Consider the following 72089-nt stretch of genomic DNA (forward strand, 5'->3'; position numbering starts at 1 on the left):
GACTAGCTTTTAGTATCTATTCCCCACAGACGGCGCCAATTGTTCCGAGTGTAATTCCGGAGCAGGATTATGACCACTTGAGCTTGTTGAATGATGTCGTTGCTCGTCTCTTCCTTTCACTCTCTCCTGTAAAGATGAACAAACTGAGGGCTCGGCTTGGTACCGAGCGTACTCACTCCGACGCTCAAGTCAGTAAACTTAGAGGGATAAGTAGTATGTTAACTTGGCAAAGTATATTGTAGAGAGATAAGGGAGTTTATACCAGATTTTCCAGTTAGTTTTTCGATCGTTTTCTCAATGAGAGATGATGAGTATTTATAGACTTTCACCTTTTGTCACGTAGTGGCCAAGTGGCCAATTGGTCGTAGCAGGTGGAAAGACCGTTTTACCCTCGGCCGAGAGACCCATGACAGGCCGGCAGGCCTGGTTGACTCCATGCCGAGGGGACTGGATGTGAGTACGCGGATATGCCTCTCGGCCGGCTAGTTGTCGAGCCGAGACCCAAGTGACAGGCCGACAGGCTTTGTCGGCTAGGCTGTCAATATGTTGACTTGCTGTCTTTTAGCTTTGACCTTGCTCAATATGTTGACTCGGTCAGCGGGTGCAGAATATGCCCCATCATTAACATTATCATGATTATGTACCCATGTACCACTACTCTTTTGAAAGCCACATAATAAACACTTAACATGCCAACATATTTCATACTAAATCCGTTTCAACAAGTTTCACCATGTCTTACACATGTTTCCACACATCTCACTTCCTTTCACATGATTCAACCATTCAAGTTCCACATACCACACACACGCATCGAAAAGACTCACAACAAATTCCCTCTGGTGACCGGCTTGAGATTGTGAGGGCCATAGTGCGACTTCGAGACGTCTCCCAAGTCTTTGCGGTAGCTCCAAACAACTCTCCCCGGGTTCATTTTATTTAGACTCCCTAAGTTCATTGGGTTCATTAGTTTTAGGTGCCGGAATCGTCGGCTCTGATACCACTTTGTAACACCCCCTCATACCAAGGTACCTTACCAGGACTACCCCAGCATGAAAGGTTGTTACCATCTCGGTTGCCCGAGGTTAGTATATATCAAAAGCAACAGTCCAAACACATTTATTAATGTACGGTAGTTATAAAAGTTACATAGTCTCCAAAATCTAATAAACGAATTATCCAAAAGGCAACAACTACCAAAACAATAACTAAGGCTCGTGATGGTGTCATCTAATCCAGCGTGGTGACTCTCCCATGACTGCCCCAAGCTCAGTAAATGTATCACCTGTCACAATCTGCTCACCATCCCCGAATGGATCACCGCAGGTTTTACAAAACAACAACACGGGGTCAGTACTACTCAATCAATATAAAACAACAAACATTACCACCAGCTGATCATCGATCTCACACAGTAACCGACTACACACCGAAGTGTGTAGCCCTGCCAGATTACCCATCGCAACAGGTAATCCTCGCCGCCAGTGGGTGACCGTAGCCCCTCCCCACCTAGTCCAGTTCATCAACGAGCGACTAACAATCCCTGTCCCTTAATGTGCACATCCCCTCCCCTGACGGGTTCCACGGAGGGCGAACTAGGGTGTGAAGCCACTCCCTCAAGTGACTCCACCACAATCACACACCGCATCACAGCTATCACAACATCATAACTGTCACAACATAACCACACCAACACCAACACTGTCACCACAACACCCATCCTCCGATGGTCAGCAGATAACAACAATTATACACAGTACAATCACAGCATCTCAAATTAATTAAACATAACTGAGTAGGGAAACCCTACCTTAGCAATCAACAAAGAAGATTTTAAACCGAACAATCGAAAAGGCTCCTTTATGAAGTCTTCTCCTATACAATAACCATATAACACAATCACACATTGCACAATTCCCCCTTTTCCCCAAATTCCATATATACAGTAACCCTAAAAGAACATAAATGACATGGGAAATGAACTTACCAACAGTAGGATGAGAGATTACGCGCAAGGATTACGACAATTGCACGCACAAAGAGATTAGAGAATGATTGGGGAGTGATTAGAGAGATCGTAGAATGATTAGGGTTGAAATGACGTTTTAGAAACTGACTTTGAATATAAAATAACCCCAAACACTCCCGCATCAAACCGCTGAAATATTACTCGCCAGACCTGATACTCGGTCGAGTATAGGCATACTCGGCCGAGTATCCTCTACTCGGTCGAGTATTCATCATACTCGGCCGAGTATTCCTCGGCAGAACCCAAACAAACTACACCCTTGACACTACTCGGTCGAGTAGGCTCTACTCGGTCGAGTACTTAGCTTATAAAAATCCGTAGTATTACACAAAGATTCAAGGTGACAAAGGCGATCAAGAATAGACCAGTCGAATGGCTCTCCCAATACTATGCATCTTAGCTTTCGAAGATTCGGTAACCTTACAATTATCTGATCAGCAGTACTCCCAGAAAGAACTGGGGTAGAGAAGTTTTGAAGACAGCTTAAAGAGTTGTCGTTACTTGGATGCACACAGATTCTTGCACGTTTATCCACCAGGAGATCTCTTAATTTGTTCAGACTGAAAATTGTGTCAGGAACCTCAACTTCACCGCGGGCTCCTCTCACAATGAGCGTTTCAAGGTTCAAGAGACGACTAATAGATGATGGGAGGCTTTTCATCCAACCTCGTATGGACAAGTATCTCAACAATGTCAGTTCTCATACACTTGCAAAAGAGCAATCATCTATACCAAGTCTTTCCAAGTCCAGCAAAGTCAGTGATTTGAAATTCTGAAACACAAACTAGGGGTTCCATCCTCCAAATGTTGGAGAGCAAGTCAAAGAGCGCGGTTTTAGCTGTGTTCATCCCTCAAATTCTAATTTCACTAATTGATCGCTAGTTGCGCATAGGCGGCCACGTTTTTGACGACTTGCAGGATCGTCCCACCTGGAATGTAAATCACATAAGCAGTGGAAGAGGATAAACAGTATAAAGTACATGTATTTTCATTTTGCCATAGCCATGGACGATACATCAATCTCAGTTCAACTTTATGTACTCCGTATTTCCTATTTTTCTTTTCCTGTTTATTTATCTTGTTTATTTTCATGGTTTACCTCATATTTGATAACCGATAATTCATTTTTTTGTATCCGATCTACTCTGGTTCCAATGACATTCTTAGTGTGGGTGTTAAGGTGAGTTGAAGAAGCATGAAATTATGTAAAGTTATGAAAGCAGGGGAATAACTAGCTCATACCTTTCCATTGTAATCAGAAACTTCTCCGCTTTTGCTTTTTGTACGCAAAAGTCTAGCAGCAAATCGTGGATCCCGCAGGCTTGAATTCGATGATCAGACCCTCTTTTTTGCAACCATTAGTAAACTTCTGTCCACTAGGTCGCACAAGTACTTCTCTGCAGCGCTTTCCAAGCTTTCCTGCTCATAGGAAGTCTCTACAAATCTTTCTGCAAGCCATAGTCGTATCAGTTTCGACCTAGGGATTTCTGTACCTTTAGAGAATGTTCCGCAATATAGAAAGCATTGTTTCATGAGAACTGAATACTGATAGATGTTTGTAACTTAGTTCTACCGTACTAGAACCAGCATTTAAGAGCTGATTATCCAGGCTCCTTTCAATTTCCTTCCAACCATCTTCCGTCTCACTTTTGTTTTTAAGAACTCTAGCTATCATAACAATTGAAAGTGGCAGCCCTCCACATTTCTCTGCGATTCTGATTAGTCTAGTTTAGTATGGGTCAATAAAAGTTATTTTGATGGTTAATTGATAGGTTGAGAAGCATTTTAGTGGATTTTATTACATGTCTCTTATGTTGGGTTGGTAATGGACTTGTGTGTTTTTATGGGATAATTGGATTGATTTATTGTTATGTATGGAGAGGGCTTCTTTAGAGGTTGGTATTAGGCTAAAGATGTCATGTGAGTGTGGATTTTAAAGCAAGTCAAAGCCCAAAGACTAAGGTCAAAGCAAGGAAGCATCACAAGGAAGTGTCACTCGGAGTGGCTGAGCATTGGATTTCGCATTGGATTCCAACAAGTCCTTAATTCTCCTTTATTTTGGGAATTATGCTCATACTTTATGAGACTTTATGAAGATGCTCTTTTAAGACCTATATAAGGAGATGTTGTTGATCAATTTGGATATACTTTACATACTTTCCCTACCTCTTTAATCATTAGAATACATAAACAATTTCCAATTTCAAGTTTGTTTTTATTATTTGTATGGAGGGCTAAGTTCTACATCTTGGAACAAGTTCTTGAAGCCAATTTAGTTATTGAATTGTAAGACTCTTATTCTATTTCTATTTCATTGTTTGAATATCAAGTTTAATTTGGATTATTGTTGGTTTGTTAATTATACATCTAGAATGATCAACTAGTTGTTATTATTTACTTAACCATTGCTAGATTAGGTGAATGAATCTTTTGTTTGTTTACCTATTCCGTTGTAGCAATTATAATTCATCAAGTAGTATGCTAATTCATCATTGTTGAGTTATAAATGATTAAATTTGTATGAATCAAAGTGGAGCATCACTTGTATTCTTCATTTATTCATCTTTGCTAAATTCCATCGCTATATTCTACAATTTTGATACGATTAAGCGCTTGACTAAATTGACAACATTGTAAGGATTATTTGTTTACGCTTGTAGCTAATAACTAATATCATGTGGAATTAGAAGTCGACAACTTCATAGCAAAGTATTCAATAATGAAATAGATTAGAGGAGTCAATTATCAATTCATAACCAGTTGGTGGAAATTACTTGGTCCAAGAATTATTCTCATCATTTGTTTACATTTACAATTACTTATATTGTTTTTACATTTTCATTGCCTTAGATTACTTAATAGACTTGAATAAATCAACATTCAAAACCCCCCCATTTGGTTACTTAACTTTGCACACATTTAATCAACATAAACACCTTTCTCGTGGGATCGACCCCTACTTACACTTGCTACTAGTTTGAGTTTGTAGTGGATAAAAATACTAATTTGAAGACTCACGACAAGTCTAGCCAAATTTTGGCGCCGTTGCCGGGGAAAGACTATTGTTTGTTTATTTTGTGCAGTTGTTTATTTATTTCTCAATTTTAGTTTAGTGTTTGGTTTATGCCGAACACCCGTTCTACTAAAAAGAAATTGTTGGATTTTGATCCAGAATTAGAGAGAACTCTTTTTCGTGTTAGAAGAGAGATAAGGCGAAAACTTCTATTCGACAATCAAGACAAAAAGGAGGAGAAAGAAAACATCAAAATTGCAAGAGAAACCCGAACCTTGCGGGAGCTCACCGCTCCCGAGCTCACTCAACAACCTTTATGCATCACTTTTCCGGCCTTGGCGGAAGGCACCACATTTGAATTGAAGTCGGGTTTGATCCACTTACTACCCGCATTCCATGGGTTAAGTGGTGAGGACCCAAATAAGCATTTGTCGGAATTTCATGTGGTATGCACTAGCATGAAACCAAATGGCGTCACCGAAGAACAAATCAAGTTGAGAGCATTCTCGTTCTCACTCAAAGACACCGCTCGTGATTGGCTATATTACCTGCCACCGGGTAGTATCACTACTTGGGCTCTAATGAAGAAGGCGTTCCTTGAAAAGTATTTCCCCGCCTCCAAATCTTCTCATCTTAAGAAGGAGATATCAAATGTGGAACAAAAGGATGATGAAACACTCTATGACTATTGGGAGCGTTGTTATACCCTATATCTGTAGTAGTGTAACAAATCAAAACAAAATACTATAAATTTGTTTTAAAAAACACTCTGTATTGTAATTTGCTTCATGAGTGATTTGTTACCATTGCACTGCCAATTATTTTCTCCACACAAGCCATTCTGAGTCAATTTCACATAGCAAACAACAATTCCTGCAAAACAACTAAAATAAAAAAACAATAAATAAATCAAAATTAATGCAATCAATGTTATATTTCGAAATTAGTTAATGGGCAAATAAAAAGAATGGACGACTAAATATAATGGAAATAGGGCAAACTTATGTATGCTATAGGGAACACTTGTAAGAGCTCCATGTTATAGAAAGTTCTTATCTATGAGAGGAAACGAACGGTTGTAGGGAATGGTGGGTGATCGCGTCATTGATAGAGAAAGGCTGATACAAAAGTTGCACTGGGTTATCATACACTTCAAATCTACCACGTAAATACTGTACAAAGTTCGTCGAAATTCCACCGAAATGATGATGGGAATACAGAGAAGGATGCTCGCGTTACTGCCAGTTATACTTATCCTTTCAGACAATTCTCAAGACTATTAGTTATATATACAATTTTGCAATGTTAATGTCATGGTTTTAATAACCGAGATAATCTGCAGATATAAGATCAATGGTCAGGAAAACAGAAGAAATCAATACATTGGTTATTAAATACATTGTGGGAGTGATTATACTGTATTAAATATGGAGTGGGAAGGTGGAACGTCTCTTTATCAACAATGTGAGGAAGAGCATTAAGTTAGAACATGGAATTAAGTTTGGATAGGAAGATCAGATGGAGAAGAAATGTAACGAATGATTTTGCTGTGTTTTTTCTTTTAAAAATAGAAAAATAGTACTCAGTATATCATAACATGTAGAATTCTGATGGTTTTTATAGATGACATGTGGATTAGAGAAATGTTCAGGGATTGCCTTTTTATAGTATTTATAGATTTCCATCGTTGTCATAGGTTTTAAAGTGGGAATTAGGGTGAGCGATATTAAGTTGGCTTTTATTGTGAACATTAACATATAATTCAATTGTGGGAGATGGAAAGGAAGAAACAAAGGGATGGTGTCAATGATATAATTGATTGCGAATTCAATTGGGATGTTTGATTGAGGCTCAACTGATTTGTAGATAAAATTCAAACGTGGCAGTCCGTAAATAAACGTGACATTTCTAAATCCTGCGTGGCATTTTAAATCCTATCTGAATTTGTCTACATGGAGTTTATGGGTCATTTTAGCTTAGACTTTTAATAGTATTTTATAGATATATGATTTAATAAAAACGACCACCAGCCTTATCGAGATCCAAATTATTAGGCGTTGACTTCAGATCGCACGTTATAACATTACTTGTTCGGTGGAGCTGTGGAGGTTGAGTCGTAGAGGTGCCACATCGCCACATCCTATTCCGGTTTTATTAGCTGTGTCTTTTGCAATAGGTCGGGTCATTTTAATTTCGATGTTAAGTGGCTTGTTATCGGGTTATTTTAGATTTGGGTCATAGCGGATTGAGTCACTTCGGATCGAATCATTTTGGGATATGAATTATTCTGTCTCGTTTTACTTTCGGGTTAATGTTACACACTTTATTTAGTAATATTTTTATTAAGAACCACTATTATGCAAAATTAATTATTTACTCTTTAAAAGGGATTGTTGTATCAAATGAACCTTTATTTTGATGTATATTGTCTCTGTTCGGTTGAGTTCTTTACATTTACTTTTTGCACAAATGTTAAATAAAGTGCAAATAAGTGGGGTATCTAATTTTTTCATAATATGTTGGATTACCAAATTAACAACTTTAGTGTCACAATCACTAAAGAGGAGTAATAATAGAGAAAATTTAAGTCATTTAGTAGATTAAAGGATGTTCATATAAGGAAACGTAAACAATGAAATGGAACGACCCAAAACGGAATACAAAAAGAACTTAATTGAACGGATGAAGTATAATAATATTAATATGACTTAGTACTTGCCATTTCGGATCATTTTGTCTCACTTCAAGTCATTTCAAATAAAGTCAATTACATGTCTGGTCGTTTTTTTCGGCTCAACATTGTTATTTGGGTCAATAAAGCTTTGGCCCTAGTCTGGGTTAGGTCAATCTGATTTTGGGTCATATTCGGGTAAGCAAGTTCAACTCACTCTCGAGTATGGGTCAGTTTTGCAAGGTTGGGGAGGGACGGTCTTGATTAATTTTGAAATAACTTTTTTTTTTTCCTCAAATCAAAATACAATTCAATGAGCTGAAATATGAAATTAATGAAATATTAATCTAAAATCTACAAGTAATCCAATAAAAAGTAAATAGTCTACATATATCTTGCATTCATTGCGCGATATCTAGACTAGTATACACTAATACTATGAAATAGTTTTGGTACCCGACCCCTGAGTCCCAGTCCCTGACTTAAGTGACGAACTAAGGGGTTGTTTGGTTACCCAACATAAAACACATGAATTGCAATTCATGTGATTTGTAAAATTGGTGGGTTGTTTGTTTGCCCCAAATCACATGAATTGAAGTTCCATAGGAACTCTAATTCCTCCATGATGGGGGAAGTTGCTTACCTAGGTCCCCCTAGGTAAGTGGAAATTCCTATGGAATTCACTTCCCACATTCCAACCAAACACTTTTTTTCCATTTCACATGAATTGCAAAATCATGTGAATTGTAACTCCCTTGGAACTTTAATTCCTCCAGCGAACCAAACGACCCCTAAGTTTTCTTCTAAATTTGATTTTCTATAATACATTTTGTTGATGTTTTTTATGATGATAAAATCCATCCGCCAAATTATGACACACTTTCAATAGTGTCATTGGTGCTATTGTTACTTGCCTAATTCATACATTGTGGATTACATTCATGTCCCCGTTGCCTGATGGTCACTTTAGTTTTGGGATCAAGTCGCTTGCATTTTCCCTTTTTCTTTTATCTGAAAGCGATACGCTGATAACTGCTTTAATCGATACCATGGTCAGGTCATAAACCGAAACCCTTGGTTAACCAAATACATTATGGGTTCTGACTTCTGATCTATGCTTCAAATTTTTTGTATGTTTCTGTAAAACTGGGATAGAGTGATAGAACAATGGTCGAAGTTTACAATACAAAAACAGAATTCAATCCGAAATTAATTTGAAAATCTGTTGACATGAAGCAGTCGTGAAATTACAGATAGCAACGGTAAACTTACAGCACTATAAAATACTCGTAAACCATAATCGCACCAAGTTTCTGCTTGGAATCCTTCAACTCATCAGTCGTGAAATTTCTTGAATGTTTCCTTGAGAAAACGGGGAGTTACTTACTCACTAAGCTCTTCATCATCGCTAAGGTCGAGCACATTGGGATAGATTATGGCCTCGAACTTCATGTTACCTCCATCAATCTGATCCCGCTTGATCTTTAGAACCGACTTCCCGAGAGATGCATCACACCAGTGTGCTTCAATGCCCATTAAATATCCAATGCTTCCAAATTCTTCCGGAATTTTATGAAGTGACTTGCATCGGCGGACAACTAATCGCTCTAGACTTGGAAAGTTATCATCTGATGCTTCCCATTCTTTAATATTAAGCCCCTCCATTCTCAAGTATTTCAGATTTTTGAAAGTCGCTGTTGTGCTCCACTGTTCCCCTTCAAAGGCTCTGAACAGTAACTTGAGGATCTCAAGCCGAGGCAGCATAACAGCAATCTTTTCTATGTCCGACCAGGGTGACTTAAATCCAGAAAGTGTTAGTTTGTACAGGTTCGAGGGAAATCTAAACTTGCCACAAAATGGACTCCAGCTTTGATAGAACACTCTCAAAGATTCAAGGTGACAAAGGCGATCAAGAAGAGACCAGTCGAATGTCTTTTCCAATATTATACATCTTAGCTTTCGAAGATTTGGTAACCTTAAAATTATCTGATCAGCAATGCTCCCAAAAAGAACTGGGGTAGAGAAGTTTTGAAGACTACTTAAACAGTTGTTGTTACTCTGATGCACACAAACTCTTGCACGTTTATCCACTAGGAGATCTCTTAGTTTGCTCAGATTGAAAATTGTGTGAGGAACCTCAACTTCACCGTGGGTTCCTCTCACAATGAGTGTTTCAAGGTTCAAGAGACGACTAATTGATGATGGGATACTTTGCATCGAACCCCTTACGGACAAGTACCTCAACAATGTCAGTTCTCCAACACTTGTTACATTTCTATCACCACAGATTTTCTCTCCGACGATGTTGGACCTGCTTGTGATTAGTATTTTACCTCCATTGTCGCAGGTTGGAAAACTTTTGCAAAGAGCATCCCAAGCAGCAACATCCCATACATCATCTAAGACTATGAGATAGTTCCTTTTTTGACGTAGACACTGCTTCAAGAGTGTAGCTAAATCTTCGTCCTTCATGGCATTGATTTCACTGCTAGGTCGCTCACTAATCTGACCTATGATATTTTGGAGAAGCTCTTTCCGTCGAAACTCTTGTCCAACATAACACCAAGCATGAGCATGGAAAGACTTGGCACAATCTTTATATAGACGCATGGCTAAGGTTGTCTTGCCTAAACCAGGCATACCAACTATCGATATTTTCTCCAAACTCATTGACCCTGTGGTAAGTTGCAACATTAGTCTATCTTCCTCCTCAAACCGGTCTTCAACTTTGGAATGTTCTGTTGTGTGGCCTTTTTCCATATGGTTTTCAACGCGTGCACCTGAGCCCTCAACTTCAGTCTTGGATGTTTCCCTGCTAGAAATTTTCGACAGATTTTCTTTGATAAGCTTAACCTCTTCTGAGACATAAAAAGCTCGTAATTTATAATACCATGTAGGAAACTCCTCAAATGTGTCTATCATATTGTTCACTTTGCGGCCCAGTTTCGTAAACTGAGTCCATAGCATATTAACTTCCTCTGGTTTGTCGCGCCTCATTATATAAGGTCGAAGAAAAGAAAAGAAAATAGATAAATCATCATGGAGTACTCCAATTTGATCTGGATTATAAATATCACTTTCCTTAAACTCTGTCAGCTTCACGAGCAAATCAAAGAACTCTAATTCAAAAATGGGCAGCTTCATGCATGGAAACTTGATATATTCCTCATAAGCGTGTCTGAGCGATGCGTTGAAGCCCTTGACTCCTTCCTTCAGACTAAAGCGTGCATCATATTTAAATTGTCTGAAAAATAAGATATAATTGTGTGCTGCTTCAATGACCTCAACCTCAACATCTTCAACAACATCAACTACTCCCTCCGTCAGAGTTTTTACTAGATTTATCTCAAGGGAGTAAACTAACTTTACAAATAGGTTGTCATCTTCAGCTGTGACGAGAGATCTGCGAAGCTCATGCAAAAGCTCATTAGCTTTAGGCATCTGGACTAAATATTTGATCAAGTCGAGTAATAGATCAGTAGGGTGCGGCATCTTTGCTGTAATGTCTTTGAAGATGTCAAGAGAAAGAGTAATAAATTCATTTTTACTCTTGAGTTTTGTTAAGCAGAGTGACCAGAGTCGCATCCAAGCGTCAGAGAAGATTAGTTGAATTTGGTGATACTTATCCTGGAGCTTCATACTTAGTTGCAACATATTTCCGGTGTCCTTGATAAATGTGTGGAGTAAGCTGAGATCCCTCATATATCTAGCAGCAGGAGTATTACATAACACACTCTCCTCCAAAATCAGCCTCGCACATCTGAAGAAATCGTCAATACAAGTGGGAGTTAGATTGTATTTCATGTATATCTTCCAGGCAACATCTCTAATGTGAGCAATCTTCTCTTTATCTCTTCTATTATATTCTTCGAGATCCGAAAATATATGACTCGCCTCATCAGCCAAGGTATATATATCTCTTGCAATGGCATAGGATATGCCACTCTCCACAAATTTTTTAGTCCATGTAGGACTAAGTGCACATCGAATACCGTTCATTTGAGCTACAATGTTACTGTCCAGTTTCTTATTGTAAGGAACAAAAATCATTAGTCTGATCACAAGGTATCGCAGATCATTAGTGACGCAGACAAGAGTTTCATACTCGGGTCCACATGGGTCTTCCATGGTTAGATTCGGGTGTCTGTAATACCTAATGTCCTGCCAGTCACTTGCATATTTTGCTATCTCCTTCGCCAATGTAGAAATTTCGCTCTTTCCATCTACGTTGCTCAATGGCAGTAGCTTAAAGATGCGCATAGCTCTTTGGGCATAATCTTCCATACGAATAGACAAATCATCTGTCACTGGCCTAATTTCTTCCAACTTTTCTAAGTTCCGATTCGCCATCGACTTATGAAAACAAAGCAAGACTCCAAGTTCTTGTTTAATGGTTCTAAACTCATCTGACATAGAAAGAGTTACTTCCTCGACATGCTCAACATATTCCAGACTTTCCAGCGCTCCCTCTACGCATTTCACCCAGTCATTCCTACATGAGTAAAAGTAATCGGCCATGTGCCAGAGACAGTCACCTCTTTCACAGGAGGACTCGGTGCTACAGTCCACTTTTCGCAGCCAATAATCAATGAATTCATTCCCATCCTTAAAATCTTCTAATTGTCTAAGAGAGTATGTCCCCCCAAGACGCGAATCCCAATATGGTATGATGTACATCAACCCATGCCTGACCGACGCAATTCTACTTTCGAGATCTTGCGTTGAAGATCCACAAAATCTCTCGACATCTGTTTCTATTATGTCTAAGTCCTGCAATATTCTCCTGTATAAGCCCATTTTCCCTTATCCTATATGTCAGGCAGCATCCAGGCATACCACCTGCGTGTGGATAAGAAAACAGAGTTACCTCCAGGCTCCAGCAAATACGGAGTATTATCTATCATACGGATAAATGTGTAAACTTTTGTCCCGTTTAATTTGTCAAGATATATAGTTTCATATTTTATTTGTACAAAACTGTAGTTTTAATTGTATATTATGAATGAATCAAGTTTGCATGCATCATGCATCATCTTCTAGTCTCGAAAATATATTGACCTCATAAAGGACATGTATGAGGAGGCTAGTGCAAGTGTACGCACTAATGTTGGGAGAACGGAAGAATTTCCCATTACTATCGGGGTCCATCAAGGTTCCGCACTTAGTCCTTTTCTCTTTGCCATAGTTATGGATGAGTTGACGAGGGATATTCAAGACGACATCCCTTGGTGTATGATGTTTGCTGATGATATTGTGTTGATTGATGAGACGAAAGAGGGGGTGGAGAGAAAGTTGGAATTGTGGAGGCAGACTTTAGAGACTCGTGGGTTTAGGTTGAGCAGGAGTAAGACAGAGTATTTGAGGTGTCCGTTCACTAAAGTGGCGGGGTTGAGATCGATAGAGGCGGGGAGTATTATTTTTGATGGGAATGTTGTTGAGGGGTCAGATTTCTTCAGATATCTAGGATCTATTATTCAAAAAGATGGGGAGTTAGACGGAGATGTGGCTCATAGAATTAAAGCGGGATGGTTGAAATGGAAGGGTGCTTCGGGGTTTTTATGCGATAAAGATATGCCCCAAAGATTAAAGGGAAAATTTTATCGCACGGCAATTAGGCCTGCCTTACTTTACGGTTCCGAGTGTTGGGCCGTGAAACATTGTCACATTCAAAAGATGAGTGTGGCGGAGATGCGTATGTTGAGATGGATGTGCGGACATACAAGGAAAGATCGATTAAGGAATGAGGTGATTAGGGAAAAGGTAAAAGTGGCGCCAATAGAGGACAAGATGATGGAAAACCGACTAAGATGGTTTGGCCATGTGAGAAGGAGACCTATGGACGCACCAGTTAGGAGGCCGGAGACTTGGAGAACAGAAAAGGTCCCTAGAGGTAGAGGAAGACCGAGACAGACATGGTTGAGAGTGATAGAGCACGATATGAGATTTCTGGGGCTTCAGGAGAGTATGGTGATGGAGAGGGCACAATGGAGGGAAAGGATACATGTTGATTTCTAGTATTTGATATTTTTTTTTTGACATATTTAGTGTTTTTATTTAATTTAAAAAAAATTAAATTATTTGTTCTTCTCTCCTTTATTACATTTTTTTTACCGACCACTTTCTTATATATTTTACTTGGTTTACTTTTAAAGCATTCCGGATCCTTAACTCTATTTCGGTTTTCAAAATCGTTTTAATCTTTTCTCTCGATTTAAAGTTTAAGTTTTTATAAAAAGAAATCTGAAATTTGACTTTCCATTACATTTTCGCTCCCCCTTTTATTTTTCATTTTTCCTTTTCTATTCGCTTTTTGAGGTGTACGTTCACCTATGGATGGTTCTAAAGGATGATTCATGTCAGCCGACCCCAAATCATTTTGGGATTAAGGCTCTGATGTTGTTGTTGCTGCTGTTGTTGTTGTTGGATGAGTAATAGGACGCATTCCATATCAGTTATCGGCTTTGACAGTTTGACCCAAATATGATATCACAATCTAAGGACTTCTGGACGAAATGTCTTCTTGGATATTTTGTCGATTATAGACTGATAAATGCAGGGAGAACATCTCAACTCATCTCCGGTCCGATAGCTGGGGTTTAAAGGGGCAAGTGAATATTTCTCATATGCAGGACATATATGTTTTCATTGATCCAATCCTCTTGATCATCGAGTTATCTTGGATAAGAGTGTGGCCTCATTTGATGGGGATTTAATGGTTTTTAAAAATTGGGAACCTAACTTTGTGCCACCGGATGTTCGCTTTTCCATGCTTGGTTGTGGTTTGTGAATGAGAGTTTGTGACCTCCCATTTGGGTATATCTTAATATATCTTAATATGGTTTTAAAAATTGGGAACCTAAGTTTCTGTTAAATAATTTGGTAAAGTTCCACTAGGAGATTATATAAGAATGAGGGTTAAAGTTGGCCTGTCTGATCCTCTTTGTCCTGGTTTTTTTCATGTGCTCGAGGATGAGAAGCTTGTTTGGGTACAATTCAAGTATGAAGGGTTATTCAAATATTGCGTCACGTGCGGGAGGATTGTGTATAAAGTTCAGGGGTGCCAAGATTCAAGGAGAAGCATTGAAGTCAGAATTAATAAAGCATTAGAGAAGGTAGCGGAAAGAGGGTTTGTAATTTCTCGGGTAAGGTCTAATTACACTGTTTCACCTGGATTTATGTGAGTCCATCTGGTGTTAAATTTTTTTACTTCTAGAACTAGACAGTGTTTCAAAAGTGATCGCGTTCCGGTGCATGATTTCCAACACAAGTGAAAGAATTATAATCCCTGCCTTTCATTGAATAATCAATCAGTTTATATACAAGCATTGTAATCCTATAAACTAGGTAACTAATCTATATTCTAGGCAATTATCTTAACCATATAATATACATACATAATTAGAGAATTAGAAAATATATTTACATATTATCTATTACACCCCCGCAGTCGAAACGGGAGGTTCACGTACATTGAGACTGGACCGAAAATCGTCAAATAACACCCGGGGTAATATTCACAAGGGATAATAAATATTCCTATTAACAAGGTTACGGATTCAAAGCAAAACCACAGAAGGGGTGTGTGTATTAAACCTGGAATGATATTTACACAAGGTGAACAACCTTTCTCGGGCCTTTTAGTTTTACATGAGCACAAGCAGCAACGAGTTAAGAAACTAATGGTGCAACTGAATCACAATACACTTAGCAATCCTCAGAAGGAAGGTTTTCGTGATAGTGACCAAGGTCAGCCTATTATTGATGATGTTCGGGATATTCAGAATTCAATTTATAATCATTTTTTGGAAAGTAATGGTAGGGTAAGAGAAGATGACCTCAACAGAGATTATAATCATCACTCATCAGCCTCCTCTTCCTGGTAATGGAATTTATTGTGATGGAGAATTAATTCCTGATTTCTCTACTAATTCTGATTTGACTCCTAATTGGGGATATTAGTTGTCGAGGTTTCTCTGAAGACTCTTTGCTCGTTGATGTTGTGAATGAACAGAATGCTTCTGATCAGAATGTTTACGAGGCTAATATTAATGATATCAGTTCTTTAATGAAAGTTCGTGCATTACATTCCACTCTTATGAATATGGATAGCATGGGGACTGCTGCTGCAATTCGAATCAAGTCGAAGATCTCTCTAATGAAGTCAATATTCAATCTGATCTGCAAAATTTCTACTCTTATAAAGAGGGTGATATTAATGCTAATAAAGTTCATACGTAGTGTCTAGTGTCTTTCGTCTAGTCTAGTTCAGATCAGACCTTCTACACTTTAAATTATTCATTTTTATCCACCACTCTTTTGACTTCTAAGGAAAGGCCAAAGCTTTTAATTGCGAAAACTTAACTGGATGAAAATTGGTCGTGTTTTTGTATAAATTTAGGTTAGAATATTCAATTCTGATTAATATATTTATTTCATAAGAGACTAATTTGTTTGCAGAATTCATACAATTGAGTATTGATTCAAGGATATACTCTTGTAATCAATTTTTTTTTTTTTTTTTTTTATTTTTTTTTTTTGTGCTTTCACTCCCTTGTAATTAAGTTGATTATTACGTTTTTCTGCCATTATAAAATGGGGCGCTACTTTCACTAACCCATCTTTTTTTTTTGCCAAACTAAACATGTCAAACTACAATGTACGGAGTAATGAAATGCAAATAAAGAAATATTCCAATTTTCACTAAACTTGGCCTACTTTTTGCTCTGTCAATATTGCAATATTTAAAAAAATTCTAACTATACATTGCATTTTTAGGGACTTTCTGTTAACGGCGGGACTCGTTCCACCGCTTCGCACATGATTCCTTTACTGATCATGCCGCGGGGGAAGCGCGGGACACTGCGAGGTGGGTAGTTTATCTGGGGCGGAAAGTTTTTCGGGAGAAAGGGAGCTGCATGGTCCATCTCCCGAGCCCATCCCTCTCTTAGTGTTTTGGCCATTTGACAAGTCTTATACCTGCATCCCCTTGATCTCATGTCCTCCTATTCTATGGCAGGGCATCTGACCTTTTTTTCTTTCATAACCTTTCGAAAAGAAAGATGATGCCCCAATTTATGTCTAGTGTAAACACCATGCTTTTACGGAAGATTTTATTAGGGTATCGAGGTCGGAATGGGAAAGGGTCCTCACGGAAGGAACCTTTTAGGAACTGGTTAGGAATGGGCGCCACTATCCCAGCCCGGATGATTTTATTTTTAATACCTTTAGTAAATGCAGTAATGATATATGTGTTAAGAGTATAAAACCGATCTTGGGACTCCAACCATCAACGTAAGCTTTAGCTTTTGTTTGAGATGATTTCTTGACAATACGTAGTAATATCTTCTATATATAAAAGCCAAGTTATTTAGAGGATTCTGATTGGCTGACATAAATTAATGAAAAAATTAGGTAGGCCTCACCCACTAAAATTGTTTCAATTTTATGAAACTGTTTTGTTTTTTCAAGTCATTGGTATACGTGTCCAACATTAATTTTTACAAATGATATTGATTTAAACTTTAATTTCTTCAAATCAAATTGATTCTTATTTCATTTATATACAGATGATTAAATCACCATTTTGTGTACATTTCTCTCGATATATTTGTATAAGAGTTTTAACAACTTAAACGTATTTCAAATTTATAATTATGTGCAATTTTAATTTTCAATATTTAAACATTTCGTCAAGTAATTAAATATCTAATCCCGTGCAATTTTGCACGGGTATAAAACTAGTTATTTTATATAAAAAAGTTTTTTTTTGAAAAGTACTTCCATTTAAATTGTTAATGTCATTTGGGATAAAGTGTTTTTTTTAATCTTTTTAATGTCTTAGTACTACACATTAACAATATGGAGTAGATTATAACGACAATAAACTAAAAATGCATTGAAATATGATATCAATTTTCAGTGAAATACGTTGACTTTAATTGTTAATATCTCTATACAGTATGATCTGATAACAATTGTTAATATCTCTTATAAACTTAACATTTAATACCTAAATCCCCAAACCATCCATTATCATAATGTAAAAGGAAGCAAACATTTATAAAAGTTTGGCTTATACTCCGTAAGTTATTTGCGATAAAAAATTTCAGCTTATATATTAGTTAAAGATGGATGTCAAAAAAGGGACATAACAGAGCGGATCCGCAATTTTTGCTGGTAACAAAACTAGCTACAATAACTAAACCAAATAAACTAAAAATTAAAGAGAGAGAAATGAATGATTCAATTGCACACTACTAGGAAAAGTAAAACATTTGCCTTATATGCACATATGATGTGATATTTGATCCGTTAAATATTACGGCCTCCAATCCACTATTTTCTTCCCCTTTTCCCTTAGATGTGGGCATAAGGATTAAGAGTGGGAGTATTATATTGAATTGATAAATGACATATGTGGGGTTGGGGGAATGGGGAGGGTAGTAGTAATTAAGAATAAAATAAGAGTAAAAGAGTTGAATGATGTTTAGTAATTGGAGGGATAGATCAATAATTAGGAGTTAAATAATGAATTGTGAGGCACAAATATTAAGTAACTAATAAAAGAAGTAAAAGAGTTGGGTGGGGTTTCTTTTGAGCGCCGCAAAATGTCGTGTTTCTTTTGAGCGCCACTTCGCTAAGTACGTTTTGTTAAAAAAAATCCCCATTGACTTTTGGCGGATGAAACAAGAATTTGCAAAGAGTAGAGGATGGATTGCGGCTAACCTGAGAAAGAAACGGAGCCTTGAGCGGATCAAGAGCTTGGTATTGAATTTGAAGTACCAAATTTGAGATGCAGAATACAATAAGTCCTACACATTAAAAATAGAACAAAATATGAGATAATGTATCAATGTTTGTAAAAGTGAAATACAATATGAATGAAATACCAGAAGACTAACCTTGAGGAATGAGGATCCAAAAGATGTAAGCTGCTTGTAATAGGAGAAACCATTTAGGGAGTATTATAGTCATCCAACTTTGCTGAAAATTAATTAATTATTAAAACAAAGACTTCCAATTGCAAATATATGGGATTTAACAATTACGACCTGCCTTACTCGAGATTCACATTATTATTAGGTGTTGACTTCAGATCTCACGTTATAACATTACTTAGTTCGGTGGAGCTGCGGAGGTAGAGGTGGCACATCGCACATGATTTTGGTATGTATGACTCTCAACTATTCCGGTTTACAGTATTTATTGCATTACATTAGATCGGGTTATTTTGATTTCGGGTTAATTTCAAGTGACTTAGTGTCATGTTATTTCGAATTGGAAAATGAGTTAGCGCTATCCGGTGACGCCCAATCTCAGCGCCAACCTCTCACAAGCAATAGATCGATCATTTTTTACTATGAGTCATTTTGTCCCAATTTACTTTTGGGTTAATGTTAATCACTTTATTTAGTACTCCCTCCATTTTTTAATATATGACGTTTTGTTTTTTTGAGGCGAGCCTTTGACTTTAATATTTACAAAAATATACTCCCTCCTATCCACTCTTTTCTTCCCTATTTCCTAAAACGGATTATTCAGGTTTTCTTCCCCTTTCCTTTTTGAGAAAGTTTTTATTAATATTATACTCTTACCTTTTTCCACTCATCAAACCCCACTATATACTTTATTAATATTTAATTCTAATTATTCCTACCTCTCTCCAATAATCAAACCCCACCCATCTCCTTTATTAATATTTAATCATAATTATTCATACCTCTCTCCAATTACCAAACCCCACTCATATATTTATCAATATTATACTCCCCACCCTTAATCTCCGTGCCCACTTCAAAAGGGAAAAAAAGGATGGATAGGAGGGAGTATTTGGTAAAATATTATAAAAATTATACCATGAAATTCCTTATGAAAAACTTTTTCATATGAGTATACATATGACTATATTTAAGCATATAATTTGAGAGATATTGGAGAGAGAAGTGTGTGTCTCGAAATGTGAGAAAGTCATATATAGAAAAATAGAGGGAGTACTATTTTAACTAAGAAACACTATTTCACAAAATTGATTATTTACGACTTATTAATAGGGACTGTTGTATCAAATGAACCTTTATTTTGATGTTACTTCCTCCGTTCCATTGAGTTTTTTACGTTTACTTTTTATACAAATGTTAAGAAAATGCAAATAAGTGGAGTACCTAATCTTTTCATATGTTGGATTACCAAATTAACAACTTTATTGTCAATCATTGAAGAGGAGTAATAATAGGTAAAGTGGAGTCATTTAGTTGATTAAATGAGCGGCATATAAGGAAATGTAAACAATCAAATAGAACGCTTCAAAACGGAATACGTAAAGAACTCAATGGAGCGAATGAAGTATAATAATAATGTGGTTTAGTACTTGTCATTTTGGATTATTTTGTGTCACTTCAAGTCATTTTGGATCGAGTCAATTACATATCGAGTCGTTTCTGGTTAGCTCAACATTGGTATTTGGGTCAACAAAGCTTAAGGATTAGTCAAGGTTAGGTCGATTGTGATTTTGGGACATATTTGGAAGTAAGTTCAGCTCACTTTCGAGTCTGGGGCCTGTTTTGCAAGGTCATGGGAGGCATGGTCTTGATTAATTTTGAGATTAACTTTTTTTTTTTTTCTGAAAACAAAATACAATTCAATGAGCTAAAATATGAGAATTAACGAGATATTAATCTAAAATTTATAAATAATCCAATAAAAAGTAAAAAGTCTACATATACATCGCACTCATTGCGCGGGAGCTACATTAATACACTAACACTTGAAATAGTTTGGTAACCGACTCCGCCGTGAGTCCCTAACTAAATGACTAACTAAGTTTATCTTTTAAATTTGATTTTGTATAAAATAGAATTGTATTGACTTGTCTAATTCATATATTTACCATTTATAATACATTTTGAATGACATTTTTTAAAATTATGATTAAGATAAAATTTATGCACCAAATCATGAGAAACATTCAACACCGTAACTCATTGCTACTACTGTTACTTCCCTATGTTGATTCTAGCCGAACCATTTGTCTATCATAGATTCAGTGACGAAAACAAAGATCAGCTTGTACCCAATTATACGCAACTAACTAACTGACTTTGATAAAAACTCAAATCCTACACAGAAAAAAGCAGTCAATTCTACAAGAAGGATAAAGTTACCTGCTGAACGACACCAGTTTCAACATTAATAGGCCTATAAGATAATCGCTTTCTGCCATCACAACAAAGGTCTTGCGCAATACCACCCTGTATGATATTCGTCCCTCCTATAGATAGTCCATTACACAAAAAAAAAGTCATTATTTATATCAATATACAAATCCCCATTTTGAACTGATTTCTCCATTCTATCAAACATTTAGTTCAAATTTCCGAATTTTTTCCCCCTAGCTTACCTTGTTGCAATAGTAAAACCCCAAATTTTCGCCCCCTTACGACAAATCCTTGTTCCGCCATTGTCCCCAATAGTATACTACTAATAAATTCAATTTACAGCATCAAAGCCAGGCAAATCCCGTTAAATACACAAACAAAATCAATTCATTGATTAAGAAAGACAAAAAAGAACTATATTAATTTATCCCCTATTAAATATACAAGAACAAATCAAGGAACCTTAAATTTTACCCTCTCCTTCAGTCATTTGTTTACCTTTTTTATTTCGGATATGTCAATACTGTAGAAATTCGTCATCACTGACATCAATTTTTGGCTGATCACTTGAAGAACTAGGGTCAGCGGCAATGACCTGAACTCGTGGTACTCCTGTATTCGCTCAGAACAGCCTGCAAATACACCGGAGTTTAATCCGTAAGCAGATACTGCATTAAGCTCTAACACCTAACTAGATGTGACGATATTGTTGGGATTAGTTTCACAGTTACAGCAGCATTGGATTCGGTACATCGTATAATAATTCAAGTCCCCAAACCTACCATGCATCTAAAAACTGAAAAGTTGAGGTCTCAGAATGAGGAAAAGACAGACTGACAAAAAAAAGAGTTGGATACTTAAGGTCTCAGCCTTTTATAATTATAAACATTTCTACGCGCAAGCCCTTAAAACATGGCCGAACTAATAAAAGGCTTCGTCTGACATAAAAAACTGAAATAAATCTGACAGGTGGTGGCAGAAATCAGTGCATCAGTAGAAAAGCAACACAAGGCAAACAAATAATTGTGACGGAATATACGCGACCTTCACACTTGCAATAACTTCCTTATCTTGATTCTTGCTGACCCGTTCGCCTATCATAGATTATTCAGTGGCAAACAATATGGTCATCTTCATTCTTCACCCTAGAAACTTGAGTCCTAAATTTCCAGGCTCTTAAGTTTGGGCCAATCATCGATGCTCAGGTAACGCAGGGAAGACAATAAACAGGTCGGAAACTCATTTAAGTTTATGGGTAGTAAAATACTAATTGTGCAGGGTGCAAACTTCGATGACAAAAAAATGGAGAATTGATTCAAGGTAAATCATACACATACTTTTGTTAGCCTATTGTGCTAATAGTCATTTATTTAAATTCATAAAAAAAATGGAGAATTGATTCAAGGTAAATCATACACAAAAAAATGGAGAATTGATTCAAGAAGAAAAAATTCATTCAACAAAAATTGGAGGGTACAATATACAAAAAAAAAAAAAGGTTGGTTCATATCAGTTGACTACCAAAGTCAAATAACGACGATATAAATAATGTCACTTAACTTAAGATCTCATAAAATAATAATCGGATTCACGTAATAGTGTACGGAGTATAAGATAGAGTGCACACTACCGCAAGGTAAGACGTGAGATGTGGTGGATGAGGGGCCAGTCCTCCCCATTCGGTTTTTGGCATCTTTCTTTGAGACTTTCGGAACACCCTTCAATGAAAAGCCACTGGTGAGAGGTGAGTTTGGGCATCCATTTTGGCATGGATTTGAGTTTGGGACAATCCTCAATGGTAAGAGATCGGAGGGAAGTGCAGTACTGTAACCCCTCTGGCAATTCCTCCATCTCTTCCAATCCACACAATTCCAAGGATTGAAGGGTAGCAGCAAGGTTATGCCATGACATCCCACCCAACTCCACTTTTGGACACTCATCTATACGCAAATACTCCAAGGCAGAAAGATGCTCCAACCATCCTCCCACGCTCTTAAGTTGAGAGCAAAGGATGATGCGTAGGGTTCGCACGGAAGACAATAAATAGGTCGGAAACTCATTTACTTCTCCCAACCTCTCCATTCTCCTAGCAGACACTATTTCTATCTCTATCTCTGAAAGAAACTGAGTGTACTCGCTTGGCATTGATTTGAGCCACTCCACGTTGTTGATTTCCAGTCTCTTCAATTTGGTATATGACAAGGGACGAGGTGCGCACCTCATATCTCTTCTGCAATCACGTATTGTGAGCTCTTCGAGTTGCGGACATAAAGGGACAAACATCATATTTTCACACCATTTTATCCTGAGATTCTTTAGTAGAGGAAAACAGGGAGATGATACCCACTCTACTTGTGCTTCTCGGCTGCTCCTACTGTCATTAAAGTTGAGCACGTGCGACCCTGATTCTGATCTCCACCAACCTTTTAACTTAGGCAATTTGTGAATACTTAGATTATGGAGGCTGGGAAAGAAGGATGATCCTTCATCCGAGACAAGTGTTTCTGAGTCCGCCACATACTCTGTGTTCAACAATCCTGAAATATGTAGCGTTTTAAGGTAGGGAAGTTTCCCAATCTGCCAAGGCAGATAGAGCAACTCACTGCAATCTTTGATCTTCAAAGTGACAAGATTAGGGAAATCAAACAACGCCAAGTTATCCCCCCTCCGTGGCCATCTCGGTATTGTCTCACCATGATAACCCTTCAACTTCAGTGCCTTGACATCACGATGAGGCTCCATCTCTTCCAGCAATGCTTGCTCAGACTCCTTGCTTCCATACTCCTCCCCGCGTCTAAAGTTAATAACAATCTTCTCTAGGTGTTCCTTACTCCTTAAATAGCCTCCCCCGCCTTGTTCTTCCTTCACAAATTTTGCATTTTTAAGTACTGCTATTTCAATCTTCAAATCCCCTTTCAATTTGTTCAGGTGCTTTAGGTCTTCCAACCCATAAAAACATTGCTTTGAAGTTGAACTTGGTCGAGCACCAACCACAAATTGGCAAAGAGTGTGCAGAGAGCTCAACATACTTATGCCAGCCGGCATACAACTCAGCGCATCACATTGAGCTACATTTAAGGTTCTTAGATCAACTAGGTTGCTCACATCATCTGTCAGTTGTTTTAAACTGTAGCAAGAATCTAAATTCAAAGTTTGGAGATTTACTAGCTTTGTTATTGACTTGGGAAGAACTTTTAGATTGGTATTGTATGAGAGGTCTAAACTCCGCAGATGCAACAGTTTACCTATTGAGTTTGGTAAACTTTTGGCCTGGGAATAACTCAAATCTAAAGACCTTAAGCATGTCCATTTCGGTATTGATTTACTTGCTAGTAGTTGGTCCACGCTACTCTCCTTGTCAAAATATTTAACAAAAAGGCACGTACGAATTTGAGAATTATTGAAGATATGTTGTGCGTAAGAGTCATCCACAAGAGAGAGATGGCGAACTCTTTTACCCACACTAGAAGTATCAAAACTGAACCTGAAAATCTCTTCGCCCGCTACTTTTTCAGCAATATCATGCAAGAGATCATGTATCTTAAACAATACATTCTTCTTGATTTTATCCTCGAGTAAATCTTGGAAAAAACACCTTTGAAGCAATATAAGAAAGTAGTCCTCGCCCAAATTCTCTGAGTCAATGTAGCCTTGTGCCATCCAAAGCTGAATCAACATATTCTTACTAATCACCCAATCCTTGGGAAAGATAGCACAGTATGCAAAACAAGCTTTCAAAGAAGGATTGAGTTGATCGTAACTTAACTTCAATATGCGGGTCATCATGGCATCATTACTCTCACTAAGACAGTCTAAGCCTTTGTCGTGAAATGATAACCACGTAGACAAGGATTGACCACGCAGAAGACTTCCTACTACTCTAATAGCAAGCGGGACAGTGGTACACTTTTTTACTATCTCTTTGCCAAGTTTAACCAATTCTTCATCTCTTTCTTCTCCTTGAAACGCCATCCTTTCGAACAAATCCCATGATTCTGGTTCTGTCAAACCTTGCAACACATGCACTCGATCAGTTCCAATCATTTGGGCCGTCGTTTTTGAGCGAGTAGTTACAATTATCCAACTCCCTCTCCCCCCTACGTTCAAAAACCCTTTGAACTTCTGCCATTGATCATAACTTTCAGTCCACACATCATCTAACACGAGCAAGTATTTTTGCCCTCCAAGTTGCTGCTTAACTACATAATGTATGTCCTCCAAAGACATTTTATCAGTAACAGATAATCCATTCACCGCCTTCGCTAAATGCCCTTTCAAGTCTAACTGTTGTTGATCCTGATCAGCAATGCAGGTCCACCTCTTCAGTGGGAATGCCTCAGTGATCCTAGGATCGTTAAACACAAGTTGGGCAAGAGCGGTTTTTCCCAAACCTCCCATTCCCAAAATGGAAAGCAAAGAAACATTTGGGTGATGTACATTATGAGAACCCAACAACACACCTACAATATTCTCCACATCTTCCTCCCTCCCGATGATTACATCAGACAAGCAAGAAGAAGTTTCCTCCTTTGTAAATTTGATAGGCTTAAAGTCAACCTTAAAACTAAGTTTATCACTCTTAGTGGCCATTTTGTTCAACTTATCGTTAACCCTTTTGACTTTACTTGAAAGTCTGTGAGTAAGAAGCTTAAACCTGAAAAAAAGGGATATGTGATAGAATATTAGTACAAATGTATTATTTGTATAATATTATGTTCCCTACCTTGTATTCTTAGTGCCTTATTATAAGCCTTGTGTCTAGTCTTATATTAAGCTTAGTGCCTTAATATAAGCTTAGTGCCTTAATTGTAGCATTAGATTAGGCATTAGATTACGCTCCTTAGTTTGTATATAAGTGACTGAGGTTTCAGTAATAGAACCCAACCATTAATCTCCTTTATGGTATCAGCTAGGTTCCGATTCTACAAATCGCTTCCGCTCCAAATCTAGCCGTCGTTCTTCACGACATCTCCTTCTTTCTCTCCTGCAAATGCCTGACTCCGCTCAGTCCAAGTCGGCCTTCCATCCGGCCTTGGCAGTCAATAGCATTCGCAATCACATAACCGTCATCCTTGGTATGGATAACAATCAATACCCTCTCTGGGTTGCCCTATTCACGAATCACGCGAAATTGAATCGCGTCCTTCATCACATCATCGAGTCGAAAAGTGGTGCTCCTAAACCACCCGCTACTGATGATGAGCAAGAATTATGGGAAACCCTCGATGCTACGGTTCTTCAATGGATTTACTCCACGGTGTCTACTGAATTGTTGGAAACCATAGTCGAGCCTGATACCACGGCCATGGAAACATGGAATCGACTTGCGGATATTTTCCAAGACAATAAAAATTCCCGTGCAGTTACTCTTGAGCAAGATTTCTCACATGTATCGATGAGTGATTTTGCGTCCGTCTCGGCTTACTGTCAACGCCTAAAGTCGTTGGCGGATCAGTTGAAAAACGTCGGGGCTCCGGTTTCTGATAGCCGTCTCGTTCTCCAATTGGTTTCGGGTCTCACCGAGGCCTATAACAGTGTCGGGTCGATTATTCGTCAAGCCAATCCTCTTCCTAAGTTTTACCAAGCTCGTTCTATGCTAACCCTAGAGGAAGCAAGCCTGGCAAAACAGAGTGCGCAATCTGCTGCTCTTTATGCGAAAGGGGGTTCTGACGATGGTGGCTCGGGGTCATCAAAACAGTCCAATACTTCTGCTGCTGGGAAAGGAGGTCGCGGTCAGGGTAATGGTGGAAAGAAGAAAGGACAAAAGGGTGGCAAGGGCAATACTGGCAAAAATGGCTCGGCTACCTCTGGTTCTGTTTCGTCTTCGCAGGTCCCTGCTGCAGCTCCTGGTTATGGGACGTGGCAATGGCCCTCATCTCCTTGGGGTTATCCACCGTGTCCATACCCCACCGGTCCCTGGGGTTATCGCCCTATGATGGGTCGTCCTCAAGCAGGTATTTTGGGTCCTCGACCTGCGCACGCATATGCAGCTGATGGGTCTGCTCCGTCTCAAACGGACATAGAGGCAGCCATGTATACCCTTGGCCTTACTCCACCGGAGCCGTGGGTCATGGACACAGGAGCCACGTCCCACATGACCTCTAATCAAGGTACTCTCTCGTCTTTTGTTAATTCAAGCATTAGTAATGGTATTATTGTTGGAAATGGCCAGTCAATTCCGGTTAAAGGTTATGGAAATGCTACTATACCGAAACCCCACCCCCCTCTCGTTCTCAAAAATGTATTATATGCCCCACACTTAGTCAAAAACTTAGTATCCGTAAGAAAATTTACCACCGATAACATGGTCAGTGTTGAATTTGACCCCTTTGGTTTTTGTGTGAAGGACTTACGGACGGGGAGTCGTCTCATGAGATGTGACAGTCGGGGGCAGCTATACACCATTTCCACCAAGCCTGTGTCAGCCGGTTTACCATCTACTTTTGCAGCCTTAGCATCGACTCCGTGGCATGATCGTTTGGGTCATCCCGGCTCTCCTATCTTTTCTTTTCTTAGACAAAATAAATTTATTGATTGTACTTTACATTCTTTAAACTCTATTTGTCAATCCTGTTCGATTGGGAAACATGTTCGTTTACCGTTTGCTACATCTACTACGCGCACTTTTATGCCATTTGACATTATCCATTGTGATCTTTGGACGTCTCCGGTTCTTAGTTCTTCCGGTCATAAGTATTATTTAATAATATTGGATGATTTTAGTAATTTTTTGTGGTCTTTTCCATTAGCCAAAAAATGCCAAGTTAATCCCACCTTATTAAAATTTCATGCTTATGTTCAAACTCAATTTGAGCGTAAAATAAAATCTATACAATGTGATAATGGTTCGGAATTTATTAATGGCCTCTTTAAAGATTTTTGTGCGACTCAGGGTTTAATTTTCCGACTCTCTTGTCCACATACCTCTTCCCAAAATGGAAAGGCTGAGCGAAAACTTCGTTCCATTAATAATATTATCCGCACCCTTTTATTTCACGCATCAGTACCGGCCCGTTATTGGCACCACGCGTTAGAAATGGCCGCATATCTTATAAATATTTTGCCTAGCAAACCTATTAACTACAGCATACCCGTTTCCATCCTATATAATCGAGCTCCCCTATATCGTCACCTCCGAGTGTTTGGTTGCTTGTGTTATCCACTCATCCCGTCCACCACCATTCACAAATTGCAGCCCCGCTCCACACCTTGTGTTTTTCTAGGCTATCCTCCCAATCATCGAGGCTACAAATGTCTTGACATATCCACTAATAGAATGTTTATTAGTAGACATGTCATTTTTGATGAGTCCAATTTTCCTTTTGCAAAGTTGCATCAACCTCCTCCCAGTAGCTATGATTTTTTGGACGACGGTTTTTCACCTTATACTGCCCGTTACAAACAGCAGTTACGTCAACCACCGTTACCACAGCCTAGTTTTACCACAACCCCTCGTGCCCAGCCCTCCCCTGCTGCCACGACAGAAGCCCCGACAGTGGCGGGTCAGCCTCTTGCCCCGACAGACCAGGCCCCAGCCCCGACTGTGGCTCCTCTGCCTCTTGTCCCTGCACCACGACAGAAGCCCCCCCCTCCACCCAAGGCCACGACCCGTGGTGATCACGGGATTGTGAAAGCCAACCCCAAATATTCAGACCCCAATAGCATTTACAGTTTAAGTCACAATACTACAATATCACCTATTCCCAAAACTCCCCTGTTAGCTATTCGTGACCCTCACTGGAAACTGGCTATGGACGATGAATACAATGCTTTAATTGATAATAAGACGTGGGACTTGGTTCCTCGTCCTCCGGATGTGAATGTGATACGATCCATGTGGATTTTTCGACATAAGTTTCATGCTAATGGTTCTTTTGAAAGGTATAAAGCTCGTCTTGTAGGTGACGGTAAAACGCAACAAGTAGGTGTTGATTGTGGGGAGACTTTTAGCCCAGTGGTCAAGCCGGCCACTATTCGCACCGTCTTATGTCTTGCACTTTCCAAGTCTTGGTCCATTAACCAACTCGACGTCAAAAATGCTTTTCTTCACGGTGCCCTTAATGAAACTGTATACATGTATCAACCAATGGGATATCGTAACAAGAAACATCCGGATCATGTTTGCTTACTTAACAAGTCGCTCTACGGTCTCAAACAAGCACCGCGTGCTTGGTATAAACGGTTTGCCGACTTCATTGCTCTATTGGGATTTACGCATAGCAAGGTGGATCATTCTCTTTTTATTCTTCGCCAAGGTACAAATATTGCTTATTTATTGCTCTATGTCGACGATATAATACTTACTTGTTCCTCAGACTTGCTTCGTACTTCCATTATGAGCCGTCTACAAACTGAGTTTGCCATGAAGGATCTCGGTCCTTTGAGCTTCTTTTTGGGTATTTCCGTAACTCAAGGCACTCAAGGTTTATTCTTGTCACAAAAGAAATATGCAGAGGACATAATTGACCGCGCAGGTATGTCCAATTGCAAGTCAGCAGCTACACCCGTTGATACGAAACCTAAGCTAAGTGCTACGGCCTCCTCTACTCCTTACTCGGACCCGAGTTTTTATCGTAGTCTTGCTGGGGCGTTACAATATCTTACGTTTACGCGTCCGGATATCTCCTATGCGGTGCAACAAATATGCTTGTTTATGCATCATCCCATGGAGGAACATATGGCAGCGTTAAAACGGATTATTCGGTATCTTAGTGGTAGTACTGATCGTGGACTTTGGTTAAAGAAGTCGGATCCTAAGCAACTTATTGCTTATACGGATGCGGACTGGGGTGGTTGTCCGGATACGCGGCGGTCTACCTCGGGTTACTGTGTTTACCTCGGGGAGAATCTAATTTCGTGGGCCTCTAAACGACAGCCAACGCTCTCTCGTTCTAGCGCGGAGTCCGAATATCGTGGAGTGGCTAATGTGGTTTCTGAAACTTGCTGGCTTCGAAATCTTCTTGTCGAGTTACATTGTCCCATGACTAAAGCCACTCTAGTGTACTGCGATAACGTTAGCGCCGTGTACTTATCAGGCAACCCCGTCCAACACCAACGCACCAAGCATATAGAAATGGACATTCATTTCGTCCGTGAGAAAGTAGAAAAAGGTGAAGTACGGGTTAAGCACATTTCCTCTCGTTATCAAATTGCGGACATTTTTACGAAGGGCCTACCGTTGGTTCTCTTTGATGATTTTCGCACCAGTCTCAACATTCGTCTTCCTCCGGTTCCGACTGCGGGGGTGTGATAGAATATTAGTACAAATGTATTATTTGTATAATATTATGTTCCCTACCTTGTATTCTTAGTGCCTTATTATAAGCCTTGTGTCTAGTCTTATATTAAGCTTAGTGCCTTAATATAAGCTTAGTGCCTTAATTGTAGCATTAGATTAGGCATTAGATTACGCTCCTTAGTTTGTATATAAGTGACTGAGGTTTCAGTAATAGAACCCAACCATTAATCTCCTTTAATATGACCTTGTTGCTTCTGAGTTGATTTTGTTTGGCAAGGGTGAGGAACTCATCTAACACATCATCAGCGTCATAAACAGCATCTTTGAGCTCTTGAATGTAATTCTTTTCCTGGCTGTTGAGCAAGTCCTGCTTGGCATCAGCATCCTCAAGAACAGCTCTGACGGTTTGGACAGTGTTCTGGAGATCAATAAGCTCGGATTTGCAGTTAGAGATGGAGCACACTGAATGTATCAGACCCAAAGTTTGGATAGCAGTAAGTATAGTTTGAACTAAAGACAAAGTTGTTGAAAGATCCATGATTGTGGGAAATTGAATGATATCTCTGAGATTTGTTTTTTAGTGTTTGTAAATGCAAGAAATCAGAAAAATAGATAATGCAGAAAGTGATAGAGAAGGGCCAATAAATGAATGGAGATGTGACATCAATACTATATATTAATTCCAGAAACCAAGGGACTTCAATGTAATTAAAGAAAGTTATACAAATTAATTATACTATATAGTTTTAAATCACTAGCACCGTGTGATGGACCCGATTAAGGGATCTCAATGCAAATATTATATTGTTTGGGTTAAAATTAAATTATATAGAAGCTTGGTAATTTTCCTAAACATTTGTAAGAGATTAAAATATGGTCAATTTCCTTAAAATAAAATAATTAATTAAGAAGGTCAATTTCCTTAAAATAAAATAATTAATTAGGATGGTTAATTTCAAGGAGACTAAAAGAAAGAAGATGCTTGGTAATTTTCCTAAATATTTATAGAATACTAGAAGATGGTCAATTTCCTTAAAATAAAATAATTAATTAGTATAAACATGCACACTTATGCTATTAATTATTATCATCATAAAATTATATATTAAATTTAAAATCTATGCAATTTTATTAAACTTTATAGTTTATTAGATGTATAAATATGCTAATTATTTAACATACAAAAATATAATATAAGTAGGTTATAAATAATTCAAGTTAGATACCAGAATATATAATATTGTATAATTCTTTCGATTTGATTTAATGCATATATGTAATATATTTATAAATATATAATCCTCTTAAAATTACATGCCTAAGTAGTAAAAGTAATTTCGTCAGTAAAGAAAAGAATTGTAGTAACATTGGATATAGTTATATGATAGTAATCACTCATTTGAATAGTAAAAGTAACAATATTATCAGCGAGATTAGTGAAAGTGGTAGAAACAACAACGGGAGTATGAAATAATCAATATTAATGCGGCAATAGTGAAAGTAAAAATAATTACGGCGGGAGTAGTTACAATTATCAATATTACCGCGGCAGTAGTGACAGTAATAATAATTACGGTGAGAGTAGTGAAAGTAACAATGATTACGGGCAAGTAGTGAAATGTTATTACTATTGTTTCATTAGTAAGAGTAAAATATTAATAACGGGAGTAGTGAATTTGTCTCAAAATTTATTTAATCGTAATTTTAGGATATGTCGTAGAAAAATAAAATATATTAATAATAAATTTATGGGTTATGCAACTTTAAGTAATTTTATTTAATGAAAAAAAAATTAATGATAAGTAGAGGTAGCCCGGGCGAAGCCGGGCACCAATACTAGTTAGTAGTAAACTAGTAACCACATATTTAAAGCAGATATCATGTGGTTACTAAATTGAGTTGACTTCGTAAAGACTTTGTCATTGACATGTCAATACCCCTTTAGGACCAGAGTTCGGCTTTTCATATACCACTTGATTGATTTCGAGCTTCACCAAACCCGGTATCAAATCGGCTCGATTACACCCGGTACCCTTTTTGTAAGATTATACTCCGTACTTCATAATTTTTTACCGAAATTGATATCAATCAATTAATCTCTTGCATTGAATAAAATACTCTTAACAATTTTAGAACATCTATTCCCAAAATACAGTAAAAAATTAGACAAGGGTAAAAGGATTAAAATCTTGTGTTAAATCTTACTTGATCTGAATTGGATTGGCTTCATCGTCTTCATTTTGATGTTCGTACAGTGTATTGCGCCACTGGAATTATTGTGGTCTGACTAAATTACCCTTCTCTTTCTTTCACTCGATTTGGTTTGGATTTCTGCTTTGACGATCCTTTGGTGACTGATGTGTTCCCTTTCACTGCTTAAAGAGTGTATATCCGTGTGTATTTGCTTTTTTCCCCCCTTTGCAACACAATATTTACAGCCTTGCAGGTAATCGGTGTGTTTTATTATATCCGTCATAATATTAAAATGGGTTAAGTAATACTTTATTTGGATAGATGTGACTAGAGGCGGTAAATGGGTCATTCGGGTTGGGTATGGGTCAAGTCATTTCGGGTTTGCCATACATTTCGGATCAGGTCGGGTCATTTTCGGGTGACCTTTTGTCGGGCCACTTTCGAGTATGGGTTATTTTGGGCCGGGTCGCTTTCGGGTTAATGGTTAAAACACTTTAGTTAGTACTATTTTGATTATGAAATACTATTTTGCAAATTTAACTACTTATAAGGGATGATTATAACAAATGATACTCTAGTTGGTGTAAGTAACATTAATTTGACTTAGTACTTGACGTTTCGGGTTACTTCAAGTCATTTTCGATAAGGTTAATTATGGGTCGGGTCATTTCGGATCGGGTCATCTTGGGCCGGGTCAACATTGGGTCAATCAAGTTTCCGGTCGGGTCTGAGTCGGGTCGGGTCATAACGGGTTCACATGTTCGGGTCTCGGGTCAGTCTTATCGGATCGGGCCAGCTTTGCCAGGTCTAGATATGACAAGTCTTTTACTAAAATAAGAAGATTACATGAAATTAGAAAGGGAAACGCACAATTTAATCTGACTTGTAGTTAAGTCGAACAAAACTTAAACCCGATTTGAAATGACCCAATTTTTTAAGATCATCAAATTAAAAACACAAATTCTCGTTACGATATTCGTCACAAGATTGTTACGGGTCAAATAAAATTCATATGGGAGGATAAAGACAAATTATTTGTGATTTTCTATGTATTTTATTTTTTGTCTTATCTACCATGTGGGTGATATTTGACCGTCCACAAACTTGTGACGGATATATCTGTCACAAGTGAGACCTATTGAATTAAAAATGGCCCGAAATTGCACATCCTAATAGTCTAGGGTTTCCTAGGGTTCCTGTCTAGGGTTTCTCGTCTTTTCCTTCTTCTCGGGGCGATCTCCTGTATTCTACACGGTACAGGGCTCGTTTTTCATCTCTTTTCTCGTCTGTTTTTCTGCTGTTGTGTTGGCTAGCATTTTCCTTTTCTTCTGCTGCCAAGAACGATGAGTTCGAGTTCTTCTGGACATCGAGGACGTAGGGAGGGTAAGGAGATTATGGTGCCTGGGGAGAGTGAGGAGGAGGAGACTTTTGAATGGGAAGGGGGAGAAGACGGGGCGGATAAGACACACAACTTGATGCTCGTGGGTAAGATTTGGGCGGCTAGGGCTATAAACGTGAAGGCGGCGGTTGAGACTATGACTCGTTTATGGAATGCAACGCAATCGGTATTGGGGAATGATGAGATAGGTTGGTCCTATCTTATTGGACATTCATGTCCAAAGCAACCGGCTTCTATTGGACATTCATGTCCAACTCTTTTGAGGTGGTTTGATAGCCGGTGGTTTTCAACTCACCTCCCTCATTCGAAATGATGAGATAGGTTGGTCCTATCCTAGAGGATCAACCCAGATATTTGTCTTGATTGATGGAGGGAGCCGTTGAAATGGAGGGGTGTGCCGTAATAAAACCCAAAGAAAGATAATGTGAGAATAAAAGCTTGGATGACGGAAAATAGTCTTGTAATATGCTGGATATCACAAAATGTTAGTGAACCTATTAAAATGTCTATATCGTACACTCAATTTGCCAACAACATCTGGAAATCTTTGAAAGGAAGGTACCTTGTGAGCAATTGTGCAAGTATAGACTGATTCTTCCTATGGCCTACAGAGGAGTAGTGTTTTGCTGCTTATGTCACCATTTATAACATTGGACAATGATGCTATGTTCATCATGGAGTAAAAGGAGGCACAACGGTCTAATGCTATGTTCATCATGGAGTAAAAGGAGGTACCTTTAGAGAATGCGGCGCAATATAGAAAGCATTGTTTCATGCCAACTGATAGATGTCTATAACTTAGTTCTAGCGTACTAGAACCACCAGTTAAGAGGTGATCATCCAGGCTCCGTTCAATTTCCTTCCATCCATCTTCCGTCTCATTTTTATTTTTAAGAACTCCAACTATCATAACAATTGAAAGTGGCAGCCCTCCACATTTTTCTGCGATTCTTTTCCCAATTTCACATAATTTTTTAGGAGTTTGAGTTTTATAACATTTGTTACATTTCTATCACCACAGATTTTCTCTCCGACGATGTTGGACCTGCTTGTGATTAGTATTTTACCTCCATTGTCGCAGGTTGGAAAACATCTCCAATGAGCATCCCAAACAGCAACATCCCATACATCATCTAAGACTATGAGATAGTTCCTTTTTTGACTTAGACACTGCTTCAAGAGTGTAGCTAAATCTTCGTCCTTCATTATTAGGACCGGCTAATTAGTTAATGTAATTCGGCCCTAATCCCGAGTGACTCGTGTATAAATATATTACGTTGATTAATGAGAAAGCATCACATATCATTTACACAAAACACATATTCTAACATGGTATCAGGATCGGGAAAACCCTACACTTCCATCGCTTTCTCTGCCGTCTAGCTCTATCGTCGTTCACCTTCTACTTTGTGATCGACAATGGCTGGCACGGATACCACTACCACTACTAACAACAAAATCGATTCCTTATCACCTTTTTCCCTTGTTAATCTCGAAGGGCCTGTACAATCGATTACCCACGTCAAACTCCGGAGCGACAATTATGAAGAATGAAGTCGTTCAATGCGTCGATCTTTGAAATCAAGACGCAAATTCGGGTTTTGCGATGGGACGATTGCCAAGCCTACGGATGAATTCATGCTCGGGCAGTGGGAAGTTGTTCATTGCACCGTGGTACAATGGATCTTAAACTCAATCGATCCATCAATTCGAGACAGTGTCTCGGATACAGACGATGCTCGCCTGCTATCGTCGGAATTAGCGGACCATTATTCGGTTATTGATGGGGCAAAAATTCATCACTTGAAGACGGAATTACATGAATGTCGTCAAACGAAAGGTATGTCGGTAACCACATATTATGGTCATTTGAAAACTTTATGGGATGCCCTAACTACTCATGAACCCTCTTTTTCGTGTACTACTGTCGGCTGTACTTGCGGAGTAACTAAAGCTGCTCTTGCTCGGCAAGATTCAGAGCGGCTCCATCAATTTCTTATGGGTTTAGACATGTCTCTTTATGGCCCCATTCGTAACCATCAGCTATCGTTTGATCCCCTACCGTCTCTTAGCCGCGTATACCATGCGGTTTTGCAAGAGGAACGACTCCTAGCTGCTCCCACGGTTGTCCCTGAGGTGTCGGACGTCATGGCCTTCGCTGTTCGGGGTACCCCTGCTGCCGCTACTTCCTCGTCGTCCGTTCTTGAAAAAATAACCGTAGCCTATTATAAAAGACTACGGTTATTGAAAAACAACCGTAGCCAATTATATAGATAAAAATAAAAGGCTACGGTTCTGCTCTATAACCATAGCCAAAAGTATTCTAAAGGCAACGGTCCTTAAAGAACCGTAGCCATTTATAATAACAAACGGCCCACAATCGTAGAAGTATCATATACTCCGTATGATACTGTCAAAACCTTATCTGAAATCCATTTTACTGTCAAAACAAAACATTATCACCCTCAACAACGAAAAATCCTATCTCACAAATCCACATCTCATCCTAATCCCCTACCGCTCCCCTTCTTTACTGCCGGCCTTCACTCTCCGCTCACTCCTCACCCGACTCTCCCTCGCTGGTTGTCGTTGTCTATCCCTCTCCTTCCCTTGCGCCTATTGAAATCGTAATTCCTCTCATTTTTTTAGGGTGCTGCAATAATAACCACAATAACACGTATTATTACCCTACTAGTATATCACAGTTCGAATTTACTAGGGTTTTAACGATATGGAACTGGCCAGCCTGATGGTGGTGTTCCTTTGGCGCCGCCAGGTACCACGATTTCTTTTTCTTCCCTTTTCCTGTTTTTGCGATTTCTTATGATTTAATCAGTGAAATTCGAGCAGCGAAGGAAATTAGAATTGATATTTATGAGCCCATTGTTGAGATTTGTTATGATTTCTAAGCTGCAAAGTTCCTCTTCTTCTAATTTCTTAGTTTTGTTTGATTGTTAGGGGTTTTTGTTTGAATTAGGAGTTTTTCTATGTTAATCGGTTTAGAATTAGGTATAATCGTCAATCTTCAGTGAACAAGATCATTTAATCTTGTACGCTAGCTTATAATGAATGTCTCATCAATTGTGGAGCAGTTTTATGCCGCATATTCTGCTGCCACATTGATTCCATTTTCTTATTTTTGTTGAAAATAAAACTATGAATGAATGACTAATGGTTTTTAAATGGAATGAATGGATGAAGTATGAAGTAGGCATATATTTGTGAACTATACTGATTTCGAGGTGAAGTAGGCATAACCAAAGGTGTCAAGTGCAATACAAGGGTCATGAACGTAATATCAAGCTCACGCTCTTATGACTTATGAGTCTCCATTGCCAAATGGGGACAAAGTTTCACGGGCTCACTATCTCTAGTTTTAGGATATATGAAATAAAGCAATATGCAGTTAAAGTTTTTATGCTTCTTGTATTGCGAATGTGACACAATGTCGGATCATTTTAATCCAGAACAACTAACTCGACATATAATAAACAAATTGTAAGGCTTTTAGCCCCAAATCTTAAATCTCAATTTTATTTCATTAAGTCCTATTATTAAGTTATACTTGTTTCTAAGTAATGTTGCTACATTTGCTTATACTATGAGTACCTTATAGTTTTTTCTCACTCACTCTTTTGATGGTGTAATACATTTGTTTACATGTTGAAATGATTGTATACTGACTCATATGACTTCCTGTATGGGGCAAGCTAAAAGATTGACCAATGGCCCAAAGATTGACTTTGTCATCCCCGACGCTAGTGACTAAGTCTCTGGAAAACTTTCTCCCAATCTGATGACAGCTGACGCTGCTAGTGTGGGCTATGAATTCCTCTGTACAGCTAGTTGTTAAGGAAGAATTTCTAAAATAAAAATAAAAGAAATGTAGAAAACAAAGAAATAATGAATAATGAATAGAAAAAAAAGGAAGGATACACAGCTTATAGGCACGTTTAGTGGACATTGCTGTTGATAATAGTTCTACACCACCACTTCTAGATCTCCTCTTATTTTATACGGAGTGTATGTGTTTGATTACTAAGTGTTGTGAGTGAGTGGATAAACAAGCATAACGTTTACCGATATTATTTGCTGGGTATCGTGCTTTGTATTTCTTAAAGTTTCAGGCGATAGTTCTAACATCGTGTTTACCTCTTCAATTGGAAGGTTATTAACTCCTCCGGAGACCCCTCTTTTTTCATCATTGGATGATATAAGCCAGCCGCTGCCAACCTAGTACATAGTGGTAGAGCTCAAAGCCGTCCAATTTCAATTTCAAGATCATCTACTATGAGTCAAAGTTCATTGATTATCCAAGTATCGTAGGGGTCTATGAAATTTATCTTTTGATTTATAATCCATCTATCCCAGAAAATAGTTTTGGTTTTAACTTGTATCCTTCCCTTGCTTTGCTATTGAATATGCAGGTAATAGTCTTGGTGGCTGCAATTCACTGAATATGCAGGTAATAGTTCTATTCAAAATGTACAAATCCATCTCTCCGGGGAATACTATTGAATTTTAATTTGGGATTCTAGAACCTAATTTGAGCATATAACATTATATTGAATATGCAGCTAGATCATTTTGAACATGGGGTAATTGTCGTTTCTTTTCTGACTGTTTGCTGATTAGTGAACTCGTGGAATGCGGCATTAATGTTTTACTGTCGACTACTTGAGCATATTACATTATACTGAAATTCAATGGTATTAACTTTGGCGATATTCAAATGCTGCTCACCCTACTTTTCTCTTGAAATTCGACCATAAATCCCTCAATTATCTCACTTGTACTACTAACAATTGTCCTGCTATCACATGTATACTCTCTGTAATTTATGATGTTCTTTACTTTCTCAATCAAGTATTCTACTTATAGCATAGCTACATTGTGGAAGGAGGATTTCAGTTTATGTTGTGATTGCTTGCATCAGGTTTTGCGTACATTGACCTATCAAACTACCGGCATACAGGTATACACTAGTTGTCAGATGGATTATGATTATACCTTTTTTAGATCATGTGTTTACTGCCAGCTAATTTGCAAGGGAATTTGGAATAGTAAGCGAATATATGCCGGCATACAACATCATGCAGGCAGCGGCCATGATATCAATTGTAATGTAAGTTTTTTCAAAAAAAAGGGCTTTTATTTTGTTGTTCAGTGCTGTGTCTTGAGCATAAAATGACCACAGACTCTTGAATCCTTACTCCCGTACCTTTTACCCTTTACCATGAAAACTTTCGGAAGCAACACTTATTTTGGATTGGCTGGCTTTTCATAATGCTTTCATGAGTACCAGATGTAAAATTGTAGTTCATTCTGATATGCTTTCATGTAAAATTGTACTTCTGCTTCTCTTACTATCGCCGACTAATTTATTAAAAAAACAATATATAAATGTGTCAATTGTTTAAACCTTTGAATAATTCTTGTTTCATCATTGTTTTGTCGGGTTATTAGAGTTTCCTGCGGTATTTCTGCATTAAAAATGGCTAGAAGGCAGAGTGGAGGGCTATAGTCGGGTGATTAGAGTTTGTTCCGGATTGAGGGAGAAGTGAATTAATGACATTTTTTGTATTTGGTTGGTTTTGAATATTTTCTTTTGTGCTCATCTGGAAGCTAATTTTTGGTGTGTATGTCACACACCTGCTGGCTGTTGCATTAGAATGTTGATGCAGGTTCGTTGTAACTGGCTTAAGACTGAAATAGGGCCATCATGTTACGTGAAATTGTTTTTCTGCCTGACTTATCCACTCCCATTTCATTGTTGCTCAGGCGAGGGAGAGGCATGAGGCAGAGGAGAGAAGAGGATTGAAAGAGAACATGCAGAGGAAGAGAGAAAATGCAAAGAGGAGAAGAAGCTCGGGAAAGAGAAGCATAAGAAGGAAGCTGCTTAGTTGTGAGGTAGAATATTATGAGAACTTGATACTGATGTTGATTTGTAATGGTAATTGTATGTTAAACATTGGTATTGTAATTAATTATTATTATCTTAATTAAAGAATTTACATTTATAATAAATCATTTTTTTGTAAATAATTTTTTTTAAAAAAATTTAATTGAGAAACGGCTACGGTTGTTAAAAGAGAACCGTAGCCTAAAGTGACTTATGGCTACGGTTAAATCTTAATAACCGTAGCCATAAGTCGCTTTAGGCTACGATTACTATTAATAACCGTAGCCAAAAGTCATTTTTGGCTACGGTTCCTGACCGTAGCCATAACTACTTGATCTAAGGCAACGCCCCGATTTACTACGGTCGAAGAACCGTAGCCAAATGGCCTTTTTAACCATAGCCAAAGGCCATTTCTGTACTAGTGTCGGGCAGTGGGAAATTGTTCATTGCACCGCGGTACAATGGATCTTAAACTCAATCGATCCATCAATTCGAGACAGTGTCTCGGATACAGACGATGCTCGCCTGCTATGGTTGGAATTAGCGGACCATTATTCGGTTATTGATGGGGCAAAAATTCATCACTTGAAGACGGAATTACATGAATGTCGTCAAACGAAAGGTATGTCGGTAACCACATATTATGGTCATTTGAAAACTTTATGGGATGCCCTAACTACTCATGAACCCCCTTTTTCGTGTACTACTATCGGCTGTACTTGCGGAGTAACTAAAGCTGCTCTTGCTCGGCAAGATTCAGAGCGGCTCCATCAATTTCTTATGGGTTTAGACATGTCTCTTTATGGCCCCATTCGTAACCATCAGCTATCGCTTGATCCCCTACCGTCTCTTAGCCGCGCATAACATGCGGTTTTGCAAGAGGAACGACTCCTAGCTGCTCCCACGGTTGTCCCTGAGGTGTCGGACGTCATGGCCTTCGCTGTTCGGGGTACTGTAACACTACGGATTTTCCTTGGTGACTACTCGACCGAGTAGAGCCTACTCGGCCGAGTAGTGCTTTGGCTGTGGGTTATTTTGGTTCTGCCGAGGAATACTCGGCCGAGTATAGTGAATACTCGACCGAGTATTGGACACTCGGCCGAGTATGCACTTACTCGACCGAGTGTCCGGTTTGGCGGAGTGTTATTTCGACGGTTTGATTAGGGAATGTTTAGGGTATTTTATATTTCCGCGTCAGTTTCTAATATCATTTCAAAAGCTTTATCATTTCTACGTTACCCTAATCACACCCAAATCATTCCCTAATCCTGCTCTTAAGCATTTCGTGGCGTCATTGTGTGGGTAATCGTCGTGATTCTTGCGTATAAGTTCTCGTTGCACTGTTGGTAAGTTCTATCTTCGTGATTATTTGTACTTTGTGGGTTACTGTACATTTATATGAGAATAAGATTTTGGGAATTGTACAAAGTGTAATCGTGTTGCATGATCATTGTATAGGAGAAGACTTCGTAGAGGAGCCTTTTTGATTGTTCGTGTTGCATCTCTTTGTTGATTGCTAAGGTAGGGTTTCCCTACTCGCCATCTTGTGCTTTGCATGACATGTTGTTGTAATTATCGTTGTCTGTTGATCATCGTAGTATGGAGGTTTTTGTGACAATGTTGGTGTGAGGGGATTGAGATGACTGTGATGTCATGTGATTGTGATTGTGGTGGAGTCACTTGCGGGAGTGGCTTCACACCCTAGTTCGCCCTCCGTGGAACCCGCCACGGGAGGGGATGTGCACATTAAGGGACATGGATCGTTGTCGCTCGTTGAGGAGCTGGACTAGGTGGGATCGGCTGCGGTCACCCACTGGCGGCGAGGATTACCTGTTGCGATGGGTAATCTGGCAGGGCTACACACTTTGGTGTGTAGTCGGTTACTATGTGAGCTTGGATGATTGGGACTTGGTGATGATCAGACGATTATTGCATTTGTTTGTCTTATTAGTTGAGTAATACTGACCCCGTTGTTATTTGTGGAATCTGCGGTGATCCATTCGGGGATGGTGAGCAGGCTTGACAGGTATTGCTAGTGAGAGCTTGGGGATTATCTTGGGAGATTTGCCACCACGAGTCATAGCATCACCGTCTGAGTCTTAGCGGGTTTTCCTTTAATGTTAAGACTTTGAAGTTGTATTTCGTTAGACAGTATTTGGTTTTGGATATTGTAAACTTTGCATTTCACAGTACTTTAATAATAGTGCTCAATTCAGACGCTTTTGGTATGTACTAACCTCGGGCAACCGAGATGGTAACGCACTTTCATGGTAGGGTGGTCCTGGTAAGGCACCTTGGTATGAGGGGGTGTTACAAAGTGGTATCAGAGCCGAAGATTCCGGCACCTAAACAAATGAATTTAATGAACCTAGGGAGTCTAAATAAAATGAACCCGGGGAGAGTTGTTTGGAGCTACCGCAAAGACTCGGGAGACGTCCCGGAGTCGCACATTGGCCCTTACTAACTCGAGCCGGTAACATGGGGGAGTGTGATGAGAGCTAGGCTTTGTATGTGCACCTATGTGAAGATGCATGTTGGTAAAAGTCGATAGTTGCAAATATGTGTGTTGAAGTTCTTAATTGTTGTGATGGGAGGAGTGGTAGATGAAACGGGTTGTGATTACAATGTTGGATTTAGCATATGTGCAAATTGGATGCTGATATGATTACAATGTGGTATTAAAGTTTTAATATATGTATTGCATGCTGGTGTGATTATAACATGGCTTTTAAGTCCTTACGTAATTGCTACGGGAATAGTAAGCATGATAGGGGAATCGTAATCTGTAAACCTGTTTATAGCGTAACTCGGCCGAGTAGGGCAGGTACTCGACCGAGTAGGGAGTACTCGGCCGAGTAGCCAAGAACTCGACCGAGTGTTGTTTGATGGAAGGTAGCAGTCGCTACTGTTTGTGATAACTCGACCGAGTATGGACGTATACTCGACCGAGTAGTGTCCACTCGGCTGAGTGTTGTTACACTCGACCGAGTGTTGTTTTTGTGTTTTGACGTTCGCTTCTGGAGTCGATACTCGACCGAGTATCTGGGTGGATACTCGACCGAGTTGGCTTTACTCGACCGAGTATGATGTATACTCGGCCGAGTGTTCTTATGGCGGAAGAGTGTTAAATTTTGAGCATGTGTTTATGTTTCTTTAATTCTTATCAGCTCAAAATGCCGCCCAAAAGAACTCCCGCGCAGATCCAAGCTTCAGAGATGACTCTTGATGAGGTTGCTCGCATGATTGAGCAACAAGAGGCTCTCCTTGAAGCTCTCAAAAATGTGGGAAAAGGGAACGAGAAGACGATGGATGCAACCCAGCTTAGCATCAACATTGCTCGTTTCCACCCTCCCACATATGACGGGGTAGGTGAACCAAAGCTGCTCGAGAAGTGGCACCGTGAGATTGAAGCTCTCATGGAGATGGTTAAGTGCCCCGAGGACATGATTGTTGAGCAGGTAGTGTACTACCTAAGAGGAGAAGTCTGCGTTTGGTGGCGTAATGTCAAGGATGATGCTAGAGCTTACTACCGGGCGGAAGGGGCTATTCCGTGGTCCAGGTTGAAGAGTGCTATGAGAGAAGCGGTTTGTGCCGGAGCATATCCGACACAAGATGAGATCCGACTTTGATTCTTTCACCATGACTGAGGAGATGACAGTCACCGATTACTATCATCGGTTTTTGGAGCTATCTCGTTATGTTGAAGATATGCAGCTCGGGCAAAGAGGCTTGGCTCTCCGTTTTGAGAGGGGTTTATCTGCTAAGATCGTGAGTCGTATGCCAGCTGGGGTTGCTACTGACCTCAAGGAAGTGTATCTGAGAGCGGGTCAAGCTGAGAGAATGGTGGATCTCTCAAGAGAGATCGAGGAGAGGACTGCTACAGAAAAGAGGAAGGCTGATGGCGGGAACAACAGTCAGCCAACCAACAAGAAAGGGAATTTCAACCATGCTAAGGCTTTTTCTAGTGGAGCTGGTTTCTCTGGAGGTTCTCGTGGCTGGGGAAAGAATGGGGGTCGAGCTTTAAGTGACAACACCAACCTTACGTGCTTCAACTGTGGTGGGATAGGCCACAAAAGGCGGGAATGCACGAGCTACAAGCCCGACAATGGTTCAGGGGCTCGATCAGGGAATTTTTCTCAGGGGCCGACTCAGAGTTTTGCTAGCAACCGACCGGGAGGTTCATGGGGCAACAGAGGTGGACAGGGTAACCAGGGCGGTTACAACCGCGGTGGTGGTGGATCTTATCAGCGCCAGAATAACAGCGTCACCCAGGATTCGGCAGCTAAGCCAAGTACCTCCAATGCTTCGATTCGGGGTGGAGGACGAAAAAAGAGAAAGCTCTTCATGATGGACAAGCAGGAAGCACAAGATGATGCTCATGTAGTTACCGGTACCTTTCTTGTCAATAATGTACCGTCCTTTGTTTTGTTTGATTCCGGGGCTACACATTGTTTTGTGTCTAAAAGTCATGCTGTGTCTATGGGTTTGGGAATGTTTGAGGTTGTAAAAGATGATGTGTTCATACCTTCGGGGGAGTCTGTGTCATGTCTCAAGTTATATAAGGGTATATCTATGGTGATTGGAGGGGTAGATCTACCAGTAGACCTGTTAGAGTTTCCTAAGGATGGGTTTGAGGTGATTGTCGGGATGGATTGGCTAGGTAAGTATGATGCCAGGATAGACTGTCGACAAAAGAGAGTGTCTTTAAAGGGTCCCAAGGGTGTTAGGGTGTCCTATAGAGGGTTTGTGGTAAAGCCTAAGTGTAGGTTTATAGCTGTGATGACCTTCAAGTCATGTTTAAGGAAGAAGTGTCCCTTAATTCTTTGCCATGTGAGAGATCACCGAGTAGAGCCGCTGTAATACTCCGTATTTATAAGTCTTTGGGTACTCTATCGAGTAGGCCTTACTCTGTCGAGTAAGAGTGAGTTGCGTTTTAAAATAGTTTCTGACCTGTTGGGTACTCGATCGAGTAGCTGGGGTACTCGATCGAGTAGGGGGGTACTCGATCGAGTACCTTGGGTACTCGATCGAGTAGCCGGGTTTTACGGGGAGTTTTCTCGGGTTTTGTTAATTATGCGATTAAGGTATAAAAGCTTTGTCGTCATTATTCTAAATCACTTTTGCAAAACCTAAATTACTGTTTAAGAGAGAAAGCAAGCAAGTTCTTCATCCTAATCGCATTATTAGCAATACCCGGAGTTTGGAAGGTCAGTTCTCGTCGTTGGTTATACCGTTGAGTTCCTTGCGTCGAGGGTAAGATCTATGTACCCTTTTTATTGTCTTTCCTTTAATTTGGTTAAACCCTAATTTAGAGATTTGGGGGTTTTTGTGTAGATTGTGATTCGGTAGTGCTTGTATGTTTGTATGATAGGAGGAGGTTTTGTAGAAGAGCCTTTTTGATACAAATTTGTAGAGACCGTCGATAATTATGCTTTCCAGGTAGGATTTCCTACTCAGTATTAGTCCCATAATGGGATGATTGTTGATGTGTGAGATTGATTGTTTGATATAGTAATTGTATTGTGACGGCTGTGATTGTGATTGTACATTGTTGATAGATTCAGACGGTTGTTGATGTTGTGATTGTGATTGGTTGTCTATGGTTCTCGAGATGCGTTCTCGGCTGAGTGGAGTCACTTACGGGAGTGGCTTCACGCCCTAGTTTCGCCCTTCGTGGAACCCGCCGCGGAAGGGGATGTGCACATTAATGGACAGGGTTATCGCTCACTATGTGGAGCGGGGATTTGGTGGGTACGGCTGCGGTCCCCCATCGGCGCGGGGCTGGTCCAAAGTGGACGATCGGTGATTGAGATGATTGGAGTTGGTTGGTTGTGTATGTGTGACGTTAAGTCATGTTTATCTTATTGTATATATATATATATAGTGAATTGTGTGATTAGTCTTGACCCGTTTAAATGTTTTAAAAACTGTGGTGATCCATTCGGGGTGGTGAGCGATTTAGCGGGTATATCTTGGATACGCGTTGGATCTAGCTGGGGATGGAGTCATCACATATCTGAGTCTTTAGTCTTCCGCTGTGTTTGTTAGGACAGTTCCTTTCAGTTGGTTTATAGTTGGAGAACAGTTGTATTTTGCTTACAGTTGGTTTTGTTATGTAATCGCTAAAACTTATTTAATAAAGTATGTTTCTTCATTGTCTTATGATTATCATGCCTCGGGTAACCGAGATGGTAGCATCCTTATACCTGAGTGGTCCTGGTAAGGCACTTGGAGTATGGGGGTGTTACAAATGGTATCAGAGCGACGATCCTGAAACCTGTAACCAATGAATCTAATGAATCTAGGGAGTCAATTAAAATGAACCCGGGGTAAAGGTTGTAGGAGCTAATGCAAAGACTTGGGAGACGTCCTAAAGTCGCGAACTCGCCCTACAATTTTGAACCGGTCACCATGGGATATGTGTTGGGATCGTTATGTGCTTATTGTGTGTTGTGTATATCTATGTAGTAGTATGTTGTATGAATTGATGGATGCATGCATGTGGAGGATGGGGGATCTGAATTGAAAGATGATGATGACGTGAATTGTATGTTGGTTGATTGTAAAGCATGAAAGTATAAGGATTGATACATGTAATTTGGTATGTTATAATTATGTAAGGAAAAGTGTTTTGTCTATATATATATAAAGCGATGTGTAAGTATACATGTTGTTGTTGTCGTGTTGAGTAAAAGTACAGAAGGTTGGGAGTGTGAATTGAACATGTGCTGAGTGAATATGTTGAACGAATATGGTGGATAAATATGTGGTATGATGGATGAATTAGTGGAAAAGATGAATCATCGTGGTAGTAACATGTGAATAGGGGACTTGATGTCATGTATTTGTGATTTTGTTTACGAAAAGTGATAGAATAAAAACATGTGGGTAAGTCATAATTGGCAAGTTAGATAAGCTATGTGCATGATGAATGTTGTTGCTTGGCTTTTGAAAATAGTAACATATGATTATGAATACTGGTTTTATGAGTTTTGGACTGGTTTTGTTTGCTTGGTTGTTGTTTAAGCTGTTTGGAAGTAAAAATCAAATAGTTATGTCGTCTAATTACAGCAAAGTTGTCTTTAAACTGTTATAACTTGAGATTCATAAATGATTTTGATGTGATTCCAATTGGAGGTGATAGCTTGTCCTTTTACGATTCTAACGATAGGTCACACGCCCAAAACGATCAAGAAATGAGTGAGTTATGACTGTTTTACGAAAACTGGACAGTGCTGAGAATTGGGGTACTCGATCGAGTATCCTCGGTACTCGATCGAGTAAGGGGGAACTCGATCGAGTACGTTAGTTACTCGATCAAGTAGCCCTGGTGATTTGTTTTACGTGCTTCTGATCTTGACCTACTCGATCGAGTAAGTCCCTTACTCGATCGAGTGGCCTGTACTCGATCTAGTGACCCCTGTTTTGGGTCACATGCTTATCTTTTGACTTCGTTGCATATTATGTTTAATTCAAAGTGGTTATTTTGCTTCTTTATGCATTGTTTTACATGTATGTTGGTCTTGATACGTAAGTTACCCCATCCTATGGGGTGGTGAGTGGCACCTTTTGGTGAGCATGAGTTTGGTGGGAGGAGATGAGCTATATGTGGTTGTGATAGATAGTGGAAAAAGAAAAGAAAGATCGTTATGGCTTAATTGAGACATAGAGCATGTTTTGTGAGATGAGATGAGCGATATGTTTGTATGTTGAGTAATGTAAAAGTAAATGAATGTGGGCAAGGGATGATGTGAGTTTATGGAACGTGAGAATGAAAAGATTGAAATGAGGGACGCAAATGATGGCAGCTTGAGATGTGTAAAGAATCATGGAGGGGGATGGTTAGGAGTCGTGTGGGTTAAGAATATACATAGTGAAAGTTCGTTTTAAAGGGGTTGAGAAGAGGGGTATATAGTGAACTTTGTGGAGACATGTCGCGAGGTGGATTTGTAGACAGTGAGGGAGTTTGGGGAGATTTGGTTTATTAAGAGGTGAAACCACTGTGGGATTTCCTTGGGCAATTAACGGTATTAAATGAATTCTGATTTCTAGAGAGGTACAAAGGAGATGCAATTGTTTGGACAGTGAACGTTGATTTTGTGGATAGATTAGTGGCAAGTGTGAGTGATAGCATAATAAGAGAAGATCCATGGTAAGAAAGAGTGAGATGATGTCGGTAGAAAATAATGGAATTTGAGTTTTGGAGCAACGAAAGGGTAACTGGATTACTAAAGAGTTAGCTAGAAGGAATAAGGAGTTGAGCTATTAATTGTTATTGTTGAGTGTAAAGAGAAAAGAAGGATAAAAGTAAGCTGAGAAAAAAAAAATGTTGACCAGAGTTATGTGATATAGAAGTAAGGAATCGTCGAGATTTATGATATTATCATGAGGATATTAGTTAATGATTATATAGAAGTTTCAGGACAACATGATTGATAATGAGTTTCGAGGAATTAAGGGAGTAATAAGTTGGTGGAGTATTGGCAGGATACGAGATATTTGGTGGAGAGTTGGATGACAATACAAATAAGACAAAGATTGGGTATAATGTTGAGGTAATTTTGTTGATGGGTTTGATGTTCGTTATTTGGGATGTTAACCAAAGATGGGAGAAAAACCGTGTTATTTTGATATGAGTGTAAGAGATTTGATATACGAGCAGTGGTGGTATTGTGGTGTTGTCACTAGTGGTTAAGGGTGATGATAGATAAGAAAGACAACAGTCTTAGAGAGGTTGATTTTGTAAAGGCCGGATTGATATGAATGTTTGTAAGAAAGTATAAGATGTGGTTATATGAGGCGAGCGCTAGTGGTTGAATATTAATGGTATGGTTATACTTGGCATGAGGTGATGGTTATGCGAGCGGGAAAATATATTATGAGGGGCATATGAGTTAAGCTCGGGCGACAGGTAACCTTATCGGGTGGTAACTTACGTGATCAGGATTGACTAGTTGGATGTGATTATGGGTCTATGATGTCTATAAATGTTTGTGTGAGGTTGTGACCTCACGAGAAGCGGTATGGTGTGATAGTTATAATGTTGTTATCTGAATTTTCTGTAATACATGTTGGATACGAGAACGTAATGGAATGATGTTTAAAAAGGGTAATAATTTGACTGATTTGGCATGACTAGTTATGCTTGTCTGTATTCATGATACATGTCAATCTGTGATATGGTAAGGGGATGATATTCACGAGGTTATTATCTGTTTAATTCATAAAATATGTTGTGTTATGATTTAGTAAAGTGGATTTGAGTAAGTTTTTCTTGTCGAAAAGTTATTCTCGAGTCGGTGTTTATGGGAGCCGTATGCGATTGTGATGTCTATCGGTGTGGTTGTGGTGCCTCGGGTGGTGATCCGGGCACGGTACATAGTGCTGTGATACGGGTATTTTCGCACTACGGTGTGGCTGTTGGTGGCGGTGTTGTGATGCCGTCGCCGGTTGTGGTGGAGTAGGCGGGATGATTATGATTCGAGTTTCGAAAGTACATACCAGTTATACATAGATTGTTGTTTTGTTTGATGTTGCTCCCTGCGAGTTTCAGTTTGTGCAGATAGACAGTTGTCTTGCTTATTGATGTTTTCTTTACCAGGTTAAGTTGGGAATGAGGTAGAGTATGATATGAAATAGAGTTGAATATGTTTTCGTTGTTGTCATGGTATAATGATATTCTGTTGATGGGACACGGTTGTGAGAGGTTGTTACAGTAATTTTGATCTTGTTTTCAGATGAGACATGGTAATGGAAAATGATTCGCGGAATATGTGTTGTAATGATCTGAAAGCGGCAGGTAGTTCATAATCTTTTGTTGAGACAATGAGTGTAGGGTGTTGGGGAAATTAGTGTCATGTTAAGTTGTGTATGAGTTTTGCGGTAATGAAAGAAAGAACTTGAGGATCTAGTGTGCGTGTACGTAACGAGTGCGGATCGTGAGTTATGCTTCTGGGAGATAAGTGCCTTACATAGAGAGGTATGTTGTTTGGCAGTAATAATGAAGAGTTGGTATGGCGATTTGCTACGAGTTTATGGTATAGGTTAGGTGCTATGCCGAATGAGTTGAGGAATGAGAAATGTTTATGTACGGGAGCCTTGGATATAAGAATAGTGAGTGTTTGGTTTATAAACGGTTATCTTTGACATGTAGTGGTAAATAGGGTAATGAAATATAGCTAATGATTTAGTATTAGTGAGTTACGAGGACGTAACATTTGTCTTAAGAGGAGTAGGATGCAATAAAAGAGAGTTTCATGGTGGTGCATGCGGTAATATAATTGGAAGTAGAGTGTTAGCGTAGCGTAAAGGAGGGATTTGTTTTGTGGATAATACTTATAAAAGGCCATGGCCGTGCTTGTAGTAGTGTGATGCTTCGGAGTATGAGAATATTTTATATAGTGTTGACGATTGGAGGATGATGTTATGAGTCCGAGTAAACTTCGAGGACGAAGTTCCTTTTAAGGGTGGTAGAATGTAACATTCCGTTTGATGTCTATGAGTGTCTTAGTATTGGGTTTGATAGTTGATGATATTATGGAGCTAGCAGCATTAGAGGATGGTAGTTGATTATGTATGGAGTTGGTGTCGTGAGAGATATATATGTGGTAGATACGATATAGTGAGTCATGTTGTGGAAGTAAACATAGTTGGTAGAATGGGGTTAAGAGTTCATGTTCTATGTTCGGTCGAGTTCTTGAGTCCTTAGCTAAGTTATTGTGTCTTGGTCGAGTCAGTATGGTTGTTTTTATGTATGGGTTGAACTTCGGGGACGAAGTTCTTTTAAGGAGGGAAGACTGTAATACTCCGTATTTATAAGTCTTTGGGTACTCTATCGAGTAGGCCTTACTCGTCGAGTAAGGGTGAGTTGCGTTTAAAATAGTTTCGACTGTTGGGTACTCGATCGAGTAGCTGGGGTACTCGATCGAGTAGCCGGGTTTTACGGGGAGTTTTCTCGGGTTTTGTTAATTATGCGATTAAGGTATAAAAGCTTTGTCGTCATTATTCTAAATCACTTTTGCAAAACCTAAATTACTGTTTAAGAGAGAAAGCAAGCAAGTTCTTCATCCTAATCGCATTATTAGCAATTCCCGGAGTTTGGTAGGTCGGTTCTCGTCGTTGGTTATACCGTTGAGTTCCTTGCGTCGAGGGTAAGATCTATGTACCCTTTTTATTGTCTTTCCTTTAATTTGGTTAAACCCTAATTTAGGGATTTGGGGGTTTTTGTGTAGATTGTGATTTGGTAGTGCTTGTATGTTTGTATGATAGGAGGAGGTTTTGTAGAAGAGCCTTTTGATACAAAATTTGTAGAGACCGTCGATAATTATGCTTTCCGGGTAGGATTTCCAACTCGATTAGTCCCATAATGGGATGATTGTTGATGTGTGAGATTGATTGTTTGATATAGTAATTGTATTGTGACGGCTGTGATTGTGATTGTACATTGTTGATAGATTCAGACGGTTGTTGATGTTGTGATTGTGATTGGTTGTCTATGGTTCTCGAGATGCGTTCTCGGCTGAGTGGAGTCACTTGCGGGAGTGGCTTCACGCCCTAGTTTCGCCCTTCGTGGAACCCGCCACGGAAGGGGATGTGCACATTAATGGACAGGGTTATCGCTCACTATGTGGAGCGGGGATTTGGTGGGTACGGCTGCGGTCCCCCATCGGCGTGGTGGTCCAAAGGGGACGATCGATGATTGAGATGATTGGAGTTGGTTGGTTGTGTATGTGTGACAGTTAAGTCATTGTCTTTTATCTTATTGTATATATATATAGTGAATTGTGTAATTAGTACGACCCGTTTAAATGTTTTAAAATCTGTGGTGATCCATTCGGGGTGGTGAGCAGTTGTTTGGCAGGTATATCTTGGATACGCGTGGGATCTAGCTGGGGATGGAGTCATCACATATCTGAGTCTTTTGTCTTCTGCTGTGTTTGTTAGGACAGTTCCTTTCAGTTGGTTTATAGTTGGAGAACAGTTGTATTTTGCTTACAGTTGGTTTTTGTTATGTAATCGCTAAAACTTATTTAATAAAGTATGTTTCTTCATTGTCTTATGATTATCATGCCTCGGGTAACCGAGATGGTAGCATCCTTATACCTGAGTGGTCCTGGTAAGGCACTTGGAGTATGGGGGTGTTACAGCCGCCGACAGCTTCTGAGATTTCCGTGGTGAAAGAATTCGAAGATGTCTTCCCTGAGGATATACCGAGTTTGCCTCCCAAGAGGGATATCGATTTCAGCGTGGAGCTTAAGTCGGGAACGGGTCCTATATCTAAAGCACCTTACCGTATGGCACCTAAAGAATTGGCAGAGTTGAAAAAGCAGATACATGAGTTGTTAGGCAAGGGTTATATCAGGCCTAGTGTGTCACCGTGGGGAGCTCCAGTTCTTTTTGTAAAGAAGAAAGATGGGAGTATGAGACTGTGCATTGATTACAGAGAGCTCATTCGGGTCACAGTGAAGAATAAGTATCCGTTGCCGAGGATTGATGATTTGTTCGATCAGCTAAGTGGAGCAGGTGTGTTCTCTAAGATTGATCTGAGGTCGGGGTATCATCACCGAGGATAGCGATGAGGATATTCCTAAAACAGCATTCCGATCTCGTTATGGTCACTACGAGTACGTGGTGATGCCTTTTGGGTTGACCAATGCGCCAGCAGCTTTTATGGATTTGATGAACCGGATCTTTACACCGTTTTTGGATAGGTTTGTGGTTGTTTTCATCGACGATATCCTAGTTTATTCTAAGACTAAGGAAGAGCATGAAGAGCACTTGAGGATAGTTCTGCAGACCTTGAGAGAAAATCAGCTCTATGCCAAGTTGTCCAAGTGTGAGTTCTGGTTAGAGGAAGTGGCTTTTCTGGGTCATGTAATATCTAAGAAGGGGGTATCTGTGGATCCTAGTAAGATTGAGGCCGTTACCAAGTGGGAATCGCCAAGAATGTTCTTGAGATTCGGAGTTTCTTAGGCCTTGCCGGCTACTACAGGAGATTTGTGAAAGATTTCTCTACCATAGCGCGGCCTATGACATCCTTGATGAGGAAGGAAGTTAGATTTGTTTGGGATGAGAGTTGTGAAACGGCGTTTCAGACCTTAAAGGAACGCTTGACCACAGCTCCTATCCTAGCCTTGCCTGAGGGTTGTGAGAACTTTGAGGTATATACCGACGCTTCAAAGAATGGTCTTGGTTGTGTCTTGATGCAGGGAGGGAGAGTGATAGCCTATGCTTCGAGGCACCAAGAAGCAATATGAGGAGAACTACCCTACTCATGATCCGGAGTCGGGTGCAGTTGTGTTCGCTCTTAAGATTTGGAGGCACTACCTTTATGGCGCAACTTTTAAGGTGTTCTCTGATCATAAGAGTTTAAAGTATATCTACACTCAGAAGGAGCTTAACATGCGACAGAGACGGTGGATGGAGCTGATTGGAGATTATGATATGGAGATCATCTATCACGAGGGTAAGACTAATGTTGTTGCAGATGCATTGAGTAGGAAGAGCGTTCATTCGCTATGTACAGCTATGTCCTTGCTGAAGTTGAGAGATGAGATGTCTAGTTTGGGGATCTTTATGATTCGAGAGGGGGATACCATCGGGGATTTGACGATCGAGCCAGAGTTGTATGAAAACATCAAAAGTAAGCAAGAGCTTGATCCTAAGATCCAGGAGTGGAAGTCAAAGGTAGAGAGTGGAGCAGCTTCCAGGTTCTCTATACATCCAGATGGGAGTGTTCGTTTTGATGGGAGATGGTGTGTTCCTGACGATGCAGAGTTAAGGAGAATGATCTTGTCAGAGGCTCATTGCACTCCTTATTCAGTTCACCCGGGTGGTGACAAGCTTTACAGAGACCTTAAGAAGACTTTTTGGTGGCCGAACATAAAGAGGGATGTAGCTGAGTTTGTGGCTAGATGTTTGACCTGCCAAAGGGTCAAAGGTGAACAAAGGAGACCCCAAGGTAAGATTCAGTCTTTGACAGTGCCCGAGTGGAAGTGGGAGTCGATCTCCATGGACTTTATTGTGGGGCTACCTAGGTCACAACAAGGTAACAACATGATTTGGGTGATTGTGGATCGGTTAACCAAGTCAGCCCATTTCGTTCCCATGAAGGATACTTGGTCTAAGATGCAGCTGGCATTGGGTTACAGAAAGCATGTGGTTCGGTTACATGGTATCCCGAAAGATATCGTTTCTGATCGTGATGCGAGGTTCATATCAAAGTTTTGGCAAGAACTGCAAGAGTTGATGGTTACAACGTTGAAAATGAGTACAGCTTTTCATCCGGCAACCGATGGTCAGACAGAACGGACCATCAAGACCTTAGAAGACATGCTAAGGGCATGTGTTATGGACTTTGGGGGCAGTTGGGAAGACAGACTTGATTTGATCGAGTTTTCATACAATAATAGTTATCATACAAGCATTGGGATGGCACCTTTTGAAGCTTTGTATGGCCGAAAATGCCGAAGTCCAGTTTGTTGGGATGATAGTTCCGAGGCAGTGGTTTTAGGGCCACAACTGGTTCAAGATATGGTTGAGCAAATCCAGTTGATTCGCCAAAAGATGAGAGAAGCTCAAGATCGCCAGAAGAGCTATGCCGACTTACACCGCAGGGACATTGAGTTTGCGGTAGGTGACAAGGTTCTTTTGAAAGTGTCACCTATGCGAGGTGTTATGAGGTTTGGGAAAAAGGGTAAGCTAAGCCAAAAGTTTATAGGTCCTTATGAAATTTTGGACCGTGTTGGAGAGGTAGCCTACAGGTTAGCTTTACCACCAGCTTTGGATAGAGTGCACAATGTTCTTCATGTATCTCAACTCTGGAAGTATGTGAGTGATCCGTCGCATATCCTTGAGATGGAGAACATCGAACTTGATGAATCCTTGTCCTATGCCGAGATTCCTAAGGAGATTCTTGATCGCAAGGTTCGTAAGACCCGGAATGGTGAGACGGTCTTACTCAAGGTCCTTTGGTCTAATCATAATGTGGAGGAAGCCACATGGGAACCTGAGGAAGCTATGCGAGAACGTTTTCCTAACCTTTTTGATCAGGTATGTTTGGTTACGGGGACGTAACCGTTGTCTTTTAGGGGGGTAGGAGATGGTCGCGATGGTGTTTTGTTTTGTTTTTCTTTGTTTGGTTCGAGTCGGGAAATGATTTTGTGGTAACTTGTTGTGGTGCTTGTATAGTTCCTTGGAATTGTCTTATGTAATTGGTATAGTCTTGTGACGTAGCGTTGTGCTTGCTTGTATAGTAGAGTGTGAACTTCGGGACGAAGTTCTTTTTAAGGGGGGAAGATTGTAACACTACGGATTTTCCTTGGTGACTACTCGACCGAGTAGAGCCTACTCGGCCGAGTAGTGCTTTGGCTGTGGGTTATTTTGGTTCTGCCGAGGAATACTCGGCCGAGTATAGTGAATACTCGACCGAGTATTGGACACTCGGCCGAGTATGCACTTACTCGACCGAGTGTCCGGTTTGGCGGAGTGTTATTTCGACGGTTTGATTAGGGAATGTTTAGGGTATTTTATATTTCCGCGTCAGTTTCTAATATCATTTCAAAAGCTTTATCATTTCTACGTTACCCTAATCACACCCAAATCATTCCCTAATCCTGCTCTTAAGCATTTCGTGGCGTCATTGTGTGGGTAATCGTCGTGATTCTTGCGTATAAGTTCTCGTTGCACTGTTGGTAAGTTCTATCTTCGTGATTATTTGTACTTTGTGGGTTACTGTACATTTATATGAGAATAAGATTTTGGGAATTGTACAAAGTGTAATCGTGTTGCATGATCATTGTATAGGAGAAGACTTCGTAGAGGAGCCTTTTTGATTGTTCGTGTTGCATCTTCTTTGTTGATTGCTAAGGTAGGGTTTCCCTACTCGGTTCTTCGTGCTTTGCATGACATGTTGTTGTAATTATCGTTGTCTGTTGATCATCGTAGTATGAAGGTTTTTGTGACAATGTTGGTGTGAGGGGATTGAGATGACTGTGATGTCATGTGATTGTGATTGTGGTGGAGTCACTTGCGGGAGTGGCTTCACACCCTAGTTCGCCCTCCGTGGAACCCGCCACGGGAGGGGATGTGCACATTAAGGGACGGGGATTGTTGTCGCTCGTTGAGGAGCCGGACTAGGTGGGATCGGCTGCGGTCACCCATCGGCGGCGAGGATTACCCGTTGCGATGGGTAATCACGGCGGGGCTACACACTTTGGTGTGTAGTCGGTTACTATGTGAGCTTGGATGATTGGGACTTGGTGATGATCAGACGATTATTGCATTTGTTTGTCTTATTAGTTGAGTAATACTGACCCCGTTGTTATTTGTGGAATCTGCGGTGATCCATTCGGGGATGGTGAGCAGGCTTGACAGGTATTGCTAGTGAGAGCTTGGGGATTATCTTGGGAGATTTGCCACCACGAGTCATAGCATCACCGTCTGAGTCTTAGCGGGTTTTCCTTTAATGTTAAGACTTTGAAGTTGTATTTCGTTAGACAGTATTTGGTTTTGGATATTGTAAACTTTGCATTTCACAGTACTTTAATAATAGTGCTCAATTCAGACGCTTTTGGTATGTACTAACCTCGGGCAACCGAGATGGTAACGCACTTTCATGGTAGGGTGGTCCTAGTAAGGCACCTTGGTATGAGGGGGTGTTACAGGTACCCCTGCTTCCGCTACATCCTCGTCGTCCGTTCTTGATTGGCGTGCCCTAAGAGATGCCGAGACACAGGAGCGACAGAAACTGAAATGCTCTTTTTGCGATGCTCCGGGTCATGAGGTCAACAATTGTTTTATCAAATCACAGAACTTCCCGGAATGGTGGGGTGATCGTCCCCGTACTCTTGAAGCAATGAAAGCAAAACGGGCTGCATCCTCTCGCACAACAGCCCGTGTGAATTTTCTAGGTGGCCACAGCTCCACTTCTATTTCGTCTCAGGATCGTCTCAGTGGTATGTCTCCTCATTGGATTATTGATACAAGAGCCTCAAATCACGTAACCGGAGATGACTCATGGTTGGCCGACCTGTTGGAGCTGGTGTCCTCCACAAATTAGTGTGATAACATTTGTAAATCTCTTACAGGTTCACAAGGGTATACTTCGTATATTTAATCAGTTGATTAACGTTTACCTAATAACGGTTGGCTTGCTAGAAAGTTTGACGTTATTATCATACATATGGCGGTGATCAACTGGTCCCTAAAGGTCACACCTATAGGACGTATTTGAGAAATGTGGTTATAGAAATATAATTACATTGATGCCCAAAATGACTAAAAAGTTAGTCAATGTGTTGATGAGATAATTATTCAATGAAAATTAAATAATATTAAGTTGAGACGAATTAACTGTCAATTCGTAAATTAAATATAATAAGTTATATTTAATTAAATATATATAAGGTTAGTTTGAAAGAATCTATAAAATCTTATTAAAAGGCTAGCCTCAAAAGGCCACGTAGACAATGCCACGTAGGATAAGGAAAAGCCACGTATGCATTTGCAATGCCACATCTTAATCCGCGTGTCACTCTAATCTATAAAATTTTATTAAAAGACCCTATTAAATGTCACGTAGACATCGACTAAAAGCCACCTAGGATTATAAATGTCACGTAGACATCGATTAAAAGCCACCTAGCAATAAATTATTTTTTAATCCATTATTTTTTCCTTCTTTAAAAAAAATCAAAATCGGATTAGTAATCCCTGTTCTTTTACCCCACCCACATATGAATCAACTACATATACAATTTTCAAAATATCATCTTCCCCAATATTTTTGCCAAAATGCCTTTGGATTACCGATGTCCGCTTTGAAATATGTTTCTATCTATACAATATAGTTAAATGACTAGCTAAATCATCTATAAAATACCATTAAAAGACTAACTTGAATAGTATTTAATTGCCATGTGACAACTCTCAAAAACCTCCTAATATGCTATAATATTTCATGTCTAATTAAGTTCTAATAATAATAATAATAACACATTCAAGATGTTTTATTATGCATTTACCCCACTTTTGTTTTTCCTCTTCTCCCATTCATTGTAAGTTCGTAACCTATTTTCAACTTTTCATCTTACTCTTGAATTCTTAATCTTAATGAATGTTATAGCATTTTTTTTATATATATATACTTCATCTCTTTAAGTGAAATTACATATCTTTTGTGTATATCTTGGTATTGATTTTTTTTTTTTTTATGGTTTTTTAACATTTCTATTAGTAAATTAAGTCTAACCTCTTTATTTTGTTGTATTTTATAGGGTTCAATGTCATGATCTTCTTTGATGTGAACGCTTTATTGTTATGTTGTAAGTTACTACTTTTGCCTATTGTTTTATTTTTTCACTTTTTTTATTGTTTAACCCTTTAATTTTCATATATGTATAGTTTCTGTTCTTACCAGCTTTGAGTTCAACATGATAAACAAAACCTTATATTTCACCTCATTCATAAATTTTTTTTAAAAAATAAAAAATATAAGTTGCAAACAAAAAAAAAAAATTGATGCAAACCTTTTATCTCCCTCCCATAACTTTGGTTATCAATTTACCCTATTTATTTAACTTTATTATCTTCTTAATGATGATCCTTTTGCTTTCCCCTCACCATTATATAACAATAATCATAATTTCCATGTTATTCAAAAAATTGGTATGTAAAGTACAATATTATAAAAAGACAAGACTAAATATTTCACTAAGTCATCTCACTAAACCATGTGTCAAAAAAAAATATATTTTTTATTATCATGTGTCACATGCTTATTAGTAAAAAAAAATTAAAAAAAATATAAAGTCTCAAACATACAAAAAAAATTAAAAAAAATTGATTTAAACTTTTTATCTCCCTCTCATAACTTTAGTCATCAATTTACCCTATTTATTTAACTTTACTACTTTTATTTAATGATGATCTTTTTGTTTTCCCCTCACCATTATATACCAATCAAAATTTCCATTTTATTCCAAAAATTGGTATGTAAAGTTTACATAGATAACTAGAATATTTTTTTTTTACTTTTGTTCTTTATTGTATATTGAATTAATTAGAATTTTATTTTTTTTATTATTTTTGTGTTTTCAAATTGCAGGAGGATGATACATACTCACATAATTTAAAAATATTACCTTAAGCAACTTTTTATTGGTTGAATATGCAACTCTTTTCACTATGAAGTTTCATGCGGCGGCCCTAAAACCCCATCTATAATCTATACAATCTAATTAAATGGTACTTAAAATGACAAATTTAATTAAATGTAACATGGAAATTTTAATGTGACGTGGATTATCAATTTATATAGTTACATGGCATTGAGTTCATTCACTCATCTATAAATAAATCTATACAATTTAATTAAATAGTACCTAAAATGACAACTTTTAATGTTACAAAAGAATGTAAATGTAATAAAACCCCATCTATAATCTATACAATCTAATTAAAGGGGTACTTAAAATGACAAATTTAATTAAATGTAACATGGAATTTTTAATGTGACGTGGATTATCAATTTATAGTTACATGGCATTGATTTCATTCACTCATCTATAAATAAATCTATACAATTTAATTAAATGGTACCTAAAATGACAAATTTTAATGTGACAAAAGAATGTAAATGTAATAAACTTTTTAGTTTCCTCTCATCTTTATACCTATTAATAATTAATACATTCTATTAATTTAGCATATCACTTTTTTTCTTAAATGATGAATTTTTGGCTTCCCTCCTCATTTATACTACCTATACACATTTGTTTACGATTATCATCTCTTGTGTTATCACAATATCTCTACTTGTCTACCTTAAACACCTTTGAGATTTTATTTTGTCGGTCTAAACACTCTAATTCATTCAATCAATAAAGAGAATTTAAAATAACGCCTAAATATTTGTTGGAAGATAAACATTCATAGTCCATAATCTTTAAACTGATTAAAATAATAAATCATTAACGATCCCGTGATTTTCACGGGTTCAAAAACTAGTTAATCTGTTAATTCGTAATTAAATATAATCAGTTGTATTTAATATCAACAAGTTGAATGTGTCATAGTGGTAATAGTGAGGGTACACAAGCCAAGAGGTCATGGGTTCGATCCTCACTAGATGACAATTTAACAATTTAATCCCTTATTTTCGGTTCAGGTGGCCGAAATTAGGGAGGTTTCCACTTTCCTAATTGATTTCGGATTTCGGTCTATATAAAAAGAAAGGTGGAGAATTATTTCTAACCTAATTCTTTTTCTGACCGAGCCTCCTCTTTCTCATCACAAAACACAAAGACAATAAAATTTTACAGAAAATTTTAGATTGATTTCTAGCATAATCAAAGGGTATATCTTAGATCGTCTTGGGTGCAACTAATAGACGAATATCAATTTTGATATTGTTCTTAGGCCAATTTTGCAAGGACCCGAGGTTAATTCTATATCTTTTTACTTATGCTTATGTATTTTATTTTATGACCATAGATCATCTTTATTATATCGTTATAATCCTTCATGTTAAAGGGAAGTATACAGATTATTTCCCACACGACCCACATCCTATCCCTCCATATCCGGTTACGCTCCCCAACGGACACAGTGTGTCGGCTACTTTAGCTGGGACGGTTCGATTAAATGAATTTCTTGTTTTAAGAAATGTTTTATATGTACCGAGTCTTACTTGCAATCTTTTGTCGGTCTCTCAATTGGTTGCTGCGACGGACTGCGTTATTAGTTTTACTAACACTTCTTGTCATATTCAGGACCGTTCTTTGAGGACGAGGATTGGAGTCGGTGAGCAACGGGAGGGCCTGTATTTGCTGCGTGCGGTGGTTAAACCAACAATTAATCGGGTGAGCGCTGATTCGTTTGAATTATGGCATCGACGGCTTGGCCATCCATCCGATAAAGTTGTTAAATTTTTACCTTGTGTTAGTCATTCTCGTTCCAGTTCAAACATTGTTTGCGATATTTGTCATGAGGCCAAGCATAGTCGTAGTAGTTTTGACTCGAATGATAATAAAGCCTCGACAATTTTTGAATTAATTCATTGTGATTTATGGGGCCCGTATCGGTCCCCGTCTACCTGTGGACTGTGGTGCCAAGTATTTCTTGACGATTGTGGATGATTATTCACGAACTGTTTGGGTTTATTTGCTTCTTGATAAAACTGAGGTTACCGATATGTTTTTAAACTTCTTTGCTATGGTTAAAACCCAGTTCTCAGCCATAGTCAAGCATGTACAATCAGATAATGGGACCGAATTTTTTAACATGGCTGCGTTTTTTTCGTAAACATGGCATTTTATTTCGTACTTCCTGTGTTGGCACCCCACAACAAAATGGCCGTGTCGAAAGGAAACATCGTCATATTTTGAATGTTGCCAGGGCCTTGATGTTTCAAGCTCATCTTCCGATTGATTTTTGGGGTGAATGTATTTTAACTGCGGCCTATTTAATTAATAGGACCCCTTCTCCTTTGTTACAAAATAAAACTCCATATGAGCATTTATTTGGTTCAGCTCCAAATTATACACATATACGAACTTTTGGCTGCTTGTGTTTTGCTCACAATTTAAATACCAAAGGGGATAAATTTGCTAAAAGAAGCCGCAAGTGTTTATTTCTGGGCTATCCTCACAATAAAAAAGGTTGGAAGGTTCTTGATTTGGCTACTCGGGAAATATTTGTGAGTCGTGATGTTTACTTTTATGAGCACAGCTTCCCTTATTTTCCGGATGTCAAGCCTTCCACATCCTCTCCTTCCTTTGATGCCGAGACCCCTGAAACCCACACACCCATTTCCCATGACCAACCCGACAGTGACCCGGGTGTTTTGGAGCCTACGGATACTCCAGCTGATACGGGTCCTACCTCGGCTGACACAAGTGCGACAACCGCGGCCACTGGTTCAGGCTCTTCATCCTCTGATTCGTCCGCTGATTTGGGCCGTGGTAAGAGGGACAAAATTCCCTCTACTCGTCTTCGGGGTTCGGTTGTTGGGACCACCGCCGAGCTCTCCTCTGACTCTGACTCCTCTCCCGACTCACCTCGTTCCTCAGGTACTCCCTATGCACTAGCTAATTACTTATCTAGTCACAATTTTTCCTCGCACCACCGAGCTTTTCTTGCAGCTATTTCTACGGGTGTTGAGCCACCCACCTTTCAAGCTGCACTTTCTCACCCGGATTGGTGTAAGGCTATGCAAGATGAGATTACGCCCCTTGAGAATAATGACACTTGGGAACTTTCTGATCTTCCGAATGATAAGAAAGCACTCGGCTGTCGTTGGGTTTACAAAATCAAATACAACTCCGACGGTACAGTTGAGCGATACAAAGCTCGTTTGGTAATTTTTGGCAATCATCAGGTAGAAGGCATCGACTATGGTGAGACCTTCGCGCCTGTCATTAAAATGGTTACAGTCCGTTCTTTTCTAGCAGTTGCAGCTATTAAAAATTGGGAACTACACCAAATGGACGTACACAATGCCTTCTTGCACGGTGACCTTAATGAGGAGGTTTATATGAAGCTCCCTCCGGGATTCGGTCAGGGCCGTGAGGGTAAGGTCTGTCGTCTGAAGAAGTCTCTTTATGGTCTTAAGCAGGCTCCTAGGTGTTGGTTTGCTAAGTTGGCAGCTGCTCTGCGCCAGTATGGGTTCAGTCAGTCTTATTCTGACTATTCTCTGTTCAGCTATACTCGTAATGAGGTATGTATTCATGTTTTAGTTTATGTGGATGACCTTGTCGTCGCAGGAAATGACTCAGCTGCTATTTTGGCCTTTAAAAATTACCTTGGGAAGTGTTTTCACATGAAAGATCTGGGAGTGTTGAAATACTTTCTCGGGATTGAGGTTGCTCGCAATTCGGAGGGTATTTTCCTCAATCAATGGAAATATACTCTTGACATTATTTCCGAGGCCGGCTTGTTGGGTGCTAAGCCCGTGGCAGCCCCTATTGAACAAAATCATAGTCTTGGAGTCGCTACAGGGGATTTCTTAGATGATATTGAATCCTATCGTCGACTTGTTGGGCGCTTGGTATATCTCGCTGTCACACGGCCTGATCTTTCGTATGCTGTGCATGTCTTATCTCGGTTTTTGAGTAAACCTCGCAAGAAACATTTCGAGGCTGCTCTCCGCGTTGTTCGATATCTGAAAGGCAGTCCGGGTCAGGGTATCTTGTTGCGGGCCGTTAGCAAGCTCGAGGTGAGTGGCTGGTGTGACTCGGATTGGGGTGGTTGCTTGACCACGCATAAGTCCGTATCCGGGTGGGTCGTTTTCCTTGGGAACTCTCCTATATCCTGGAAAACGAAACAACAGCACACGGTCTCTCTTTCCTCCGCAGAGGCCGAATATCGTGCTATGGCCACTATTCTATGCGAACTCAAATGGGTCAAGGGATTGTTAACAAGTGTCGGTATCTCTTTCTCTTCTCCTATTGATATTTTTTCCGACAGTCAATCTGCCATTCAGCTTGCCCATAATCCTGTTTTCCATGAACGGACGAAGCATATCGAGATCGACTATCACTTCATTTGTGATGCCATCAATGCCGGCCTTGTCAAGACGATACATGTCTCCACTCAACACCAGTTAGCTGACATTTTTACTAAAGCTTTAGCTGCTTCTCACATTGATTTCACTGCTAGGTCGCTCACTAATCTGACCTATGATATATTGGAGAAGCTCTTTCCGTCGAACCTCTTGCCCAACATAACACCAAGCATGAGAATAGAAAGACTTGGCACAATCTTTATATAGACGCATGGCTAAGGTTGTCTTGCCTAAACCAGGCATACCAACTACCGATATTTTCTCCAAACTCATTGACCCTGTGGTAAGTTGCAACATTAGTCTATCTTCCTCCTCAAAGCGGTCTTCAACTTCGGAATGTTCTGTTGTGTGGCCTTTTTCCATATGGTTTTCAACGCGTGCACCTGAGCCCTCAACTTCAGTCTTGGATGTTTCCCTGCTAGAAATTTTTGACAGATTTTCTTTGATAAGCTTAACCTCTTCTGAGACATAAAAAGCTCGTAATTTATAATACCATGTAGTAAACTCCTCAAGTGTGTCTATCATATTGTTCACTTTGCGGCCCAGTTTCGTAAACTGAGTCCATAGCAGATTAACTTCCTCTGGTTTGTCGTGCCTCATTATATAAGGTCGAAGAAAAGAAAAGAAAATAGATAAATCATCATGGAGTACTCCAATTTGATCTGGATTATAAATATCACTTTCCTTAAACTCTGTCAGCTTCACTAGCAAATCAAAGAACTCTAATTCAAAAATGGGCAGCTCCATGCATGGAAACTTGATATATTCCTCGCAAGCGTGTCTGAGCGATGCGTTGAAGCCCTTGACTCCTTCCTTCAGACTAAAGCGTGCATCATATTTAAATTGTCTGAAAAATAAGATATAATTGTGTGCTGCTTCAACAACATCAACTACTCCCTCCGTCAGAGTTTTTACCAGATTTATCTCAAGGGAGTAAACTAACTTTACAAATATGTTGTCAGCTTCCGCTGTGACAAGAGACCTGCGAAGCTCATTAGCTTTAGGCATCTGGACTAAATATTTGATCAAGTCGACTAATAGATCACTGGGGTGCGGCATCTTTGCTGTAATGTCTTTGAAGATGTCAAGAGAAAGAGTAATAAATTCCTTTCTACTCTTCAGTTTTCTTAAGCATCCAAGCGTCACAGGAGATTAGTTGAACTTGGTGGTACTTATCCTGGAGCTTCATACATAGTTGCAACATATTTCCGGTGTCCTTGATAAATGTGTGGAGTAAGCTGAGCTCCCTCTCATATCCGGCAGCTTCAGTATCACGTATCACAATCCCCTCCAAAATAAGCTTCGCACATCTGAAGAAATCGTCAATACAAGTGGGAGTAAGATTGTATTTCATGTATATCTTCCAGGCAACATCTCTAATGTGACCAATCTTCTGTTGGTAACGAATTACCCACGTATACGCGTAGATTTGCGAATTTATATGACTCGCCTTATCAGCCAAGGTATATATATCTCTTGCAATGGCATAGGATATGCCACTCTCCACAAATATTTTAGTCCATGTAGGACTAAGTGCACATTGAATATCGTCCATTTGAGCTACCAAGTGACTACTGTCCGATTTCTTATTGTAGAGAAGACAAGCCATTTGTCTGATCACAAGGTCTCGCAGATCATCAGTGAAGCAAACAAGAGTTTCATAATCGGGTCCACATGGATCTTCCATGGTTAGTATAAGACAATTTTCCCTGACTATTTCATATACAAAGGGTACAATATATAGCATACAAGCATTCCTAAGTTAGCTATAGTCAACCCAAAATTATAGGAAGACTAACCATAACTATCCTAAATAAGGGGATTGTAATCCCATGACTCTTGCTAACCAAATATACAAGATATACGTATGAATATCTCTTAATACAAAATAATTCTAGTGGAATAATTTTATATTCTATTACACCCCCGCAGTCGAAGCGGGAGGAGGACGGATGCTGAGACTGGAGCGAAAGTCATCAAAGAGGACTCGTGGTAAACCCTTAGTAAATATATCCGCGAATTGATATCGAGACGGAACATGGCGAACCACAACTTCACTGAGGGCTACTTTCTCACGCACAAAATGGATGTCAAGTTCTATATGTTTGGTGCGTTGGTGATTAATCGGGTTACCGGAAAGATATATGGCAGAGACATTATCGCAATAGACGAAAGTCGCTTTTTGAATTGGATAGTGTAATTCCAGTAAGAGATTTCGAACCCAACAGGACTCAGCAACTACATTGGCAACACCGCGGTATTCGGCTTCGGCACTAGACCGAGAGACCGTGGCTTGTCTTTTTGAGGACCATGAAACCAAATTGTCACCCAAATAAACACAATACCCGGAGGTAGATCGTCTAGTGTCGGGACACCCACCCCAATCGGCGTCCGTATAGGTGACAAGATTTGTGGCAGGGGACTCGGTAATATGTAGGCCTAAATGAGAGGTACCTTTAATGTATCGAATAATCCGTTTCAAGGCACCATAATGAGCTTCCCGAGGATCATGCATATGTAAGCAAATTTGTTGGACCGCATAGGAAATATCGGGTCTCGTGAAAGTGAGATATTGAAGGGCTCCAACGAGACTACGAAATAATGACGGGTCAGTAACAGGATCACCAGCCGAAGCACTGAGCTTAGAATTGGTGTCAACAGGCGTGTGAGCTGGCTTACATGAACCCATATTAGCACGATTTATGATGTCCTCGGCATAGCGTTGTTGATGTAAAAACAGTCCCTGTGTGTGTCGAATGGCAGCTATCCCAAGAAAAAAATTTAAGGGCCCAAGATCGGTCATAGCGAGTTCGGAATGTAGGTGTCCCATGAGAGCACAACGCAGCTTATTACTTGAGGTGGCCAAAATAATATCATCCACATATAATAATAAATAAGCAATGTCATTGCCGTTCCGATAGATAAATAGAGAATTATCGGACCGACTTTGTTGGAAGCCAATTGTGGACACAAATGTTGCAAACCGATGATACCATGCCCGGGGCGCTTGTTTGAGACCGTAAAGGGATTTTTTTAGGAGGCACACATGATTGGGACGAGCTTTGTCACGGAAACCGGGTGGTTGATGCATATAGACTGTTTCAGCAAGGTGACCGTGCAAGAAAGCATTTTTGACGTCGAGTTGATGTATTTGCCATTTATTAGACACGGCAAGGCTGAGAACAATGCGAATAGTAGTAGGCTTCACCACCGGACTGAAAGTTTCATCACAGTCAACACCAACCTGTTGAGACCTGCCATTGACAACAAGACGAGCTTTGTATCGCTCCAACTCGCCGTTAGCCTTAAATTTATGCTTAAAAAGCCAAATACAGCGAGTGATATTAACATCGTCCGGTCTAGGTACTAAAACCCAAGTCTTATTCTTAATGAGTGCATCATATTCGTCGGTCATGGCCCGGTTCCAATTAGGGTCACGGAGGGCAGTTATAGGGCATTTTGGGACGGGCGAGAGTGAGGTAGTGCACAAGTCGAATATGGGTTTGGGTTTATAGATACCATGTTTGGCGCGGGTAGTCATTTGTGGGGAGAGGGTGGCTGTTGTGTGTTGTTGTTGGCTGTTTGTAGCGGTCTGGGCAGAAGACGAATGGGCAGGGGACACATGGGCAGGGGATACACGCATAGGGGAGGGAGGCTGCTGGTCGGTGTTCACGTGATCAGGGGAGGGAGGCGGCTGGTCAGGTGCGGGTGTGGGTGTGTCCGGGGAAGGCTGCTGCAATTGGTGAAGGACATAGGGTGTCGGGTCAGTGGTTAGAGGGGCCGCTGTTTTGGGGGGATTGGCAAAGGGAAAGGTCGTCTCGTCAAATGTAACATGGCGAGCAATAATCACTTTCCGGGTTTGTAAATCCAAACATTTGTATCCCCTATGATTGTCCGGGTAGCCGATAAATACACAAGGAGTAGCACGGGGGGCTAGTTTGTGAATGGTGGAAGGGGGGATGTGGGGATAGCATAGACATCCAAAAGTCCGTAGATGAGCATAGGAGGGTTCCCGGTAGTATAGACTCGATGTGGGAGACGTGTGGTTATTGGCTTTACTCGGTAGGATATTGTGTAAGTAGGTTGCCATGGAAAGTGCATGGTGCCAAAGAGAGGAAGGCATATGAGAGTGGAGGAGAAGGGTACGCATTATGTTATTTATGGTGCGGATTTTCCGTTCCGCTTTACCGTTTTGTGAAGAGGTATGAGGGCATGAGAAACGAAAGAGAAGGCCAAATTTAGCAAAGAATTGGTGGAACGAAGTGTTATCAAATTCACGTCCGTTATCGCATTGGACAGTTTTAATAGAGTAGTGGAATTGATTTTTTTATCATATTGTAAAGGGTAGTAAAAATAGAGTGAACCTGAGACTTATTTTTGAGTGGAAAAGACCAAAGAAAATTGGTGAAATCATCTAAAAATAAAACATAGTATCGATGTCCCATAGTGCTAATAACGGGGGATGTCCACAAATCGGTATGTAAAATATCAAAGGGACTAACAGTGCTTGACATAGACTCGGAAAAAGGAAGTTTAACATGCTTCCCTAATTGACACGAATGACAAATTGATGACAACTTAATTGGACGACAACCAATGTTTTTATTATGACAAAGAGAATTAAAAATAACGGGACCGGGATGTCCTAAGCGGTCATGCCACGTTGAAGATGACGCGGCCAGCAGGGCAGTTGGGTTGGCAGTAGAGGAGTGATTGGATGGGAGGAGAGGGTAGAGGTCTCCCGTGCTATTACTTCGCATTATCGGCTTCCCCGTCTTGAGGTCCTTCACAGTGAAACCAAACGGGTCAAAGGAAACGGAAACATTATTATCAATGGTAAATTTTCGAACCGAAACAAGATTTTTAATTAGACTTGGCACATGCAGTACGTTTTTAAGGTGTAAATTTTGGTGAGGAAAAGGTAATTTAGTGTGTCCGAGACCCGTAATTGGAATTAAACTGCCATTACCAACTACGATTATCACTCAAAATAGAATAAGAAGAGAGCGTACCATTGCTAGACTGCATATGAGACGATGCCCCGGTATCCATGTAGTAATTGTCATCGGGTCCCTGGAAGTTTAATGTTTGCATCGCAGCGGCGATGTCGGTAGGAACAAATGCACCAGAGGCTTGCGATGGCTGTGCAAAAAATGCCTGCTGCGGCCTAGGGCCGAGGATACCTGCAGAGGGGTTAGAGGTGGGAGCGGACCAGCCGGAGGTAGGGTATGGGCACGGTGGTGGCTGCTGCGGCCAGCCTGAGAGGGGAACCCAGGTCCATGATGGCGAGTTACCGGGTCCGGATTGTTGTTGACCACGGTAATTGTTCTTATTATTAGTATTATAATTTGAATTTCCACCATTGTTATAATTAGAACTACCACCATTATTAAAACCACCAGTATTCTTACCTCGATAATTTCCGCGATTGTTGTGTCGATTGCCCTTGCCTCTGTAATTGTTGTTGTTGTTGCTGCCATTCCTATTATTATTAGTAGTGTTATTAGTATTATTATTGTTATTATGGTTGGACCGAGATCCAGAATCGGCAGCAGGGGTTTGTGAAGACAAAAGAGCAGTGTCAGGCGACTCCTTGGCCATTCGACTTTCCTCAAGGGTGAGCATTGACCTAGCCTTGTAGAACGAAGGCAAAGGATCACTTTGTTGTATTAGGGTCGCCACACTGTTGTAGCCAGCAGACAGGTGTGTGACGAGTTGGAGGACCAAGCGAGTCTCCGACACAGGAGAACCAACATTAGCCAATTGATCGGCTATCATTTTTAGTTTTTGACAGTAGGCGGACACGTTCGGGAAATTATCCATATGAGTGCTAGTGAATTGTTGCTCCAAATATACGGCCCGAGAATTTTTATTGTCATTAAAAATGTCCTTGAGACGGTCCCACGCGGTTTGAGCAGATAGACCGGGTTCAAGGATGGTGTGGAGAAGGTCAAGGGAAATCGTGCTATAAATCCATTGTTTGACGATCGCATCGAGACGATCCCACTGAGCATCCTTTTGAATCTCGGCATCTTTAGGCGGCGCGACGTGATCAAGGACGTCAAAGGCACGGGCTGTGTTGAGGAAAAGCTCTGCCCATGACGCGTAATGAACATTCTCGGCCTCAAGAATGATAGGGACGTAGTTTTTGATGTTGGAGACAGAGTAAGCGGGATGAAAAGTTGCTTTGGGATTGGTGTCGTTAGTCATGCTTAGACGACGACTGGAAGAGCAGAGAAGAAAAAGATTGAATTTTAGAAGAGTGTTGCGGAAGATGAGTAAGGGATCGGGATTGGTAACTGATACCATATAAGACAATTTTCCCTGACTATTTCATATACAAAGGGTACAATATATAGCATACAAGCATTCCTAAGTTAGCTATAGTCAACCCAAAATTATAGGAAGACTAACCATAACTATCCTAAATAAGGGGATTGTAATCCCATGACTCTTGCTAACCAAATATACAAGATATACGTATGAATATCTCTTAATACAAAATAATTCTAGTGGAATAATTTTATATTCTATTAGTTAGATTTGGGTGTTTGTCGTTCCTAATGTTTCGCCAGTAACTTACATATTTTGCTATCTCCTCCGCTAATGTAGAAATGTCGCTCTTTCCATCAACACTGGTCAATGGCAATAGCTTAAAGATGCGCATAGCTCTCTGGGCATAATCTTTCATACGTCTAGACATATCATGTGTTAGTGGCCTAATTTCGTCGCACTTTTCTAAGTTCCAATTTGCCATGGACTTATGAAAACAAAGCAAGAGTCCAAGTCCTTGTTTAATGGTTCTAAACTTATCTAACATAGAAACAGTTACTTCCCCACTACGACGGACTAAGGGGCGGACCCACCTGGTAGCAAGGGGTGGCGTCCGCTACCCCAAACGTAAAAAATCGGTTAAGTGGATTGATTTTTGCTACCCCAAATATTCCCGAATAGTGGTTAAATACATATTAGCGCATTAAATATATATCAAACATCATGTGGTTTAGTGGTAAAGGCTTTGTTTTCTCACCAATGATCTAGGGTTCAATTGCCACAAATGGCATATTCCCGCTTTTTTTTTTGCTCTCCTTAAATGCATAAAAATAAAATGAAAGTAGTATAGAAAAATCGCTAAATTGCAAGATAAAAAATTTAGCGGATGAATTGGAAAACAAAAATAAACTAATAAATCATAAACTAATAATAAATATAACATGAATTGATTATTTTAGTTGGGAAGTAATAAAATTTTAAGTTATTATGTAAGCGGTCATTGTACTCGTTATACATATTGTGAATTAGATTAAAAAAGTTATGTACTGTATATTTTTATCGATCCTAAAATTTATTGATATAAATGGATTTTTTTTGCTACCCCAGACATTAAATCCTGGGTCCGTCCCCTGTAACAAATGAGTCACAACTCACAACATTACTCACAGGAACTATATCTTCGTAAAATACTGTATAAAAACCTTAGCCCAATCTGATTCATCAGTCTTTATTGATTTATCAGAGGCTTTAAATATAATTCAAAACTAAGTACGCCAATCTTATACTCCTAATTAATGCATTGTTACGTTAATGCATTCGAGTTCGAGTAAGTCAGAATTGTAAAAGGGTGGTCTTCCTCCTAATTTGTTACTGCAACCAACCATAAATGCCGAATATCTACATATTTGAAATGTTTTCTTTGAGTATTTTGGGGACAGGGGATGCCAGAATAGGATAGCCGGAGAAGGAGATGGTGGTCGCGCCGGATGGTTTGCAGAGGGTGAGTTGCAGGAGGTAAAGGAAGGGAGTTCAAAAATAATCAGCTGGGTGAGGGAGGAAAAAAATGACAAGGGTAAACTCGTAAAAGACTTATATAAAAGAGTAAAATGCATATGTGAAAAAGTACATCCCTATTTTTTTGGATGTGTCTATTATCAATTTTCTACATTTTCATTTTCAGCGGTTTTTCCCTTGTACAAATGTAGATGGGTAATCTACTAATCTCATCCTCGTGCATTTTGAAAGTGAAAATATTCTATTGATTATGCATTTCATTCGCTTCATCCTGGGAATATGACTATATGAGTGACGGCCAGGTGAGTTATGGTTGAAGGATGGATATAAATGCAAATGATACAAGAGTAAATGAAACAGCATGTGACTATTGTATATTGCGATAAAACAATGGTCAAAATTTACAATGCAAAAAAATATAATTAATTCCGAAATAATTTGAAAATCTGTTGACATGATCCACTTATGTCAAAGGGAAGCACTCAAGTCATACAATAAGGGGAAAAATGACAGATACCAATGGAACCCTTACAGCAATATATAATACTCGTAAACCAGAATCGCACCAAGTTCCTGCTTGGAATCCTTCAACTCCTCAGTTTGATTGTAATGTTTGTTTCTTTAATGTTACTGATTCCTTCAGAAAACGGGTAACAGGGAGTTACCTACTCACTAAGCTCTTCATCATCGCTAAGGTCGAGCACAGTAGGATGTATTATGGCCTCGAACTTCATGTTCCCTCCATCAATCTGATTCCTCTTGATCTTGAGAACCGACTTCACGAGAGAGGTATCACACCAGTGTGCTTCAATTCCCATTAACTCTCCTAGGTATCCGAATTCCTCCGGAATTTTACCAAGCGACCTGCATCTACGCACAACTAATCGCTCTAGCCTAGGAAAGTTATCATCTGATGCTTCCCACGCTTTGATATTAAGCCCCTCCATTCTCAAGTACTTTAAATTTTTGAAGGTCCCGGTTGTGCTCCATTGTTCCCCTTCAAAGGCTCTGAACAGTAACTTGAGTATCTCCAGCCGAGGCAGCAAAGCAACAATCTTTTCTATTTCCAACCAGGGTAACTGAAATCTAGAAAGTGTCAGTTTGTAAAGGTTCGAGGGAAAGCTAATCTTGCCACAAAA

At 39.5% G+C, this 72089-nt stretch overlaps 3 protein-coding genes across 4 annotated transcripts in view; all 3 read right to left on the reverse strand.

The window, feature by feature from the left end:
- Positions 1-8865: 8865 nt before the first annotated feature.
- On the reverse strand, positions 8866-20963 carry LOC141611340 (uncharacterized). 2 transcript variants are annotated; one of them, XM_074429861.1, is made up of 4 exons: positions 20874-20963; positions 18615-18644; positions 18439-18524; positions 8866-12552 (listed from the first exon to the last, which is right to left on the reverse strand). In XM_074429861.1, the coding sequence occupies exon 4, from the start codon at positions 12508-12510 to the stop codon at positions 9097-9099; it is 3414 nt and encodes a 1137-aa protein (XP_074285962.1). In that variant the 5' UTR covers positions 12511-12552; positions 18439-18524; positions 18615-18644; positions 20874-20963; the 3' UTR covers positions 8866-9096. The 2 variants fall into 2 exon arrangements, with proteins under 2 accessions (XP_074285962.1, XP_074285963.1); XM_074429862.1 differs by lacking the exon at positions 20874-20963 and adding an exon at positions 18774-19124 and having other exon boundaries at positions 18615-18696.
- On the reverse strand, positions 19703-25533 carry LOC141611341 (putative disease resistance protein RGA1). Its single transcript, XM_074429863.1, has 3 exons — positions 22498-25533; positions 21366-21499; positions 19703-20980 (listed from the first exon to the last, which is right to left on the reverse strand). Exons 1-2 carry the CDS (start codon positions 25455-25457, stop codon positions 21490-21492), a joined length of 2970 nt encoding a protein of 989 aa, XP_074285964.1. The 5' UTR covers positions 25458-25533; the 3' UTR covers positions 19703-20980; positions 21366-21489.
- A 45836-nt stretch (positions 25534-71369) lies between these two features.
- Positions 71370-72089, reverse strand: part of LOC141611342 (putative late blight resistance protein homolog R1B-16) — a 4479-nt gene continuing 3759 nt past the window's right edge. The window contains exon 2 of the mRNA XM_074429864.1: positions 71370-72089. This exon is cut by the window's right edge and continues 643 nt beyond it. Coding sequence (XP_074285965.1) covers positions 71616-72089 — 474 coding nt within the window. The 3' untranslated portion in view covers positions 71370-71615.

The sequence above is a fragment of the Silene latifolia genome, chromosome 11 (genome assembly GCF_048544455.1).
Source record: "Silene latifolia isolate original U9 population chromosome 11, ASM4854445v1, whole genome shotgun sequence".
Lineage (NCBI taxonomy): Eukaryota > Viridiplantae > Streptophyta > Magnoliopsida > Caryophyllales > Caryophyllaceae > Silene > Silene latifolia.

What these genes read in the sequence shown, in the direction of transcription:
- LOC141611340 (XM_074429861.1), bottom strand. Translation starts at nt 12,510, where the DNA reads ATGGGCTTATACAGGAGAATATTGCAGGACTTAGACATAATAGAAACA.
- LOC141611341 (XM_074429863.1), bottom strand. Translation starts at nt 25,457, where the DNA reads ATGGCCACTAAGAGTGATAAACTTAGTTTTAAGGTTGACTTTAAGCCT.